This window comes from Symsagittifera roscoffensis, chromosome 6, assembly GCF_963678635.1.
Source record: "Symsagittifera roscoffensis chromosome 6, txSymRosc1.1, whole genome shotgun sequence".
Classification (NCBI taxonomy): domain Eukaryota; kingdom Metazoa; phylum Xenacoelomorpha; order Acoela; family Convolutidae; genus Symsagittifera; species Symsagittifera roscoffensis.
In genome coordinates this window covers 60,341,204-60,408,170 of record NC_087067.1, presented here as the reverse complement: position 1 = coordinate 60,408,170, position 66,967 = coordinate 60,341,204, and the positions used below count along the sequence as shown (strand labels likewise).

Below are 66,967 nucleotides of genomic sequence, written 5' to 3'. Positions count from 1 at the left end.
CCGTACTCTTGTCAACATTCCGTTTTTATTTTATTTTTTCTTTTTTTTATATGTTACTTTATCTATTATTTATCAAGTCCTCTTTACCTTCTTACCCTCTTATTATTTGTCACGTCCTTCCTCCTTCTCAAGCAGGTCAGTTTTTTAATGGAGTCTCAAACTTATTTAGTTGAACAGTGGGAAAGTTTGGAAGGGATTAAATTTAACCACCGCGCGAAAATAAATACCAAAGTATTTTGTCTGTCGGGTGTCCTAAGAGAGGGGTCTTTTTATTTCGGGCAGCGTACTTTGGGGTCTTTAAAAAGATGGGTCCTTTTGGACCCTACTTTTGGTAGGACCCCAAAGACCCCTACCGTCGAAAAGACCCCCCCCCCCTAAGGACACACGGCGGATTACAATACTACTCATTAATCAATTTAGACCGATACTTTTAACCAAATCGGTTCAACCAATTTTGCTTTTAAACAATAATAAAATAATTTGATCAACTTAAACAATTAGGATCTACTGCTGACAATTTAGATCAAACCAACCCGAATTCGGTCCTGGATAACTAGAGTTAGTTTAAGTAAATTAAATTGAAATTGATTACTTGTTACGAAGCGAGAGAATCATACAAGAGAATCTTGATACGAAGTATCTTTAATCATAAAAACCATCTTGTCAACTAATTTTCCATTTTTATCTTCAATTTTAGCCTCGACCAGGAATCGTAAATCGCTAATTACGGGTGCAGTGAAGCTGACAGCGACATCATCTCCAAATGGTATCAAGAAAGAACAGGAATAAGCAGAGTGAACATTTGAACGATGCAAAAATGTTACGGTTCTTGTTGAAAGCGACCATAATCTGAGAACGTTGTCTCTAATATGAGAAATACAGCTGATGTGTTTAACACAGTGGGTGCTGAATTTGATAACAGAGACATCATCTGAGATTTTACAAAAAAATATAGTATCAATTTCGACTATATCATTGCTCTGATCCACAACATGGACAAAGTCATTTTGATGATAAGCGCTGACAACCCTGGGCAGAAATTCGCATCTGTACTGACAAGATGACTTATTCGATTGTCTGAGTTGCATCTCATTTCTATCCCAAAATACGAATTGCGCGAGATTGTTTTCTAATCCCACAAAAAATAACGGAACATGATGTGGTTTGATTTAATTCGACATTTTGGAAACTGATTTTGGCTATATCAAAAACATACGAACAAGCAGGTGTTACGATTAAAATTTTTCCAGTTTCAGAAAAAATTTCGCCGTAAAAAAAAGCTTGGATTTTGTTTTTTCCTTCAAGATTTTCCTTTGTCGCTAACTTGATTTTCTTCATTTGCCAGGTTTTTTCAATCCCTTGGTGGAATTGAATTTCATAAACAGATATCTCGCTTTCTTCCATATGTACACAGTACATACTGTCAGTAAAGAGCTTCCCAGGTCTTTTTGAGTACAGGTAGATTTCGTCAGTACATTTCACTTTGGCGATAACTTCTGGCATTTCAAGCGCTTCCAGATAATTGTCCATAACTAATTGTGCAGCCTGCTCTGAAACTTTGTAATCTACCCCCTTAATTTCAAACAACTCTAGCTCGGCTTCTTTCGATTTGACCCGCGATACCGATTTCTCTGTTTGCTTGAACTGTTCAACCATTATTCCACCCGAGCACAACAACTTTCGAAGACTCCCTTGACATTTCAATAGCGTTTCGTAGTTTTCCTCTGCTTCTTGTTCTAATTTAACACGTTTTGCGTGCTCTGAGCCAATATGATCCAATACTTTTTGTTTGAAGGCATCGATTTGAGAACTAACAGTTTCCACTAATTTAGCATATTTCTCTGCCCGCTCATCTTTGCCCTCGTGGATTCTTTCCTGAGTTCCACGGATCTTTTTATCGCACGAATCTAAATCTGAAATTATCTCGAACACTTCCGACCTGACCTCGCCAGCTCGTTCTTCAACAGACATGAAACTATGGTTCTTGTGTAGAGAAATACAATTTGAGCACATAATTACGTCGCAGCTAGAACAATAGATAGAGCATACGTTTATGTGGTCTTCGCAGATGGCCGGCTTTTGTTGTTTGCCGTTTACAATTTCATGACCTCTTCTAATGTGTGACACAATACATAAATCACAGAAGACTGCAACTGTAGTCTCAGATTCATCCATACAACTTGTGCACTTGAACATTTTTTCGAGCTTGAAATGCTCGGAACATGATTCACATTTGCTTTCCGTGGGTTTATCGAAAGTCCGAGAATTGCTATCACCGTCTGATTCTACTAAGTTCTCATCCATTTAGAACACTATAACGAAAACTTCCACTTCAAGTTTAAATGCAACTAGTTTTCTATAACAAATATAAGTATATATGCCATTTTCTACTGGAGGCGTTCCAAACGAGAATCAAACAGAAGCGATCCGTAACGGTTCAGAATACGAACGACGCTTTCATTTAAAAATTTCAAAAAGTCAATAGTGATGGACACGTGAAATGCCTTTTCTATTTTTGAGATTCAAACAGCAATCTTTTTCAGATGGTATTAGGAAAATCTCGTTGAAAACGTTTGGTTGAAAAGTCGAAAAATGACCGAGCAAGCCGGAACAAATAACTGAAACAGAAAAAACTGATTTCGTCAAATTCTCATTTAAAAACTTCTCAATCACTCCGACTGCTGATTGCATGAAGACTATTGGTGATCTGAACTGAACTGAACTGGAATTGATCTTTCTTATTCGGTTCAAACTGAAAGATCACTTCCTGATTTTTGTTAAAATTAGCTGGTGAAACATGACCTTTAGTCATTGGTTCGAGCAACTTTGTGCAGGTGATTTACCATATACATTTGATCTGAATTGCTACTGGAACTATTACTCAAATCTCATTAATTCACTCCTTATGAATCAACCGTTTGTCGCTGCAATAACCTTGATAGGTTATGGGCCCAGATGCCCAATCACGAGTGAGAAGTCAGGAGTCAAGATTGACTGTTTTGTTCAAATGAATAAGAAAAAACTGAGGTTTGCGGTGGAGCTGTGACAGTGAAACACAACTTGAAATATACAACTGATCAGATAGAGAACTGCGAGAATGGCAGCAGGCCAAAACTACTTGGAGATAGCCGACTGATCAGACAGATAAGTGCAAAGATAGAAGCAGGGCAACACAACTAGTAGAGATAGGAAACTTTGACGACAGAAGCAGGGCAACACAACTAGTAGAGACAGGCAACTTTGACGACAGAAGCAGGGAAACACAACAGAGAAGAAGAGAAGACGGTCAGAAGCTACACGAAGGGGCACTGAATGAGTACAGCAGTGGAAGAAGCACTACACGAAGATTGATAGTGAAAAAAAAAACTGAAACAAACTGATAAGTTACATGTCTCATTTGTAAAAGTTGCTGATTTATACTCAATTTTTGAGGAAGGATAATTTCGTTCGTACGCGGTTGCTCGAATCCTACACAAAATCAATCCAAAGAACACATTGACATAAAAAGAAACTGATACCCCAGAATAAAAATACGAAATTCTAATTTCCTAATATATATATATATATATATATATATATATATATATATATATATATATATATATATATTACCTAGTTTGAAATCTGAGGAGGGACCTTAGCTTTGCTAATTTGCTGATGTGTTATTCGGTACGCAGAAAGTTAGGTTCCGAATCAGATTTGAGTAACCAATCAAACTTGCATAGTTATATAAAAGAGCGGTATTGATGTGTATAATATATGATTTCTTATGAGAAAACGAGGTCATTGAACTTTACCTAGTGCAATTCTCAGTTTTTTGAATTCTGGATTGGAGCTTACCCTATGTGTAAGAATTATGCCGAAAATAAGAACTTGGATTAGGACAGAAATGTCGAAAACTGATAGGACAGTTTTTTCGGGAAAAAAGATTTTTCCTACTTTGAAGAGCAATTCGAGGCTCAAATTTTTCACTTGAAGTTAAACAAGACTTCAATTGTGACAGTTGATTATAAAAATTTTGTGCCAAGCTTAAGACCGAATGCAAGCAGTGATCAAAAGCAAGCTGCGATAGATAAACGAAAACAGATTTTTGAGGAAAAACAGTTGTCTATCTGGTAAGAACTTGTGCAGGCTCTAGATAAGAAATCGGTTTCGTTTTTAAGACCTTACAGCGGCAATGGTAGCAAAGCTTGGGACGTTTTATGGAAAGAGTTTAAGAGTTTTGAAAGACCCAGGCTGCAAAAACTGATCTCCGAACTTACAACTTAGAAAAAGAATAGCAATGAAACAGGGATAGATTATTTGACTAGAGCAGAGGAGATTCAGTATAACTTAAAACAAGTGAACGAAGGAGTGAGTGAAAAAATGTTAATTTCAATTATTTTGAAAGGGCTTCCAAAACACCTTGAAACTTTTTCTACTATAGCCGATTTTAGTCGAGATGAGAAAAATTTAGAATTGAAAGGAAATTTTATGAATTTTGATAGCGAGAGATATTTTATTGAAAAAGAGCATGCTTTTAATAACGAGAATAGAGTTTGTTTCAAATGTCATAAATGAGGACATGTGTCGAGACAGTGCAGAGAAAACTTAGGCAGCAGGCGAGATAGTGAAGACAGTGCTCGAAAAATTCAGTGCTATGAGTGCAAGAAGTTTGGACATATTGCAAATTATTGCCAATTAAAAAAAGTTCATTAGTACGACTAAACGAGAACAGAACCTAGCAGCTGAAATAGAGGCTTATTTTCTGAGTGGAGTGTCTCCAGGCGAAGACTTAGTAGTAGACTGTGGAGCCACCAGTAATATGATTAAGGATCGAAAGATGTTTGTTAGTTCAGATGACAACTTCAATGGATCGGTTAGCAAGGCGAATTTCTCTGAGTCAAAAATTTTAGGGAAACGTGAAGTTAGATTTAGAGTGAAAGATGAGGAAGGTGATTTTAAGACAATTGAGCTGAAGAATACTTTGTACATTCCTGAAAACTCAAGAACATCAAAAAAGAAGAAAGCAGGAGCATTAGTTGTTTTTGGTGCGAGCTCGTTTGTTCGTCAGGGAAATGGTTCAGTTTACCCATTAGGAGAGGAAAGTGGCCTCTTTTTATGGGAAATTTTTGTAGGAAAAGACGAGTGTTATATAGTTAGCACATTGAAACAGTGACACTGCAGGATAGGTCATAGTAACAACAAAGACTTAAGTCATTTGGAGCAACATGTTGAAGGCATGAAGATAAGTGATTTTAAAATTGAGAATTGTGAAACTTGTGAGTTGAACAAAGCAAAAAAGAAGCAAGTCCTGAAAGATTCTTAAACAAGGGCAACCAGGACACTAGATTCTGTTCAAACAGATATTTTAGGTCCTATCGACCCGAAAGCAGGGGATGGACATTGATATTTTATAGGTTTTGTAGACAGTTTTTCTAGATATCTAAAAACTTATTTCAAGAAGATGAGAGATGAGGCAACAGCTAAGTTGGAAAGGTTCATATCAGACGTAGGATTCCCTCAGACTTTAGTTTCAGATGGCGCAGAAGAGTTTATTGGTCAGGATTTTAAGCGAGTTTATAGGAAACAGAAAATGAAACTCGAAACATCGGCTCCTTATACCCCTCAACAGAACGGAAAGCTAGAAAGGTTGTGGGGAACAATTACTCCAATGACTCACTGCATGATTTGTGATGCCAATTTATCGAAAACTAATTGGCCATACACTCTTAATATGGCTACTAATCTCAAAAATATGTGCTTTCATTCTGCTTTAGGCAAAACACTCTACAATTCTAAGTATGGAGAAAAACCCATCCTTAATTTTGTGAAAATTTTTGGACGTGTAGTGTATAGTTTTGTGGAAAAACAGTTTCGCAAAAAAAAATAGACAAATTTTCTTGGGGGACATCGGAAAATAGTAACGCTTATATTATATAATGGGACAATTAACGCGCGATATAATTGAACGAAGCTTATTTGCCATAATTGATTTGTTGCAAGGAACGAAATCTATCTTTTTCTGTTTTATATGGCGTGTGGGGGGATGATTTTCTTTTATTATTATTTTTTTTTTATTTATTTTTTTTTTAAATTTTTTTATTTTACTTCATTGAATTTTTTAATGTTTTTACTGCTGCTCCATAAACCTTTCAAGGCAGTCGGAACATTCAGGGCTTCACCCTGATACGAGCAGACTTGTTTTTTTTTGCTTCTCATGTAGAGAACGTTCTTAACGCTTATTTTGACTCTTAAACTTTTTCCATAACAAAATTTAAAAATTTTTCTGCTAGTTATCAACTTTGTATTTCTTTCACCACAATTTTTTAAGCATATTGATATCAAGACTGCCAAACAACTCGTGACAACCGTCCCAGAGACGCTGCTACCAAGAAAAGCAACCTTTGTAATTGGCCACCGCGATTGTCTTTCAGCCTCCTACTACCGCGATCAACTATGCCATCAATAAAATCAACTCAACGGTCTTTATTTTAAAAATGAAGACAATCTTTTTGCTCATTTGAGGTTCTAGAAAGACAGCTTACTGGAGGGATATCTGGTTCAACGGAGCTCTTGCTTAAGCTCTTTTTGATAAATTATCAGATTATGATTCCGATTTTTGAAGAAACGAAATATTTGTTACTATCTTATAATAATGTAGTATTTGCACAAGCCTTTGAGCTACCCTATTGAAACAGAATGATACTGAAAAGACGAGAGAATTCAAAAAAATCTAGAAGAATGACTGAAATAGTTATCAGCATGTGGCAGTTTTTATTCCTTCATTAATCGTTTCTTTCCCATGCAAGTTTCCACTACAGCTCATATTGTCTTACAAAATTTTTGTATTTCAACGATGGGTAAAATTTGATAGAAGATAACGCATATCAATCTGCCTTGCGCAAACCTCTAAATTGCAACTATACATTAAAAAAGTTATAGTTGAAATTAGTGCTAATCAGTTTGCCTTGGGCAAAACTTTATCTTGCAAGTACGCGGCACTTGGCTTAAGCACTTTTATCGCAACCCCCAGAATAGCAATCAGAAACTAATTGTTTGCTTTCGACCATATGATTAGAAGTCCATCAAATCAGAAACTCATAGCAAATATTTTTTGACCCAACAATATCAAGACTGCTCGTATCAGGAAGAAGCCCTGAAAGTTCCGACTGCCTTTTAAGGTCTATGGAGCATTAATAAGATGAAAAATTTCAAAGTAATTAAAAATATATAAAATACATTTTTTTGAAAAAATGTGAGATTTTATGTAAAAACATCCCCCCACACGTCATATTAAGTACAAAGTGATAGATTTTGCGCCTATTAACAAATTAGTTGTGGCATATAAGCTTCCTTGAACCAATTTGGAACGATTTCTAAGACGGATTAAATCTCGCTTACGCGTTAATAGCGCGAAATATATCGCGCGTTAATTGTCACAAATTGGCCAAAATGGCAATCTTAAAACCCCCATAACTTTACGAAAAATGATCACAGGTGAAATATCTTTTCAAATTCAAGCTCAGGACAACAATAACTTTCGAATTTTTTAAAATTGCGTCAAAAACGACCAGTAAAAAAGTCGAGATTTGTCTGAAAAAACCCACCCTGAGCAATTATTCCGTTACTTAGATTTCCCAGTGGAATATTGCAAATAGAATTATAGATAAATTATCTTAGTTTTTATCAAAAAAAGTGGATCAGAAAAAAATTCACAATATCGGCGCGCGTTAAAGCTTTTTTTGGTCCGCAAACTTGGAAACGAAATTGGGGGCAAAATCTTTTTTCTCCGCTTAAGAACATGCAGAGATGGACGTTTTTTTTTATTACTCGGATAATTAATTATTTGGAGAATACATTAACAGTTTAGATCTTTCACTCCAAGAAAATGCGCCTAAATTTTACTGGTTTCGATTCTACTGCTGATGATGGTTAGAAATGTTCTCATAGACTCACTGCTGAGTTCTTGTGCGAATATAAACAATCTTGCTTCATAATTCACTTCTGTTTTTTTCCTGCCCACTTCATTGAGACAATTGACCTATAATATCGTTTTTGAGATGAGGTGAATCAGAAATTTAGACTAAAAATAGGGCATTATCTCAAATAAGGCATTTTAATCTGTGTTGTTAATATTATATTATCTTAGAAAAATTTCTTTATGGGACATCTACCTTTTTATGTTCCCGTTAAAGAAATAAGAACATGTTGTTGTAATCTTTTCATAGAAATGATATATGAACTTATGGACAAACAAAAATTGATTGAAATTTGTGTAACCTTTTCTAAATTTATTTTTTTCTGGAAACATGTTAGTTTTCTGTTTGTTCGAAGTGCATTTAGTCTTTCAGAAGATTTTGTGAAGGACCAGTAACAGTGTGTCAAACAATTTTCTGACTGGGAGTAATTCATTGTCATAAATAACGCTTATTATGGACTACACTAGCGTAAGATTTTGAAAAGCAACGTTTTACAGATGAAAAAATATTGATTTGAGGTGCTTGTAAAGTTTAAGTTTCGGCCTGAAGTTCCTTCGGCTTGAAGTCCCGTCGGCTTGTTGTCCTAGGTCCAGATTTGAATATTACAGGCTACAGGCAAAATTATAATTTAGACACCTTTTCGAATAAAACAAAAACACTTAACACAAGGTCACACATTTAAAAAACTAATTCAGTGTTATCTTAAAAATTGATTGACTATGTGCAAAAAAATGCGGCATATGTTCTAAACTGAAAACTTTTTGAAAATGCTATATGTTAAGAAATTTCAGAAATATAAACAATTCAACTATTCGTTACTAAATCACAAATATCAATCTAATCCAGACTTCTGTTTTAAGCTAACTTGCTTGAACTTCGCAGTCATAAATTACACTCGCTTTGCTCGGATCTTTTCACCTGTATTCTTCCTCGGGTACCTAAAAATGAATCCCCCGCACTTTTGCAGAAAGGGAATATAGTTAAAGATATCCCTCTATTTATTGCTATCTCCCGTGGCTAAGTAAATATATAAAATCGTCATACCATTCAAAAATGTTTCTCAACCTGTAGTTCAACACCGCATGTGGTTACAATGATTTAAAATATACTAGTTGCAATTTTGACAAACTTACAAAGATTTAATGATGTTTTGAGCGCTTGGAATTCGACTTTTTAATTGTTCCGCCCAAATTTCTCAATTTTGCAATAATCTCTATTTTGCAGAGAACAAAGCAGTTCGCACTGATTGCTTTGGTTCATAAAAACACGATTTCTCTATTTTTCCCGATTTCAAACCAGGCCAACTTTAGGGCAGATGTGAAGGCAGGGGCGGATTTAGGGGGTCGACCCCCTGCCTACGCCAAGATTACCGAATTTTGTATCTGTTTTTGGTGAAGGACCCCCTTAAAAATGTCTAAAGGCTCTTTTGGCGCCAATATTTACCAGTTCTGGGAGGGAGGGTGCCCAAAAAAAACACAATTTTTTTGGTCAAAATTTTCCAAAGGTGCATAAATACGCTCTTTATGGACCTGTTTTTTCAAAATTTTAGGCCAAAACAGGGTCTTTCTAGTTCTGAAGGAGAGCTCGAAAAATCAATTTGGTCGACCCAAAAAAAAGTCAAATTTTTTTTTATTTTTGAAAATCCGAGCCCCTCGATAAAATCCTAAGCCCGCGCCTGTGTGAAGGTGGTCGATTTTTTGTTTTTCTTTTCTGGTCTGGATAAAACTCTGCAGCTTAATTGAAACGAAATTGAAAAATTACCAAACTTCCTATACTTTTGCCAGTTCGGCTTATTTAATAGTCGACTTAAAATTGTGAACACGACCGTTGAAGATGGTGCTGAAGTTTGATGTTCAAGATGTTTAAAAATTGTTCTTTGGGCAGACAATACCCCCAAACTACTTCCTAAAAAAAGTTCATCTTGAAGACCTTATTTTTATGATTCGACTTGAAGTCGGCCGGATGTCCGGAACCCACCCTAAAATAGTTCCAATTATAAAAAGATTGTTAATTCAAAAGATGGATGGAGCATTTTTAAGATGATTCAGGTAGTTGGGTTTCTGAATCAGAACACACACAGCCTCAACAATCAAATCGTCAAGGAAGTCAAAACAAGACAATGATTTATACAATTCAAACACTAAATCAGTTCAAAATTTTAGATGAAAACCAAGCAAACAGCTTGTAGGGTTACATGTCAGTATTTAGACAACCGCGTATTCAGACTGGTCAGTATTTAGACAAATACTGTTTCAACCAATCAGAATCGAGACAAAGAAGAAATTAATAAATAATTATGATTTATTTTGGATTATTTATGTTTTTTCTCGATTCTGATTGGTTCATACATTATTTGTCTAAATACTGACCAGTATGGATACGCGGATGTCTAAATACTGGCCGCACTCCCGTCCCTCATGCTTGAAATTTATTTTAGCTTACTTTCAGCCAATCAGAATTGAGTTTTCAAAATCTCAAAGTAAATCGTGAAAATCTCAAAATAAGAAAACAAATCAAGGCCATTAGTGTTGATACTGACCGATTAGATAAAAAGCAGATGAGTTTTCAAAACTGAAAAATTATAATGAACTTGAAATCATAAATCTTGATGTTTATCTGAATAGTATTGCGGTTGTTACCGCAATTTGTAATATTTTTGATTATTTCCACTGATTTAAAATATTTCCTGTTAATATTGACTTCGATTTTGTGAGAAAGGCATTTAGCCAATAGGAACGCTCAGCGATTTTGATTTGTTGAAACTTTTCAAGCATTCGGTCCTTCAAGCATGAGAACCCTCCCCTTTCATTAATATATGTAAATTTGGGGTGAGAGTTCTCATGCTTGAAGGACCGAATGCTTGAAAAATTTCAACCAATCAAAATCGCTAAACGTTTCTATTGGCTAAATGCCTGTCTCACAATATCGAAGTCAATATTAACAGACAATGTATTAAATCAGTGGAAAATAATCAAAAACATTACAAATTGCGGGTTACAACCGCATTACTATTCAGATAATCATCAAGATTTATGATTTCAATTTCATAATAATTTTTCAGTTTTGAAAACTCATCTGCTTTTTATCTAATCGGTCAATATTAACACTAATGGCCTGGATTTATTTTCTTACTTTGAGATTTTCGCGATTTATTTTTAGATTTTGAATACTCAACTCTGATTGGCTGAAAGTAAGCTAAAATTAATTTCAAGCATTCGGTCCTTCAAGCATGAGGGACGCCACCGTAAAATTGTATTCACGTAAATTATGAATGAGCAGACACAGGGGCAGATCTAGGATTTTCTCGAGGGGGGCGGATTTTCAAAATATTTTCGAAAATTTGTCGACCTTTTTTTAGGTCGACCAATCAATTTGATTTTCCGAGCTTTTTTGACATTTTTTGGGCGCGCGCTCCCCCCTCAAACTTAGTATATATGGGCGCCTTAAAAAAAATTTGGGGTCTGTCAGCAAAATATGGATGTCTCAAAATAGTTCAAAGGGGGAGGGACTCTTTGGGTCGGCAGGGAGTCGAATCCCTGAAAAGAGGGCGTCTGCCCCCCCCCCCCTAAATACGCCACTGTGCAGACAGTCAATTATTTCAGTAGAAAGAAACAGAAAATTCATTTACAACGTGAGCACATATAGACCACTGCGCTCAATTTGATGTCTACTCCTGAACGCTTCGGTCGGCTATGATTCTCTGTGAATTACGTTGGATTCTGCTAATTTGAACACATAGGTATTTTAAGTCCCACAATTTCTAAACTAAGTGGATTTCTAGTTCAAAATTTCTCCTTATATTAAAAATCCTCAAATATTGGAGCTTTTTTCCAGTCTCGATTGTGGACGCTTAAAACTGTCTAAATTAGAAGCAAAAAAAGTTTTAATTGTCATAGTTTCTTTTGAAAGCTTTGTCTCAAAATCAAAAATCTACTTCTATGTTTTCTGCTGTGGTAAGTTTTCATCACTTGACGTGGCTTCATACAGCGGGGATAATTTGGGATTGAACTTCTTCTTTTTGTACTTCCGCTTTTTGGGTTTTGGCCTTGGATCGGGAATCGGGTCTGGTAGCCGAGCTGGTCGTTGATGCTGGAGTTGGTCCAGAAATGATGGTCCCTACATTTACATAAAAGTTTATGGGATTTGCAGATAATCAAATTTTTTGGTGTGATAAAACACAAAATTTTTAAATTTCGGAGAAAATGCTGTAGAACATTTGAAAGCAAGAGCAAACTTGTTACCAACATATTTTGACTGATTTACTAAGATTTTTTCAACATACAAAAATAAAGCTTTACTGACTTAAAAAAAAGTTTACTAAAAAGTAAATTATACAAAATAAACTGTTAACTTTGTCTATTTTGCTATTTCAGTTGTTTAATAAAAAAGCAAACCTAAAGTTTCTTTTTTCTTTCAACGATGTAATCAGACTTAAAAATTGTTGCAACTTGATATGAGCAAACAAGATTTCCCTATGTATAAGAAATTCATTGTAGGGAATTAGGAACTCATTAGGGAATTGGATTTCTAATGTATTACGATGGTAGGTTTCAGATGGTAAGTTTCAAAAAAATTTTGGCAGCCGAGTTTTTTGGAGCTCGATTTAGCCAATTTTCCAGATTGTAAATGTTTTCCTAATCAAAAAACAACACTGTTAACCCAAACGTAGCGTTTAAAAAGAGTTTTTTCAAAAAAAAGGTTAATTACAGAGAAAATGTATTAGTTCACAGCATCGTATACAAAGAGGTTTAGAGGTTTACGTTTAGTATTTAGAGGTTTAGTATGTATTCCATCACATTCAACTTCCCGTTTAGGGTAAAAATAGCTCAGTCCTTTTTTAGTTTGTTCATAAGTTGCGACTGCATGGTTAATCGTTTTAAATCCTCTATTCGTTGACTTCAAATTCACTGCCTCATCCAGTACTTGTCGATACTTTGCCATTGGTCCATCTCCAGAGTCTTCTAATGCACGTTTGTTCAGACCTTTACTGCTAAACTTATACTTTTGACTTTTACTATCGTAACAGCAATAGGTTTTACTACACAGGCATAACATTTCGGTGCATCTGAACTCCTCCTTGAACAATCCTGGTTCTCTCTTGTCATGTTTCTTATGTTTAGAACAGCAAGTACGGGGAAAAGTTTTTTTTTTGCATCTGCTCTGAAGTCGTCTCGACAGTCCTTGTTTTGCCTTTCAGTCCATTCTGCTCGCTTGCTGGGAAGGATACAATCATCTAAATCTTCTTCTGTCAAACCCAAATAGAGGGAATCTGTATCCATTTCGAGTTCTTCGAATTTATTGACATCGCAAAATTTATCGAAAAAGTTATAATACAACACCAACATTCTCAACTTGGCATACTGTAGTATAAAGAATCCTACTATAATTGGTTCACGATGCTCTATACTAGATTTAACAAGTTCCACTTCATACAAATCTTTAGCTACGATATTATGTCTCTTGAAGAATTGGTTATTGATAGCTTTGTGGGTTTTTTTGTCTCCAAGATATTTTGTCATTGTATGTTTTGATCTGTCCATTATTTGATAGCCGTAGCAACTGTTTCCTAAAAGTTTCATTGTTTCGGCTACTATGCCATCTAATGGATTTTCATCGCCGGCTCGCCTAGCATCAACAACAGATTGAACAAAACTGTTGAATACTTTGAGCGGTGTGTATTGTACAAAACGATGAATTTTTGTACACTGTAGTCCTAGATCCAAGTAAAAATTGAAAAGTGGTGTGATCAGTGTTCCGCTGGTCAATTTGAAGCTCGATATCAACATTCTTTGCGATTGTTTTAACAAATCGTTTTTTTCCGCATATGTCTTCATATATATTCACCAATTTCGTTTCTGGAAACATCAATATTTTTGAAAATAGGTGAGAAATTGGAAAATTTTGCTTTAAGCTCATCTGGAACACTCAGATCGCATTGCACATAGCCGAACGGTTTTTCATTAGTAATGTTTTGCACTAGTGAATTCGCAGAAATAGGTCTTTTGAAGGGAAAGTGAGTTCTAACGTGATTTTTCACGTCTACCTTGTTTTTAAATTGATCCCACCAGCTACACTCCCACATTTCTTCTATAGAGTATCCTTTTTCTCGAATGTAACCTTTTCGAAGCTCATACATTTCTCTTTTCTTGGTTCCTCGTTTGATATCATCATCAGTTAGGCTCGGTCTATCTTCTTGACAAGGACAAAATGGAAATAACAACCCATTGCTTCAAAGACAGTCTTACAGTGGTTGCAATAACCATCAACACTAAAGCAATCAATTTTTTTGTTTTCCTGTAGTGTAGTAACTCTCAATTTAACATTCAGGTCTGGTTGCTTGAAAGTATGACATGACCATATTTTCAAATGTTCGAACTCGATTTTGCCTCGCCTTGAATTTCTGTGTTTCTTCATCGTAGTCCCATCTCGTATACAAACCTGTGGGATTATCCTGACACATAGAATAAGGATAGAGTTGACTAGCATCAATCCCAACGATTGATTTACACAAATTTTTTGATTTACACAAATTTTTTGCTACTGCTTTCCTTGTGAGAACAATCGAGGGAGGACCACCGGTCATATCTTACCGTATTTTTTCAAGCAAGTCACTATCACTCGAAAAGAATGAGTAAAACTTATAGTCGGTTGATTTGTGTTGACAGATGTTCGCTAGATTCGGTAGTGTGCAGCCGAGCTTTAACATATCTATCCCTTTGTCATGATAAAATTCAATCATTTTCTGCATAGCATCAACGGTAGGAACAACATCTTTGTTGTTATACCACAGTAGAAAGTCGCAAATTGTTGTCATCTTTTCCTGTTCCCAGCTAGATTTAAGGTAGTTGTAGTTTTCTAATTCTGTAGATGGTTGGGTTCTGAGACCGAGTTTTTTCAAGGCTTGCTCTTCAGTTATCCCAGTGTTAGGAAGTTTTTGATAATCATCAAACTCTTTGTCAAGAGGGTTACTATTCTTCAGTTTGCTGTAGAAGTCATCATACGAGGGTAGTTGATGTTCATCAAGCTTGTTCGGAGTATCAAACTACTCGTATGGAAAGTATCCTTTCAGCTCACTGGCTTTGTAAGCTTTTAGAAAAGAGTAAGGTAGTGGCTCCACCCAAGAACTTCATAATGTCCAGAAGCTGAACATCTCCAAATTTGAAGGTAACAAAGTCGTTTGCTTTCTTGATAACTGAAGGTTCAATTTCTTTTTCGTTGATAAGATAGGGAATGAGGTAAGATTTAATGAGGTTTATATCATACCGACCACTGTTGAATCCAAATACTGGTAGAGTATTGGTGTATCTCTCTAGATGTTGCATCAAATCAATCAATTGATTTTTTTGAATCCTGAGAAAGTGAGTGGATGCGTCTGTTTCTTCCTCATTCTCGATACATTCATCTTCGTACTCTCTTGCTTCAATCTTGTTGAAACTAACTCGTTCATTAAGTAAATGAAAATAGTGTGTAGTCGCTTTTTGATGTTATTTTCAATTTCCAGAAACTTTGATCGCATTTCGGTTTGTGGATCTTTGTCACACAAAAAATGGATTTGTCAAGCAAATTGGATAAAATGACACTGATATGGGTTCATGCTTCCCGATCCAAGTTATTGTTTCGGTTGGTTTTAGTTCTTCGGATGGCACGCAAATTGATTCAAAGTCAAAAATAGCGACATTTTTGAATAAGGTTTGTTCTTTTGTGTACTCAATATTGAACCCATCCAGTTTTTCAAATAACGTCTCTCGTAGAGTATAAAAATTTTTGGGGTAAATGTTTTTGATTCGATCTTTGCATCGTAGGAGATACTTGTTGAAGTGGTCTGCTTTGTTGGGCATCGGAAGCATTTGAAGAAGTTGTCGATGTTGACGTAAATAATGTGGTTGTAGTAACGTAGAAGTTTCAATGTGTTCTGGTATTTACCGATACTTCTCCGAGCTAATTCTCCTACAAAATCTCCATCTTGAATGTCGATATCGTAGATAAAGATGTTTTTCGCTACTACATCTTCAACTACTGGTAGATTATCCATCGAAACTCCACGAACTGTTTCGGATCACAACCCGATTTTTCCAGAAAATCGTTAAAGATCTTGGAAGTGGATATTTCAAGACCAGTTGTTCCATGTAAATGAACTGCAAACGCTCGAAACAAACACAAATTGTCATTGTATGGTTGTTTTGTGTCTTGATTCGAAATCAAACAATTAACATGTTTAATCCTCAGAATTGGTTCGGGAATCACAGAACCTGGACATCCCATAGGTACGTTTTTCAGTAAGGCTGCAAAAATGGTCATATTAGTGATCAGCTTGAATCGTCATTTCGTATTATGTCTCTCTTGTGTACAAATTTCAATGATATCTTGCTTATTGACCTTGTTCTGTATAGTTGTCAAGTCTGCTTTAGTACAAAGTAGTACAGATTTATCAAAGAGTGTGTTATTTTCATGAGCGTAGAAAAAACGATATTCGCTTGTTTTTATATTACGTAACACAAATCCCAAGGCAATGTTGATTTTTGCTGCACAATCAAGTTTTTCAAAGACTTGATCCAGTTTTTCATTAACTAGATTAGGATCTAGTTTTGAAAAATGAAAATTGAATACTTTGTGGCGTCCATTTTCCATCTCAGTATCTGTCAAGAAGTGTTGACAGGCATTCAACTCATCTCGTAGCTGATCACTATCCTCCTCGTTTTCCAAGATTTTATTCAAATCAGCAACAGAATCACTCGTTTTTCTAGCTTTCATTCCGTGATCATTCTTGCGATGCTGTTGAAGTGAATAATAGCTTGCAAATTCTTTCTCACACGATACACACTTTGTTGACTTTGGGTTTGACTTTACGTGCTTCTTGCTCGTATGGAAATTCATTTCTTGCTGGTTGTATGTACAATAACTACATTCCGGACAAGAAATAACTCCTCGCACACAACTCTTGCGATGTCGAGCCGCATCGGCCCTCCTGTACTCTTGACCACAACCCTCGCATTTCACTTTCTCATTTCTATTCAGCGATGGCATCTAAAAAATGGGAGAACTTTTAAGTCTCAATATAAAGGGATTGGAACTTGGTACATATCGAAGTGGGAGATTTAAAATATCCCAAAAAAAATTAATAAATTTTTATACTTACTTTGAATTGTTAAAAATATTTGAAATTTATTTCAAGTACTTATACAAAGTATAGAGCGGTTGCTTTTAACGTAAAGAAAATCAGAATGAAATAAGTTTTATTTACTGTTCCTCGGGGGAAAATGAACCAATCAGAATTAAATTTTCTTTTAGTAACACTGTTTGTTGGAAATCAACCAATCAGAATCCAGCATTTGCTAAAAGTGAACTGTTTATTATTTTTGAAAAAACCTTAATCATTATTTGAAAAATGTCTATCAAAAAACATTTGAGCTTCCTCGAGTTACTTTACAAGAAAAAGGAAAAAATTCCAATTGATTTTCTTATTGATGAAATAGATGTTGACTCTTACTTTTTTCATAATTTTTTGGACGTCTTTATTGTGCAAAACAGAGTTAGCCGACTAAGTAAAGATCTCTTCAGAGAAACTTACTCAATCAAAGGGTTTACTTTTGATCCACATATTGCGTATCAAAGTTTTAAACTTACGGTTGAATTACACCTCACAAGGAAATAAATTTTGTTTATTCTCGAGAATTTGAAATTAATCAAAAAGTCGTACGATAATATATCAAAAACTCTTTTATCCCCTACCCAATACCCAAATTTGTAAAAACTCCCCAGCAAAGTTCTTTATTCCTTCATTTTTTTAAAGATTTTCAAAGTTCAACATCTTGCATGATCAGTTTTGGAATCAGATTTCCAGATATTTGCTTTGAAAAATTCATCAACTTTGAGTTATCCTCTCAGATCTACATCAAAATCAAAGAACTTGACTATCTGCTAAAAAATCAGCAAATTTTCATTGATTATATACAAAAAATTCAGTTAACTTGATGAGAAGAGTTGCAGAGATGCTACTTTTATCAATTTTTCTTCTTTTGTTACTTATATCGGTAAAATTTTTTATTTTTACAGCAAACAACTTTTGTTCATTTATTTTTGCGATTGCTTTTGTGTATATTTTTACTTATTTGGAAGACTTAAATCCTTAAAAAAAAATCATTGTCTGATTGGATACGACAACTCGAACAAAAATGAACATTTTTGTGATTGGAAACGACAATGCCCAAAATGGAACTTTGTTTCCGATTGGACACGTCTTTTATCAAAGAATGCCATAAAAGGAAGCTGAAATCTGATTGGCTACGACTACAATCCAAATAAGGAAAATCGATTCTGATTGGTCAAACCTACACATTCCAGTTGAATGTACCCCTAACTCCTAACTAAAAATCATTTTATTTTCAAATTAACTACCGTCAACTACCTCCTCTCTCAGCTCTAAGTACCTTAATTTCAACTTATCCTCCGTCAGCTACCCTTCTCTCAACTCTTTCTTGTTTCTACTCTTTAACTCAGTTTATTGCTCAAAATGATCTTCTCAGTGCAAAACAGCAACCTCATGTACTCTGTAGAATTTTCGCCTGATCTAGTAAAAATTCAAGTGCGAGAAACAGTCTCGAGTTTTTCTGGCACGAATGGATATGCCAATCCAAGTCTGGCACATGGTCGAAGTGATGCGAAGGGATTTCAACGAACATCAAATGATGCAAGTTCCCATCACAGAGAACCAACTTGGAACAATGCAAATGATGGAGGAAGTTTCTGATCATGTGGGAATGAACTATCCTAAGATTCCGGACTCAAGATTTGTGGCTCAACCAGTCGACGACTTCCTCTTTCCTTGGGAGGAGGAAGGATCAGTCGAAAACCCCATCACAAAAAATGAAGAGGGTTTCTCAGAAATAATGACGCCTCAAAACACTCCTCCACAACAACTACCAACAATGGAGCCTCGTCTAGCTCTGCGTTTTATAGAGAACCTCCAGAACTCTTATGCTGCTCGACAGCTCTTTGATTAAATGTTTTTGTAAATAAAAAGTTGTTTGGTTTTGACTTCGTTTTCTGTAATTAATTTCTTCAATTTCATTTTAATTATGAGAATAGATGAGAGGATCAGGGTAAACCATTGAAAAACAATTAGAACTTAGTTAAGTGCTCCGAACTCGAACACATATTAAAAAAATTTGATTAAATTTTGCACACATATTCGGAAAAACACTAGAAAAACTGTACACAAGTAAAAAGTCACCTAATCGATATTGCATCTTGTACACACTTTTAGCCTTTTGTAGAAAAAATTGAAACCTTTTTCGCATTTTGTCGAAAAAAAGTAAAACACTTTTCGCATTTTGTCGAAAAAAGTAAAACACTTTTCGCATTTTGTCGAAAAAATTGAAACACTTTTTGCATTTTATCGAAAAAAGTAAAACACTTTTGGCATTTTGTCGAAAAAATTGAAACGTTTTTCGCATTTTATCGAAAAAAGTAAAACACTTTTCGCATTTTGTCGAAAAAAAAATTAAAAAAAACACTTTGCGCATTTTGTTGTCAAAAAAATGAAACATTTTTCACATTTGTATTAAAAAAGTGAAACACTTTTCGCATCTTGTTGAAAAAAGTGAAACACTATTCGCATCTTCTCAAAAAAGTTGAAACATTTTCCGCATTTAGTCAAAAAAATTGAAACACTTCTCACAACTTGTTAAAAAAATGAATCGTTTTTTGCCCTTTCTTGAAAATCAAAAGAAATATTACATCTTGCTTAGATGTTTAAAATCTTTTTGCAAGTCTTTTGACAACGGTGATTTTTTTTGGTAAATTCGTAAACATATGAGGGAAAATAGATGGATTATCAAAAATTTTTTATTGAAAAATTGACATGATCACTATTTACAAATCCATAACCATCAATAAAACAGTCACTTATTTTAAACAAATCATGTTCATATTTTGAGTTTTGTACTTGACGAACTCTTTCTAGAAAAGCTGAACCAATAGTTTGTGTGGAAGCTAAATTCTGGTTAGAACATAAATAGTGACGTTTCAACTTTTTGCTTAACAGTCTTTTCTTTGCAACACTTGGCATTTTTTCTGCTCTTTTCCATTTCAAATTGTGATGAACAGCGCGGTCAAGTTGATTGAAAACTTCGCCAGTTGATAAAATAACATTCGAATAAAATCTGTATTTGTACAGAGTGTAAAGACAATCGATAATTTGGTATGTGAAATGAAAATTACCCAATCTTTGTAAAATTTGATCGAAAGATGAACCAATCAGAAGTATGTGGAACTTACAATTTTCCAAAGAACAGTAAGAATTGTGGGTAGAGACACAAAAATTATTGGTTACTATATATTTTTCGTAAAAATCACTGGAAACGAAAATAAATTGCGATTTTTTAAATACTCTGAATAAAAGCTGGGAAGAGCTTGACACATAGCTGCAGCCATCTGGAACAATAATTTTTGCTGAGAATTGTAGATTTATATAGGAACACTAACACCAACAAAATTCCATATTTGGAAATTTCCCTCAAAAATTCCAATTATAGTTCTATTTCCTTTTATGGTTCAGTGAATGACTCATATTGTTTACTTCCAATTTCATTTAATCTCAAAATCATTTCTCATTTCTCTTCATCTGATCAGTCTGTTCTTCAAAAATGTACTCAAGAAAAGACACAAGTCCCAATTACATTGAATTCTCAAAAACTCAAACAAGAATTGGGAGATTTGCTTGGTCACAAAAATCCTACAAAGGGAAAATTTATTTTGAGCCCTGCTTTCAACTATTCAAGAAAAATGAGTTAGAACAACTCGAAAAAAGACAGCAAGTCTATCTTGGTAAAAAAAAAGAAGCAATCTCAGCAATTAGAAATACTGTTATTCACGATGCTGAAAACCTTGGACTAGTTCCTATATTGGAACTCACTTCAGACAAAGAGTCAACTATGGATCAGGAGCTTGCCAACTGCAACAAGGTGTATGACATAGCAACTTACAATAGAAGGCAACTTATCCGAGCAAATTCTCCTACAAAATCTCCATCTTCAATGTCGATATCGTAGATAAAGATGTTTTTCTCTGCTACATCTTCAACTACTGGTAGATTATCCATCGTAACTCCACGAAACTGTTTCGGATCACAACCCAATTTTACTAGAAAATCGTTAAAAATCTTGGAAGTGGATGTTTCAAGACCAGTTGTTCCATGTAAACGAACTGCAAGCGCTCGAAACAAACACAAATTGTCATTGTATGGTTGTTTTGTGTCTTGATTCGAAATCAAACAATTAACATGTTTAATCCTCATTTCGTCATCGGCCCTCCTGTACTCTTGACCACAATCCTCGCATTTCACTTTCTCAAGTCTATTCAGCGATGTCATCTAAAAAATGGGAGAATTTTTAAGTCTCAATATAAAGGGCTTGGAACTTGGTACATATCGAAGTGGGAGATTTGAAATATCACAAAAAAAAATTAGGAAATTTTTCATACTTACTTTGAATTGTTAAAAATATTTGAAATTTGTTTCAAGTAGTTATACAAAGTATAGAGCGTTTGCTTTTAACGTAAAGAAAATCAGAATGAAATAATTTTTATTTACTGTTCCTTGGGGAAAATGAACCAATCAGAATTGAGTATTCTTTTAGTAACACTGTTTGTTGGAAATCAACCAATCAGAATCCAGCATTTTCTAAAAGTGAACTGTTTATTATTTTTGAAAAACCTTAATCAATATTTGAAAAATGTCTATCAAAAAACATTTGAGCTTCCTCGAGTTACTTTACAAGAAAAAGGAAAAAATTCCAATTGATTTTCTTATTGATGAAATAGATGTTGACTCTTACTTTTTTCATAATTTTTTGGACGTCTTTTTTGTGCAAAACAGAGTTAGCCGACGTAAGTTAAGGTCTCTTCAGAGAAACTTACTCAATCAAAGGGTTTACTTTTGATCCACATATTGCGTATCAAAGTTTTAAACTTACGGCTGAATTACACCTCACAAGGAAAGAAATTTTGTTTATTCTCGATAATTTGAAATTAATCAAAAAGTCGTACGATAAGATATCAAAAACTCTTTCTATCCCCTACCTAATACCTAAATTTGTAAAAACTTCCCAGCTAAGTTCTTTATTCCTTCATTTCTTTAAGGATTTTCAGAGTTCAAAATCCTGCTTGATTCGATTTGGAATCAGATTTCCAGAGGATAGCTTTGAAAAATTCGTCAACTTTGAGTTATTCTCCCAAATTTACATAAAAATTAAAAAACTTGACTATCTATTCAAAAATCAGTAATTTTTAATTGATTACAACATCATTTTATTTTCAAATTAACTACCGTCAACTACCTCCTCTCTCAGCTCTAAGTACCTTAATTTCAACTTATCCTCCGTCAGCTACCCTTCTCTCAACTCTTTCTTGTTTCTACTCTTTAACTCAGTTTATTGCTCAAAATGATCTTCTCAGTGCAAAACAGCAACCTCATGTACTCTGTAGAATTTTCGCCTGATCTAGTACAAATTCAAGTGCGAGAAACAGTCTCGAGTTTTTCTGGCACGAATGGATATGCCAATCCAAGTCTGGCACATGGTCGAAGTGATGCGAAGGGATTTCAACGAACATCAAATGATGCAAGTTCCCATCACAGAGAACCAACTTGGAACAATGCAAATGATGGAGGAAGTTTCTGATCATGTGGGAATGAACTATCCTAAGATTCCGGACTCAAGATTTGTGGCTCAACCAGTCGACGACTTCCTCTTTCCTTGGGAGGAGGAAGGATCAGTCGAAAACCCCATCACAATAGATGAAGATGAGGGTTTCTCAGAAATAATGACGCCTCAAAACACTCCTCCACAACAACCACAAACAATGGAGCCTCGTCCAGCTCTTTGATTAAATGTTTTTGTAAGTAAAGGTTGTTTGGTTTTGACTTCGTTTTCTGTATTTAATTTCTTCAATTTCATTTTAATTATGAGAATAGATGAGAGGATCAGGGTAAACCATTGAAAAACAATTAGAACTTAGTTAAGTGCTCCGAACTCGCACACATGTTAAGAAATTTGATTAATTTTTGCACACATATTCGGAAAAACACTAGAAAAACTGTACACAAGTAAAACGTTACCTAATCGATATTGCATCTTGTACACACTTTTAGCATTTTGTAGAAAAATTGAAACACTTTTCGCATTTCGTCGAAAAAAAGTAAAACACTTTTTGCATTTTGTCGAAAAAAAAGGAAACACTTTTTGCATTTTGTCGAAAAAATTGAAACACTTTGCATTTTATCGAAAAATTAAAACACTTTTCGGATTTTGTGAAACAATATTCGCATTTTATCGAAAAAAGTAAAACTTCTTTCGCATTTTGTCGAAAAAAGTGAAACAGTTTTCACAATTGTAGGAAAAAAAGTGAAACACTTTTCGCATCTTGTTTGAAAAAGTGAAACACTATTCGCATCTTCTCAAAAAAGTTGAAACACTTTTCGCATTTTGTCAAAAAATTGAAACATTTTTCTGAAACTTGTTTTAAAAAATTAAAACGTTTTTTGCGCTTTCTTGAAAACCAAAAGAAATATTACATCTTTCTTACATGTTTGAAAAACTTTTTCCAAGTCTTTTGACAACGGTGACTCTTTTTTGGTAATTTTTGGTAACTTCGTAAACATATGAGAGAAAATAGATGGATTATCAAAAGTTTTTTTTTTGAAAAATTGACATGATCACTATTTACAAATCCATAACCATCAATAAAACAGTCACTTATTTTAAACAAATCATGTTCATATTTTGAGTTTTGTTCTTGACGAACTCTTTCTAGAAAAGCTGAACCAATAGTTTGTGTGGAAGCTAAATTCTGGTTAGAACATAAATAGTGACGTTTCAAGTTTTGCTTAACAGTCTTTTCTTTGCAACACTTGGCATTTTTCTGCTCTTTTCCATTTCAAATTGTGATGAACAGCGCGGTCAAGTTGATTGAAAACTTCGCCAGTTGATAAAATAACATTCGAATAAAATCTGTATTTGTACAGAGTGTAAAGACAATCGATAATTTGGTATGTGAAATGAAAATTACCCAATCTTTGTAAAATTTGATCGAAAGATGAACCAATCAGAAGTATGTGGAACTTACAATTTTCCAAAGAACAGTAAGAATTGTGGGTAGAGACACAAAAATTATTGGTTACTATATATTTTTCGTAAAAATCACTGGAAACGGAAATAAATTGCGATTTTTTAAATACTCTGAATAAAAGCTGGGAAGAGCTTGACACATAGCTGCAGCCATCTGGAACAATGATTTTTGCTGAGAATTGTGGATTTAATTAGGAAAACTAACACCTACACGATTCCATATTTGGAAATTTCCCTCAAAAATTCCAATTATAGTTCTATTTCCTTTTATGGTTCAGTGAATGACTCATATTGTTTACTTCCAATTTCATTTAATCTCAAAATCATTTCTCTCATTTCTCTTGATCTCATCAGTCTGTTCTTCAAAAATGTACAAGAAAAGACACAAGTCCCAATTACATTGAATTCTCAAAAAATCAAACAAGAATTGGGAGATTTGCTTGGTTCCAAAAATCCTACAAAGGGAAAAATTATTTTGAGCCCTGCTTTCAAATATTCAAGAAAAGCGAGTTGGGACAACTCGAAAAAAGACAGCAAGTCTATCTTGGCAAAAAAGAAGGAGTCGCAATCTCATCAATTAGAAATACTGATATTCACGATGCTGAAAACCTTGGACTAGTTCCTATTTTGGACGTCACTTCAGTCAAAGAGTCAACTATGGATCAGGAGCTTGCCAACTGCAACAAGGTGTTTGACATAGCAACCTACATTAAAAGACAAGTTTGTGTCACGATCAAGAAGTACAATATTAACAAACCTCCCTACATTCAGATTCGACTATTCACCGCAAAAGAGAATGAAGCAAGGAAACAAGTTGCCTATGTCAACTTTACTTCGTAGGAATTCAAAGAACTGTCCCAAATTTTGGGAGACTTTATGTTTGTTGAGAACTGTAACGTACAATAATTTGTGTTACTTATGTTTTTTTGTCTTGTAATTTAACTATTTATCCTCAAAGTCATTTTTCATTTAGTATTGGTTTTGAACAGTATGAGTTGGAATATTGGTTTTTCAAGAAATTTACTCTTAAAACTTCACAATAAATTTGGACTTTTTCATATTGTTCTGGAAGAAAAGTCCCAAAAAGTTTCACTAACAATTATAGAATCACAAAATTCACCAAACTTGCAGAATTTGGACGTAGACTCACAAAAATCTCACTTTGAGTGGACTCTGCATAATGGTAGAAGAAAAATTCACATAGGATACCGATCTGATACCAAAAAAAGTAGAAATGGAAATCAATGGAAAAATAATCAATCTTTACAACTACAAAGAGAGGAATATGATAAACTACTTGATATGCTTCCTTCATTACTAGGTTATGTAAAACCTTCAAAAAGCTTGTATCATTATTGACGAATGCACTGTAGAAAATGAGCGTACAGAAATTGAATGAAATTCTTAAGAATTTTTGAGATTATTAGGCAAGATTTCTCATCAAATACAAAAAGAAAAAATTTATTTCTTTGTACCTGTTTTGTTTTGGACCCGAACATATATTTAAAAAAAATGGAACAAAATTTCCTTTTGGAGGACTAATTGGATACGGAAATTCCTGTATGGATTACTTTTTTGCAAACTCCAAATTTTTTGGATAAAAATGCAATTTCACATGACTCTGCTGGATCTGTGAAATCTACTACAAAAAAAAGTCTTGGGTATTGTTAAGTTGCACCTAGTCTCCCCAGTTCAAGCTTTCTTGGTAACGTGGCTGGATTATTTTTCTGTTCATATGTTAAAATATTTGCTTCATCAGTGTATGCATTGTTTGATTGTTGATCATTTTAACCAAAAAACTCCAGAGAAAATAGTTGACAGAATGAGTCTAGTTGTTTTGGATATTGAATGTATCGAAAGCAATATAGTGAAAGAATTAGGAGTTTATAAGGATGGACAAACAGTAGGATATTCCTTTCTTCCTCCCAAAAAATTCAAAACAACATCCCAAACATTTTGGTGTACACAGCATCTTCATGGAATCAATTTTAGCAGTGGTTACAAAGAATATACTGAAATTTAAAAAATATTGAAAAATCTAGAAGCCACAGAAACGGAATTTTTTGCAAAAGGTTATGAAAAATGTAAGATTCTGTCAGAATTTTTGGAAACAAAGATTATTAAATTGGATGACTACGCTTGTCCTAAAGTTGTTTTTGATATTCAAAGATGAGGAATATGATTGAGGTGTAGCAACTACCCATTTCGTCATCGGCCCTCCTGTACTCTTGACCACAATCCTCGCATTTCACTTTCTCAAGTCTATTCAGCGATGCCATCTAAAAAATGGGAGAATTTTTAAGTCTCAATATAAAGGGCTTGGAACTTGGTACATATCGAAGTGGGAGATTTGAAATATCACAAAAAAAAAATTAGGAAATTTTTCATACTTACTTTGAATTGTTAAAAATATTTGAAATTTATTTCAAGTAGTTATACAAAGTATAGAGCGTTTGCTTTTAACGTAAAGAAAATCAGAATGAAATAATTTTTATTTACTGTTCCTTGGGGAAAATGAACCAATCAGAATTGAGTATTCTTTTAGTAACACTGTTTGTTGGAAATCAACCAATCAGAATCCAGCATTTTCTAAAAGTGAACAGTTTATTATTTTTGAAAAACCTTAATCAATATTTGAAAAATGTCTATCAAAAAACATTTGAGCTTCCTCGAGTTACTTTACAAGAAAAAGGAAAAAATTCCAATTGATTTTCTTATTGATGAAATAGATGTTGACTCTTACTTTTTTCATAATTTTTTGGACGTCTTTTTTGTGCAAAACAGAGTTAGCCGACGTAAGTTAAGGTCTCTTCAGAGAAACTTACTCAATCAAAGGGTTTACTTTTGATCCACATATTGCGTATCAAAGTTTTAAACTTACGGCTGAATTACACCTCACAAGGAAAGAAATTTTGTTTATTCTCGATAATTTGAAATTAATCAAAAAGTCGTACGATAAGATATCAAAAACTCTTTCTATCCCCTACCTAATACCCAAATTTGTAAAAACTTCCCAGCTAAGTTCTTTATTCCTTCATTTCTTTAAGGATTTTCAGAGTTCAAAATCCTGCTTGATTCGATTTGGAATCAGATTTCCAGAGGATAGCTTTGAAAAATTCGTCAACTTTGAGTTATTCTCCCAAATTTACATAAAAATTAAAAAACTTGACTATCTATTCATAAATCAGTAATTTTTAATTGATTACAACATCATTTTATTTTCAAATTAACTACCGTCAACTACCTCCTCTCTCAGCTCTAAGTACCTTAATTTCAACTTATCCTCCGTCAGCTACCCTTCTCTCAACTCTTTCTTGTTTCTACTCTTTAACTCAGTTTATTGCTCAAAATGATCTTCTCAGTGCAAAACAGCAACCTCATGTACTCTGTAGAATTTTCGCCTGATCTAGTACAAATTCAAGTGCGAGAAACAGTCTCGAGTTTTTCTGGCACGAATGGATATGCCAATCCAAGTCTGGCACATGGTCGAAGTGATGCCAAGGGATTTCAACGAACATCAAATGATGCAAGTTCCCATCACAGAGAACCAACTTGGAACAATGCAAATGATGGAGGAAGTTTCTGATCATGTGGGAATGAACTATCCTAAGATTCCGGACTCAAGATTTGTGGCTCAACCAGTCGACGACTTCCTCTTTCCTTGGGAGGAGGAAGGATCAGTCGAAAACCCCATCACAATAGATGAAGATGAGGGTTTCTCAGAAATAATGACGCCTCAAAACACTCCTCCACAACAACCACAAACAATGGAGCCTCGTCCAGCTCTTTGATTAAATGTTTTTGTAAGTAAAGGTTGTTTGGTTTTGACTTCGTTTTCTGTATTTAATTTCTTCAATTTCATTTTAATTATGAGAATAGATGAGAGGATCAGGGTAAACCATTGAAAAACAATTAGAACTTAGTTAAGTGCTCCGAACTCGCACACATGTTAAGAAATTTGATTAATTTTTGCACACATATTCGGAAAAACACTAGAAAAACTGTACACAAGTAAAACGTTACCTAATCGATATTGCATCTTGTACACACTTTTAGCATTTTGTAGAAAAATTGAAACACTTTTCGCATTTCGTCGAAAAAAAGTATAACACTTTTTGCATTTTGTCGAAAAAAGTGAAACACTTTTTGCATTTTGTCGAAAAAATTGAAACACTTTGCATTTTATCGAAAAATTAAAACACTTTTCGGATTTTGTGAAACAATATTCGCATTTTATCGAAAAAAGTAAAACTTCTTTCGCATTTTGTCGAAAAAAGTGAAACAGTTTTCACAATTGTAGGAAAAAAAGTGAAACACTTTTCGCATCTTGTTTAAAAAAGTGAAACACTATTCGCATCTTCTCAAAAAAGTTGAAACACTTTTCGCATTTTGTCAAAAAAATGAAACACTTTTCTAAAACTTGTTTTAAAAAATTAAAACGTTTTTTGCGCTTTCTTGAAAACCAAAAGAAATATTACATCTTTCTTACATGTTTGAAAAACTTTTTCCAAGTCTTTTGACAACGGTGACTCTTTTTTGGTAATTTTTGGTAATTTCGTAAACATGAGAGAAAATAGATGGATTATCAAAAGTTTTTTTTTGAAAAATTGACATGATCACTATTTACAAATCCATAACCATCAATAAAACAGTCACTTATTTTAAACAAATCATGTTCATATTTTGAGTTTTGTTCTTGACGAACTCTTTCTAGAAAAGCTGAACCAATAGTTTGTGTGGAAGCTAAATTCTGGTTAGAACATAAATAGTGACGTTTCAACTTTTGCTTAACAGTCTTTTCTTTGCAACACTTGGCATTTTTTCTGCTCTTTTCCATTTCAAATTGTGATGAACAGCGCGGTCAAGTTGATTGAAAACTTCGCCAGTTGATAAAATAACATTCGAATAAAATCTGTATTTGTACAGAGTGTAAAGACAATCGCTAATTTGGTATGTGAAATGAAAATTACCCAATCTTTGTAAAATTTGATCGAAAGATGAACCAATCAGAAGTATGTGGAACTTACAATTTTCCAAAGAACAGTAAGAATTGTGGGTAGAGACACAAAAATTATTGGTTACTATATATTTTTCGTAAAAATCACTGGAAACGGAAATAAATTGCGATTTTTTAAATACTCTGAATAAAAGCTGGGAAGAGCTTGACACATAGCTGCAGCCATCTGGAACAATGATTTTTGCTGAGAATTGTGGATTTAATTAGGAAAACTAACACCTACACGATTCCATATTTGGAAATTTCCCTCAAAAATTCCAATTATAGTTCTATTTCCTTTTATGGTTCAGTGAATGACTCATATTGTTTACTTCCAATTTCATTTAATCTCAAAATCATTTCTCTCATTTCTCTTGATCTCATCAGTCTGTTCTTCAAAAATGTACAAGAAAAGACACAAGTCCCAATTACATTGAATTCTCAAAAAATCAAACAAGAATTGGGAGATTTGCTTGGTTCCAAAAATCCTAAAAGGGAAAATTTATTTTGAGCCCTGCTTTCAAATATTCAAGAAAAGCGAGTTGGGACAACTCGAAAAAAGACAGCAAGTCTATCTTGGCAAAAAAGAAGGAGTCGAAATCTCATCAATTAGAAATACTGATATTCACGATGCTGAAAACCTTGGACTAGTTCCTATTTTGGACGTCACTTCAGTCAAAGAGTCAACTATGGATCAGGAGCTTGCCAACTGCAACAAGGTGTATGACATAGCAACCTACATTAAAAGACAAGTTTGTGTCACGATCAAGAAGTACAATATTAACAAACCTCCCTACATTCAGATTCGACTATTCACCGCAAAAGAGAATGAAGCAAGGAAACAAGTTGCCTATGTCAACTTTACTTCGTAGGAATTCAAAGAACTGTCCCAAATTTTGGGAGACTTTATGTTTGTTGAGAACTGTAACGTACAATAATTTGTGTTACTTATGTTTTTTTGTCTTGTAATTTAACTATTTATCCTCAAAGTCATTTTTCATTTAGTATTGGTTTTGAACAGTATGAGTTGGAATATTGGTTTTTCAAGAAATTTACTCTTAAAACTTCACAATAAATTTGGACTTTTTCATATTGTTCTGGAAGAAAAGTCCCAAAAAGTTTCACTAACAATTATAGAATCACAAAATTCACCAAACTTGCAGAATTTGGACGTAGACTCACAAAAATCTCACTTTGAGTGGACTCTGCATAATGGTAGAAGAAAAATTCACATAGGATACCGATCTGATACCAAAAAAAGTAGAAATGGAAATCAATGGAAAAATAATCAATCTTTTCAACTACAAAGAGAGGAATATGATAAACTACTTGATATGCTTCCTTCATTACTAGGTTATGTAAAACCTTCAAAAAAGCTTGTATCATTATTGACGAATGCACTGTAGAAAATGAGCGTACAGAAATTGAATGAAATTCTTAAGAATTTTTGAGATTATTAGGCAAGATTTCTCATCAAATACAAAAAGAAAAAATTTATTTTTTTGTACCTGTTTTGTTTTGGACCCGAACATATATTTAAAAAAAATGGAACAAAATTTCCTTTTGGAGGACTAATTGGATACGGAAATTCCTGTATGGATTACTTTTTTGCAAACTCCAAATTTTTTGGATAAAAATGCAATTTCACATGACTCTGCTGGATCTGTGAAATCTACTACAAAAAAAGGTCTTGGGTATTGTTAAGTTGCACCTAGTCTCCCCAGTTCAAGCTTTCTTGGTAACGTGGCTGGATTATTTTTCTGTTCATATGTTAAAATATTTGCTTCATCAGTGTATGCATTGTTTGATTGTTGATCATTTTAACCAAAAAACTCCAGAGAAAATAGTTGACAGAATGAGTCTAGTTGTTTTGGATATTGAATGTATCGAAAGCAATATAGTGAAAGAATTAGGAGTTTATAAGGATGGACAAACAGTAGGATATTCCTTTCTTCCTCCCAAAAAATTCAAAACAACATCCCAAACATTTTGGTGTACACATCATCTTCATGGAATCAATTTTAGCAGTGGTTACAAAGAATATACTGAAATTTAAAAAATATTGAAAAATCTAGAAGCCACAGAAACGGAATTTTTTGCAAAAGGTTATGAAAAATGTAAGATTCTGTCAGAATTTTTGGAAACAAAGATTATTAAATTGGATGACTACGCTTGTCCTAAAGTTGTTTTTGATATTCAAAGATGAGGAATATGATTGAGGTGTAGCAACTACCCATTTCGTCATCGGCCCTCCTGTACTCTTGACCACAATCCTCGCATTTCACTTTCTCAAGTCTATTCAGCGATGCCATCTAAAAAATGGGAGAATTTTTAAGTCTCAATATAAAGGGCTTGGAACTTGGTACATATCGGAGTGGGAGATTTGAAATATCACAAAAAAAAATTAGGAAATTTTTCATAATTACTTTGAATTGTTAAAAATATTTGAAATTTATTTCAAGTAGTTATACAAAGTATAGAGCGTTTGCTTTTAACGTAAAGAAAATCAGAATGAAATAATTTTTATTTACTGTTCCTTGGGGAAAATGAACCAATCAGAATTGAGTATTCTTTTAGTAACACTGTTTGTTGGAAATCAACCAATCAGAATCCAGCATTTTCTAATAGTGAACAGTTTATTATTTTTGAAAAACCTTAATCAATATTTGAAAAATGTCTATCAAAAAACATTTGAGCTTCCTCGAGTTACTTTACAAGAAAAAGGAAAAAATTCCAATTGATTTTCTTATTGATGAAATAGATGTTGACTCTTACTTTTTTCATAATTTTTTGGACGTCTTTTTTGTGCAAAACAGAGTTAGCCGACGTAAGTTAAGGTCTCTTCAGAGAAACTTACTCAATCAAAGGGTTTACTTTTGATCCACATATTGCGTATCAAAGTTTTAAACTTACGGCTGAATTACACCTCACAAGGAAAGAAATTTTGTTTATTCTCGATAATTTGAAATTAATCAAAAAGTCGTACGATAAGATATCAAAAACTCTTTCTATCCCCTACCTAATACCCAAATTTGTAAAAACTTCCCAGCTAAGTTCTTTATTCCTTCATTTCTTTAAGGATTTTCAGAGTTCAAAATCCTGCTTGATTCGATTTGGAATCAGATTTCCAGAGGATAGCTTTGAAAAATTCGTCAACTTTGAGTTATTCTCCCAAATTTACATAAAAATTAAAAAACTTGACTATCTATTCAAAAATCAGTAATTTTTAATTGATTACAACATCATTTTATTTTCAAATTAACTACCGTCAACTACCTCCTCTCTCAGCTCTAAGTACCTTAATTTCAACTTATCCTCCGTCAGCTACCCTTCTCTCAACTCTTTCTTGTTTCTACTCTTTAACTCAGTTTATTGCTCAAAATGATCTTCTCAGTGCAAAACAGCAACCTCATGTACTCTGTAGAATTTTCGCCTGATCTAGTACAAATTCAAGTGCGAGAAACAGTCTCGAGTTTTTCTGGCACGAATGGATATGCCAATCCAAGTCTGGCACATGGTCGAAGTGATGCGAAGGGATTTCAACGAACATCAAATGATGCAAGTTCCCATCACAGAGAACCAACTTGGAACAATGCAAATGATGGAGGAAGTTTCTGATCATGTGGGAATGAACTATCCTAAGATTCCGGACTCAAGATTTGTGGCTCAACCAGTCGACGACTTCCTCTTTCCTTGGGAGGAGGAAGGATCAGTCGAAAACCCCATCACAATAGATGAAGATGAGGGTTTCTCAGAAATAATGACGCCTCAAAACACTCCTCCACAACAACCACAAACAATGGAGCCTCGTCCAGCTCTTTGATTAAATGTTTTTGTAAGTAAAGGTTGTTTGGTTTTGACTTCGTTTTCTGTATTTAATTTCTTCAATTTCATTTTAATTATGAGAATAGATGAGAGGATCAGGGTAAACCATTGAAAAACAATTAGAACTTAGTTAAGTGCTCCGAACTCGCACACATGTTAAGAAATTTGATTAATTTTTGCACACATATTCGGAAAAACACTAGAAAAACTGTACACAAGTAAAACGTTACCTAATCGATATTGCATCTTGTACACACTTTTAGCATTTTGTAGAAAAATTGAAACACTTTTCGCATTTCGTCGAAAAAAAGTAAAACACTTTTTGCATTTTGTCGAAAAAAGTGAAACACTTTTTGCATTTTGTCGAAAAAATTGAAACACTTTGCATTTTATCGAAAAATTAAAACACTTTTCGGATTTTGTGAAACAATATTCGCATTTTATCGAAAAAAGTAAAACTTCTTTAGCATTTTGTCGAAAAAAGTGAAAGTTTTCACAATTGTAGGAAAAAAAGTGAAACACTTTTCGCATCTTGTTTAAAAAAGTGAAACACTATTCGCATCTTCTCAAAAAAGTTGAAACACTTTTCGCATTTTGTCAAAAAATTGAAACACTTTTCTAAAACTTGTTTTAAAAAATTAAAACGTTTTTTGCGCTTTCTTGAAAACCAAAAGAAATATTACATCTTTCTTACATGTTTGAAAAACTTTTTCCAAGTCTTTTGACAACGGTGACTCTTTTTTGGTAATTTTTGGTAATTTCGTAAACATATGAGAGAAAATAGATGGATTATCAAAAGTTTTTTTTTTGAAAAATTGACATGATCACTATTTACAAATCCATAACCATCAATAAAACAGTCACTTATTTTAAACAAATCATGTTCATATTTTGAGTTTTGTTCTTGTCGAACTCTTTCTAGAAAAGCTGAACCAATAGTTTGTGTGGAAGCTAAATTCTGGTTAGAACATAAATAGTGACGTTTCAACTTTTGCTTAACAGTCTTTTCTTTGCAACACTTGGCATTTTTTCTGCTCTTTTCCATTTCAAATTGTGATGAACAGCGCGGTCAAGTTGATTGAAAACTTCGCCAGTTGATAAAATAACATTCGAATAAAATCTGTATTTGTACAGAGTGTAAAGACAATCGATAATTTGGTATGTGAAATGAAAATTACCCAATCTTTGTAAAATTTGATCGAAAGATGAACCAATCAGAAGTATGTGGAACTTACAATTTTCCAAAGAACAGTAAGAATTGTGGGTAGAGACACAAAAATTATTGGTTACTATATATTTTTCGTAAAAATCACTGGAAACGGAAATAAATTGCGATTTTTTAAATACTCTGAATAAAAGCTGGGAAGAGCTTGACACATAGCTGCAGCCATCTGGAACAATGATTTTTGCTGAGAATTGTGGATTTAATTAGGAAAACTAACACCTACACGATTCCATATTTGGAAATTTCCCTCAAAAATTCCAATTATAGTTCTATTTCCTTTTATGGTTCAGTGAATGACTCATATTGTTTACTTCCAATTTCATTTAATCTCAAAATCATTTCTCTCATTTCTCTTGATCTGATCAGTCTGTTCTTCAAAAATGTACAAGAAAAGACACAAGTCCCAATTACATTGAAATCTCAAAAAATCAAACAAGAATTGGGAGATTTGCTTGGTTCCAAAAATCCTACAAAGGGAAAATTTATTTTGAGCCCTGCTTTCAAATATTCAAGAAAAGCGAGTTGGGACAACTTGAAAAAAGACAGCAAGTCTATCTTGGCAAAAAAGAAGGAGTCGCAATCTCATCAATTAGAAATACTGATATTCACGATGCTGAAAACCTTGGACTAGTTCCTATTTTGGACGTCACTTCAGTCAAAGAGTCAACTATGGATCAGGAGCTTACCAACTGCAACAAGGTGTATGACATAGCAACCTACATTAAAAGACAAGTTTGTGTCACGATCAAGAAGTACAATATTAACAAACCTCCCTACATTCAGATTCGACTATTCACCGCAAAAGAGAATGAAGCAAGGAAACAAGTTGCCTATGTCAACTTTACTTCGTAGGAATTCAAAGAACTGTCCCAAATTTTGGGAGACTTTATGTTTGTTGAGAACTGTAACGTACAATAATTTGTGTTACTTATGTTTTTTTTGTCTTGTAATTTAACTATTTATCCTCAAAGTCATTTTTCATTTAGTATTGGTTTTGAACAGTATGAGTTGGAATATTGGTTTTTCAAGAAATTTACTCTTAAAACTTCACAATAAATTTGGACTTTTTCATATTGTTCTGGAAGAAAAGTCCCAAAAAGTTTCACTAACAATTATAGAATCACAAAATTCACCAAACTTGCAGAATTTGGACGTAGACTCACAAAAATCTCACTTTGAGTGGACTCTGCATAATGGTAGAAGAAAAATTCACATAGGATACCGATCTGATACCAAAAAAAGTAGAAATGGAAATCAATGGAAAAATAATCAATCTTTACAACTACAAAGAGAGGAATATGATAAACTACTTGATATGCTTCCTTCATTACTAGGTTATGTAAAACCTTCAAAAAAGCTTGTATCATTATTGACGAATGCACTGTAGAAAATGAGCGTACAGAAATTGAATGAAATTCTTAAGAATTTTTGAGATTATTAGGCAAGATTTCTCATCAAATACAAAAAGAAAAAAATTATTTCTTTGTACCTGTTTTGTTTTGGACCCGAACATATATTTAAAAAAAATGGAACAAAATTTCCTTTTGGAGGACTAATTGGATACGGAAATTCCTGTATGGATTACTTTTTTGCAAACTCCAAATTTTTTGGATAAAAATGCAATTTCACATGACTCTGCTGGATCTGTGAAATCTACTACAAAAAAAGGTCTTGGGTATTGTTAAGTTGCACCTAGTCTCCCCAGTTCAAGCTTTCTTGGTAACGTGGCTGGATTATTTTTCTGTTCATATGTTAAAATATTTGCTTCATCAGTGTATGCATTGTTTGATTGTTGATCATTTTAACCAAAAAACTCCAGAGAAAATAGTTGACAGAATGAGTCTAGTTGTTTTGGATATTGAATGTATCGAAAGCAATATAGTGAAAGAATTAGGAGTTTATAAGGATGGACAAACAGTAGGATATTCCTTTCTTCCTCCCAAAAAATTCAAAACAACATCCCAAACATTTTGGTGTACACATCATCTTCATGGAATCAATTTTAGCAGTGGTTACAAAGAATATACTGAAATTTAAAAAATATTGAAAAATCTAGAAGCCACAGAAACGGAATTTTTTGCAAAAGGTTATGAAAAATGTAAGATTCTGTCAGAATTTTTGGAAACAAAGATTATTAAATTGGATGACTACGCTTGTCCTAAAGTTGTTTTTGATATTCAAAGATGAGGAATATGATTGAGGTGTAGCAACTACCCATTTCGTCATCGGCCCTCCTGTACTCTTGACCACAATCCTCGCATTTCACTTTCTCAAGTCTATTCAGCGATGCCATCTAAAAAATGGGAGAATTTTTAAGTCTCAATATAAAGGGCTTGGAACTTGGTACATATCGAAGTGGGAGATTTGAAATATCACAAAAAAAAATTAGGAAATTTTTCATACTTACTTTGAATTGTTAAAAATATTTGAAATTTATTTCAAGTAGTTATACAAAGTATAGAGCGTTTGCTTTTAACGTAAAGAAAATCAGAATGAAATAATTTTTATTTACTGTTCCTTGGGGAAAATGAACCAATCAGAATTGAGTATTCTTTTAGTAACACTGTTTGTTGGAAATCAACCAATCAGAATCCAGCATTTTCTAAAAGTGAACTGTTTATTATTTTTGAAAAACCTTAATCAATATTTGAAAAATGTCTATCAAAAAACATTTGAGCTTCCTCGAGTTACTTTACAAGAAAAAGGAAAAAATTCCAATTGATTTTCTTATTGATGAAATAGATGTTGACTCTTACTTTTTTCATAATTTTTTGGACGTCTTTTTTGTGCAAAACAGAGTTAGCCGACGTAAGTTAAGGTCTCTTCAGAGAAACTTACTCAATCAAAGGGTTTACTTTTGATCCACATATTGCGTATCAAAGTTTTAAACTTACGGCTGAATTACACCTCACAAGGAAAGAAATTTTGTTTATTCTCGATAATTTGAAATTAATCAAAAAGTCGTACGATAAGATATCAAAAGCTCTTTCTATCCCCTACCTAATACCCAAATTTGTAAAAACTTCCCAGCTAAGTTCTTTATTCCTTCATTTCTTTAAGGATTTTCAGAGTTCAAAATCCTGCTTGATTCGATTTGGAATCAGATTTCCAGAGGATAGCTTTGAAAAATTCGTCAACTTTGAGTTATTCTCCCAAATTTACATAAAAATTAAAAAACTTGACTATCTATTCAAAAATCAGTAAATTTTAATTGATTACAACATCATTTTATTTTCAAATTAACTACCGTCAACTACCTCCTCTCTCAGCTCTAAGTACCTTAATTTCAACTTATCCTCCGTCAGCTACCCTTCTCTCAACTCTTTCTTGTTTCTACTCTTTAACTCAGTTTATTGCTCAAAATGATCTTCTCAGTGCAAAACAGCAACCTCATGTACTCTGTAGAATTTTCGCCTGATCTAGTACAAATTCAAGTGCGAGAAACAGTCTCGAGTTTTTCTGGCACGAATGGATATGCCAATCCAATTCTAGCACATGGTCGAAGTGATGCGAAGGGATTTCAACGAACATCAAATGATGCAAGTTCCCATCACAGAGAACCAACTTGGAACAATGCAAATGATGGAGGAAGTTTCTGATCATGTGGGAATGAACTATCCTAAGATTCCGGACTCAAGATTCGTGGCTCAACCAGTCGACGACTTCCTCTTTCCTTGGGAGGAGGAAGGATCAGTCGAAAACCCCATCACAATAGATGAAGATGAGGGTTTCTCAGAAATAATGACGCCTCAAAACACTCCTCCACAACAACCACAAACAATGGAGCCTCGTCCAGCTCTTTGATTAAATGTTTTTGTAAGTAAAGGTTGTTTGGTTTTGACTTCGTTTTCTGTATTTAATTTCTTCAATTTCATTTTAATTATGAGAATAGATGAGAGGATCAGGGTAAACCATTGAAAAACAATTAGAACTTAGTTAAGTGCTCCGAACTCGCACACATGTTAAGAAATTTGATTAATTTTTGCACACATATTCGGAAAAACACTAGAAAAACTGTACACAAGTAAAACGTTACCTAATCGATATTGCATCTTGTACACACTTTTAGCATTTTGTAGAAAAATTGAAACACTTTTCGCATTTCGTCGAAAAAAAGTAAAACACTTTTTGCATTTTGTCGAAAAAAGTGAAACACTTTTGCATTTTGTCGAAAAAATTGAAACACTTTGCATTTTATCGAAAAATTAAAACACTTTTCGGATTTTTTGAAACAATATTCGCATTTTATCGAAAAAAGTAAAACTTCTTTCGCATTTTGTCGAAAAAAGTGAAACAGTTTTCACAATTGTAGGAAAAAAAGTGAAACACTTTTCGCATCTTGTTTAAAAAAGTGAAACACTATTCGCATCTTCTCAAAAAAGTTGAAACACTTTTCGCATTTTGTCAAAAAATTGAAACACTTTTCTAAAACTTGTTTTAAAAAATTAAAACGTTTTTTGCGCTTTCTTGAAAACCAAAAGAAATATTACATCTTTCTTACATGTTTGAAAAACTTTTTCCAAGTCTTTTGACAACGGTGACTCTTTTTTGGTAATTTTTGGTAATTTCGTAAACATATGAGAGAAAATAGATGGATTATCAAAAGTTTTTTTTTTGAAAAATTGACATGATCACTATTTACAAATCCATAACCATCAATAAAACAGTCACTTATTTTAAACAAATCATGTTCATATTTTGAGTTTTGTTCTTGACGAACTCTTTCTAGAAAAGCTGAACCAATAGTTTGTGTGGAAGCAAAATTCTGGTTAGAACATAAATAGTGACGTTTCAACTTTTGCTTAACAGTCTTTTCTTTGCAACACTTGGCATTTTTTCTGCTCTTTTCCATTTCAAATTGTGATGAACAGCGCGGTCAAGTTGATTGAAAACTTCGCCAGTTGATAAAATAACATTCGAATAAAATCTGTATTTGTACAGAGTGTAAAGACAATCGATAATTTGGTATGTGAAATGAAAATTACCCAATCTTTGTAAAATTTGATCGAAAGATGAACCAATCAGAAGTATGTGGAACTTACAATTTTCCAAAGAACAGTAAGAATTGTGGGTATTTGGAAATTTCCCTCAAAAAATCCAATTATAGTTCTATTTCCTTTTATGGTTCAGTGAATGACTCATATTGTTTACTTCCAATTTCATTTAATCTCAAAATCATTTCTCTCATTTCTCTTGATCTGATCAGTCTGTTCTTCAAAAATGTACAAGAAAAGACACAAGTCCCAATTACATTGAATTCTCAAAAAATCAAACAAGAATTGGGAGATTTGCTTGGTTCCAAAAATCCTACAAAGGGAAAATTTATTTTGAGCCCTGCTTTCAAATATTCAAGAAAAGCGAGTTGGGACAACTCGAAAAAAGACAGCAAGTCTATCTTGGCAAAAAAGAAGGAGTCGCAATCTCATCAATTAGAAATACTGATATTCACGATGCTGAAAACCTTGGACTAGTTCCTATTTTGGACGTCACTTCAGTCAAAGAGTCAACTATGGATCAGGAGCTTGCCAACTGCAACAAGGTGTATGACATAGCAACCTACATTAAAAGACAAGTTTGTGTCACGATCAAGAAGTACAATATTAACAAACCTCCCTACATTCAGATTCGACTATTGACCGCAAAAGAGAATGAAGCAAGGAAACAAGTTGCCTATGTCAACTTTACTTCGTAGGAATTCAAAGAACTGTCCCAAATTTTGGGAGACTTTATGTTTGTTGAGAACTGTAACGTACAATAATTTGTGTTACTTATGTTTTTTTTGTCTTGTAATTTAACTATTTATCCTCAAAGTCATTTTTCATTTAGTATTGGTTTTGAACAGTATGAGTTGGAATATTGGTTTTTCAAGAAATTTACTCTTAAAACTTCACAATAAATTTGGACTTTTTCATATTGTTCTGGAAGAAAAGTCCCAAAAAGTTTCACTAACAATTATAGAATCACAAAATTCACCAAACTTGCAGAATTTGGACGTAGACTCACAAAAATCTCACTTTGAGTGGACTCTGCATAATGGTAGAAGAAAAATTCACATAGGATACCGATCTGATACCAAAAAAAGTAGAAATGGAAATCAATGGAAAAATAATCAATCTTTACAACTACAAAGAGAGGAATATGATAAACTACTTGATATGCTTCCTTCATTACTAGGTTATGTAAAACCTTCAAAAAAGCTTGTATCATTATTGACGAATGCACTGTAGAAAATGAGCGTACAGAAATTGAATGAAATTCTTAAGAATTTTTGAGATTATTAGGCAAGATTTCTCATCAAATACAAAAAGAAAAAATTTATTTCTTTGTACCTGTTTTGTTTTGGACCCGAACATATATTTGAAAAAAATGGAACAAAATTTCCTTTTGGAGGACTAATTGGATACGGAAATTCCTGTATGGATTACTTTTTTGCAAACTCCAAAATTTTTGGATAAAAATGCAATTTCACATGACTCTGCTGGATCTGTGAAATCTACTACAAAAAAAGGTCTTGGGTATTGTTAAGTTGCACCTAGTCTCCCCAGTTCAAGCTTTCTTGGTAACGTGGCTGGATTATTTTTCTGTTCATATGTTAAAATATTTGCTTCATCAGTGTATGCATTGTTTGATTGTTGATCATTTTAACCAAAAAACTCCAGAGAAAATAGTTGACAGAATGAGTCTAGTTGTTTTGGATATTGAATGTATCGAAGCAATATAGTGAAAGAATTAGGAGTTTATAAGGATGGACAAACAGTAGGATATTCCTTTCTTCCTCCCAAAAAATTCAAAACAACATCCCAAACATTTTGGTGTACACAGCATCTTCATGGAATCAATTTTAGCAGTGGTTACAAAGAATATACTGAAATTTAAAAAATATTGAAAAATCTAGAAGCCACAGAAACGGAATTTTTTGCAAAAGGTTATGAAAAATGTAAGATTCTGTCAGAATTTTTGGAAACAAAGATTATTAAATTGGATGACTACGCTTGTCCTAAAGTTGTTTTTGATATTCAAAGATGAGGAATATGATTGAGGTGTAGCAACTACCCATTTCGTCATGCAAGAACTCTTCACTGCGCAGAAAGAAAAGCATTTGCATACGGAACATGGACTCGATGTTTTTTTAACAAATTGTAAATTATATTATTCCTAATGTACTACCATTTTCAAACTTTAATTAAATTTCATTGTCAACTTTTTCTTTTTAGAGTTAAGATGGTCGATCAATGTGACAAACCCGTAAATTTAGGAAATTTTGTTTTTGATGAAGAAAATCATGAACGAAAATCATGGAAATTGTTTGGACGTACATGTAATAGATCTCTTTTAGTTATTTTTGTGCCAATTTTTTGTTATAGTTTTGATGCTAGTATGTGCAATCGTTCGAATTATGTTATCCACAACATGTGAAGAAACAACAGTTTGGGTAGCTATCTTATCATGTACAATCAAGTACAGTCAGTTATATTCTACCTTCTCCAAAGCTATGAATAAAATAATATCTACCAAAGAACGAATTTTTATTTCCCTAGTTGGACCAAGTGGATCTGGAAAATCTCATCTTATTTTTGATTGGTCTAAAATTTTTTATTTCTATCAACATTATCAACCTCTTTATAGTCAAATGCATAAAAAAAACTTAAATTTATCCAAGGAGTAGATTTTGACTTGATTGAAAATCTTCCCAATAACGGAACTAAGTATTTGCTTATATTTGATGATTCTTGTGAAGAAATTTCAAACTCCAAACAATTTGTAAAAACTGCTACTGCTGGGAGACACAGGGGACTGAATACAAAATACATCAAACACAATTTATTTCATCAAAAAAAAATTAGGAAGAGATGTAGAGTTACAAAATACCCACATAGTCTTGTTCAAGTCGCCGAGGGATGTTTTACAAATCAATACATTAAGTCAACAACAAGGTCTAGGGTCTCTATTGAAAGAGTGGTATCAAGATGCAACATCCTTTCCTTATGGTCATTTACTTATTGATTCAACCCCAAAAACAGTTGATTCACTTAGGTATTGCTCTAATAGTGGGTCAGTTCCAACAAAAGTTTACTTACGAGTTGGAATAGAGACAAAGATTTTGGACGATGAGTACACAGTACGTCTCTATTCTCCCAATATTTCAAAAATTTTCTCTAAGGCTTCGAAAACAATTCATTCTCAATTACCCAAAAGATTTCATTCAGTTTCTGAGCGAGTGTTTAGTAAACCTATTAAGAGGAGAGCTTCGATATCTTCGGAAAGAAGACGTAGTAAAACATCGAAAAGAAATTTCAGAACTAACACAAAAAAGAACTCGTCTACACAAAAAAAGAATTATTTTAAGTTCAACTAAAGGGTTACAACTGATATCTATCATCACCCCTTTTGTCATTAAACGATTGACATAGTATGGAACAGTTTGTTCTAATTCCGTACCTACTCAGTTTATCAATTACAAAGTACACTTCCAAGAAAACAAAAATTGGAACAAAAGCAAGAAAAGGAGGAGATTGTAACAAAAAATTTTGATTCTGTTTAGTGCTGTGAATGCGAGGTCGAAAACGAGCAACAAAAAGCACATTATTGATTGAATTCTCCTAGAATTAAACTCAACCAGTCAGACAATATTATATTAGAAAACCGAGATACAGAAGAATCTATTGTAGACTTTGTGTGTGCACTAAAGCGAAAAAATACCGATTTTCCAGATATTTATTTTACTATTTTGGAAGCAACTCAACTTCCTCCTAAACTTGTTATTAACAAGAATGCCAAAGCAAAAGATAGAGGAACTTGGATCCCTTTCAAAATCTGAAAATGTAGGAGTTAACAGATTGTATTCTAGGGGCAGAGCTGCGTACGGTTCTATTCAAAACTTAAGTAAAGCGAGTGGTTTATCAAAAAAGAAAACAGAAAAATTTTTACAAACCAAGACATCGTTTACAAAATTTGGTCCACCAATCAGGTGTTCCGAAGACTTCAAGCTTTTTCTAATTATATCAATGAAATCTGGTGTATGGACTTGGCTTTTGTAGACAAGTTAGCTAGTCAAAACAATGGAGTCAAGTATTTATTAGTTGCTATAGATATTTTTTCGAGATTTGTCAGAGTTCAAACAATGACAACAAAGTATGCCAAAGACACTTTACAAGCTTTCAGAAAAATAATTTCTAAAAAAAACACTCCTGAAAAACTTTGGGTTGATAAAAGAACACAATAAGGGGGAACTTTTAAAAAATTTTGCAAGGAGAAAGACATTGAAGTTTACTCAACAATGAGTGAAACAAAAGCTGTATTCTTAGAGAGAGCAATTCAATCTTTAAAACTTATAATATATCGTTACATTGAAGATCATGGTGAAAAATTTGCCCCCAAATTGCAGCAATTTGTTTCTACATTGAACTGCAGCAAAAATCGATCAATTGGAAAATCTCCCAGAGATGTGAAAAACAGTGATTTTTTTTATCAATATTGTATAACAAATCATTCAAGAAATATACTAAACCAAAATTCAAAATTGGAGATAGATTTAGAATTTCGAAAAATGATATTCCGTTCCGAAAAGGATACAAGCCACAGTTTACAGATGAAATTTTATGAAAAAGAGCTGAGAAAATGTTCAGATTAAAAGTAAGTCATTTTCAAATTTGAATTTCTATCAATCAGTTGTCATGGATTCTTTTACTATTGCGCTAGTTTCTAATGCTTCTTTTAATTGTTATCCGAATAACAGTCTCAGTTCCTTTACAAACTTTCTACCGGAACAAATACATCTAAAAGGAGAATGGGAGGTTGCTATTTCAGAAATATCGTACCCTTCTTTGTACCAAGCGTTACAGAGGGAAAGTTTACTTTCGTAGATGGACGAGAAAATCCTGAGGAAAAAAGAAAGATTCAACCGATGCATGTTGAACCTGGATTGTATCCAAGTGTTGTTGATATAGTTGTAGCCATGAATGACAAAGTTCGAAAACGTATAGGCACACAAAAATATGAATATAACGCAATTTATGTATCAGTAGATAAGATTACACAAAAAGTTGCCATTCATTTACCTGAGGATCAATCAGTGTTTATAATTCAAAAAGCTGATTTGAGTCACATTTTTGATTGTGATTTAGAACAAAATCAGACAGGTGTTATAATGAAAGGAAAAGGACCACATTATCCTCAGTATTCTTACGACATTATAAGAATACATCCCTAATTATTTATAGTGATATTATAGAATATAATATAGTAGGCGATACAAAAACTCCATCACTGCGTTGTATTCCTTTCATTTCCAAAGTTAAAAAATGCAGACATAATATCTACAGGACAGTACATGAACTATCAATCCTTTACAAATCTACAATTTAAAAAATTATTCAAAATTCTTTCCACAGCATAAAAATAGAATTAAGGGATACTACAGGTGAAAAAAATCCTTTTGTGTCCGTAGGAATTACACGAGTTGTTCTCTTGTTTCGCAAGATTTCGGATCATCATTTTTGATTGATACTTCATACGAAATGGTTGCTCGAAGTTCAGCTAATTTTCCTATTTTTCATGGACATGCCAGACAGCGTGGAAGAGGTTTTGGTGCTCTTGCACAAACTCTTGGGAGAATTGCAATTCCCTTTATTCAAAAATATATGGTCCAGCTGCAAAAAGAATCGGAGCAGATTTATTTGAAATTGCCGCTCCAGAGATTGGGGAAGTTGTCAGTGGACGAAAAAAACTCAAAACGTTTGCAAAAGATGTTGGAACAAAAACAGTTCAAAAACAGCTGGGAGGTGGAAAAAAGAAATCCAAGCGTAGAACAAGAAGAACCATTTCTCGAAAAAGTAATTCAAAAATCAGTCGCTCTCGCAAAGACATTTTTGACAAGATAAAATGAGTGTAAATCAAAGTAGTCATTTTCGGTACGGAGCGTTTACAAATTCTTCTTGGAGATTTTTGATGAAGTCCCAGTTTTGGAAACAATAAATTCATCATACACACAAGAAGTATTTCCCAGTACTTCTCTTGATGAAAGCAGTATTGAGTTTGAATTTGAGGAGGACCGTAATCTTTATTTGGATATGCGCGATACCCACCTCAGTTTAAAGCTTCAATTATTCAAAGGAAGATTCTTTGAAACATTTAAAAAAGAAAAAGCAGAATATAAAGCAAAATCGGAGGAAGATTCAGATGAGTAACCACAAACTTACTTAACTTATGTAAACAATCGACTACATTCTCTATTCTCCAATTGTGAAGTTTATTTTAATAATACAATGGTTTACAACGACAATGGATTATATCCTCATAAAGCACAAATATCCAACGAATTCAACCCGTCGGCAATGAGTAATAAAGGAATACTTGCTCGTCATGGGTATAGTTTCTAAGAATATCCAGAAGCATTTCATATGTATCAATTCACTGATAGAGCAAATGCTTTAGGATCAGGGATAACTTTTTCACTTTTGGCAGGGTAGCCATTGACTTGTTTACTTGTGAAAAATTATTGATACCAAAAACCAACGTTCGAATTAAACTTATTCGAGCTAGACCTAATTTTTACATGCTGTCTGATAATCCAAATGTTAGTCTGAACATTGTCGATTGTTCACTGTTTACAAGAAGAATTTTAGTAGCTGAATCTAATCATCAAAATTTGCAAAGGAATCTGGAAAGGCGACCTGCTCATTACAATTACATGGAAACTATAGCAAGAACCTTTATCATTCCATCTCGTCAAAACCAGTTTATTCAGGAAAATGTTTTCAATAATGCCCCAAAAAGGATAGCTGTTGCAATGAATACAAATTCGGCTGTTGCGGGATCTTTTCATGAAAATCCTTTCAATTATCAACAATTTCATTTAAGAGAGCTTAGAATTTTTCGGGGTGGAAGAGCAATTATTTCATAAGATACAACTTCTCCTTGCCGTCCCTATGTTACAACAATGAAAGCAATGCAGTTTAACAAAGATTTTCCAGCTCTTCCAATGGAAAATTTTCAAAATCACTATATTCTAGTTTTCGACTTGACTTCACTGCAGGATGCAGCTGAACAGATGCATTATGCAAAATTTAGTGGAGAAAGCTTGAGATTAGAAATGTTTTTCCAATTTCCCTTGGAGCAAGTAACGGAAGTGATAGTCTTGGGAGAAAGACTATCAAATATTCAAAATGACAAATTCGGAACAGTCGCTAAAAATGTTTAAATTTTATGAGTTTTCAGGTTCCTATAAAAATATTGTAACTTTTTTGGGACTTTTCTTTATTATAATCTCTGTACTATCTATTTTGTTTCTCTTCAGACCTAAAGCTCCAGAAAGAATAGAGAAAGAATGCTGTTTAGTTGAAAACCCGAGACACTTCAACCTAGACTGTATAACAGTGTTCAATAAACTTTGCCCACTACTTAAAGCTTGTGTATGGGACTTTGTTGATTCAATTCCTAAATGTGTGTAAATCATTATTTTTTCATTTTTTAACCTAAAGTACACTATCAAACTATCAATTTCATTTTTAGCTGTAAATCAGCCTACAATTGCAAAGATGGATAATTTTTCACTTTTGCAATTTATTGAAAGAATTCCAGAGCTCAGGTTCAAGTACATGGGATCATACCCTTCTGATACAGTACCTCAACTAACAAAATACTCTTTTGCAATTATTAACTCAGCCCCAAGCAATGATAGAGGAGAACACTGGATTATTATTGCTCGACTGGATAAAAGCTACTACTTTGCAGATTCTTTGGGAAGAAAGAGATCAACTTACCCCTTTTTGACGAAAAAGTTTCCACGAATGGTTTCTCGAAAGCTACAGAAGACTGATAATTTGTGTGGTTTCTACGCAATTTATTCAGTGTAAATTAACTTTTTAAATTCCTTAAATTTTTTACGAAAACTATCTTAGCAACTAAACCCTTTGATTAAATACGGAGAATGGTGATAAAATATGGATGTTGTAGTCCACCAATTGAAAGAATTAACGATAGAGTATATAAATTTACAAAACTTGTAACCAACTTCTAGTAAATTGTATAGTTTTCTTAAAAGTTTACTCTGAGAAAGATGGAAAAATTATTACACAAAAATATCAGACCCAAAAAAATTATGATACTATATTTTTCTCTATACTTACTATAATTTGGAAATTTCAAAAATTTTTTAAAGATTTAAAACAATGTGATGAATGAGAACTGAAACGAATCGTAGCAAGAAATATGACAGAATAAATAAACCAGTTGAGGTAAAAATAAGTGAGATAATTATGTGAAAAAAGATAAAATAAGTCATAAAGTTAATAAGTGTAATGAACCTGTCATCCGTTCTCCAGATAATCTGGGGAAAAAAGATTAAGTGGGATATAAAAGTAATCAACCGTGAGGAGCTGTCAAAACTCCCCTGATATCCCGTGGAGCGGAATAACTAACCTGTCAAAGATAATCCCCTCTTGACAATTTTCCCCAGAAAACCTGAGGGAAAATAAATAACATGAAATGAGAAATTAAAAGATTCTTTCGAGAAAAAAAAAGTATTCTGTGATATATTAGTTTATGATCCCATACTCAAAATCGAAACTTTATTTTTGTCGAAACTTACCATCTGAAACTTACCATCCAAAAAAAAACTTTCGATTTTTTAATATAAAAATCTTTTTTCAATATAAAAATGTATTTGCAAGTAAGACTTAAAAAATATTTCAAAAAACTTTCTGAAACTTACCATACCGAATTTATGTAAGACAAGTTAGCCCTTTCATATCACAAATCGTAGAAGTTGACTAAGAAACGCAAGTTGTGGCAAAAACCGAGCTCAAAAAATTCGGGCGACAAAAATTTTTCTGACTCTTACCATCTGAAACCTCGTATCTTAGTACATTGGGAAACTTATTCCTTATCTTAATACATTGGGATTTTTATAGCCTATGTTAATACATAGGGTGCGGACCGGATACTCTATAGCCTATGTTAATACATGGGGGCCCGCACAGCATACCCCCCCCCCCCCCCCCCCCGACTGAACTGCCCCATTATATACTACTGACGATCACTAGATGATTTGACCGCGGGCATGCAAAAATCTAGATGTCGGACCCCCCGGGACCAAGTGATAACGGTTCCCCGAAGTCCAAATGGCCCTATCAGACTTCGGTAACTAGCGGTTGGAATGGAACTAAAATATAGTATGTTATAGAACTAGTTGAGGGAAGCTGTTCTCTATGCAAATAGTCCCCACCCCGACTTCCGGAAGTCGTTTATTGGACCCCACTGAACGCAGGGAGCTATAACTTAAGGACATTATAGGTAGTAACGAGATACATCATGTAGTATAATTTGAACCATATCCGGCGGTTGAACCTGAAGTTATTAGCACTTGGAAAAATTACCCCTGAAACCGGAAACAGACAATTTACGCAAAAAATGACCGGGGGCATATTGATTTCATGGCGGCGATAGGCAGTTCAACTCAGCCTCGAAAAAAGACCCCTTGTGAGTAAAATCCCTCCGACGGCTCCTTCCGGTGTTTATAGCTTTTTCCCGTAAAAAGTGATAATGGACAAAATAAAACGAAACTTGGTAGGTAGGACTCCTACGGGATTCTAAAACTGAATGTAGGAGATTGACCCCGGGGTGACCTCTCACTGACCTTTGGGCGTTTAGGACCAAAATTGCATAAAAAACCTCGGGATTAACACCGGAAAGGGGCGTATTCATTCGACTCCAACCCTTGGGAACGGCAATTGGTCACCTTACTAATAATTGGGAGGGAACTTACATATTGGGAAGTAAATGAGAAGCTGAAAGAGATATAACTTATACATTGTATGATTAAATTAGTGGAATCAATTAAAAAGAGCTTGGCAAATATTGGGTTCAATTTAGCTTGGCGAATGCACTATTTAAAAAAACTCAATCTGACTAAACAAAAATAGGTCGCCTAAATAGTATGAACGAAAGGAGTATTTACTCAGCTACCCGGACGTGGCTTTTTGACACGACTCGGCCCCTATTAAGCGAATTACGTTCCCCTGATAGCTAGAAGTTCGGAATTTGAATAGAGTGTAGATCGGAATTGTAGTTGCTTAGAATGAGTTAGCAATCCAGAAAAAGGGTCTTTCCCTACCCCTTGGAGGTCGGAACGTTAATGGGATAATGAAATAAAAACCTTGGGAGATTGATGAATTAAACATAACTCAGTGTCGAGGTGAAATTGGACTTGATATTTGCACAACTTAATTAGAGACACCTATATTGAACTTGAAATTTATGACTAGTGTCATCAGAGGAAGAATGTTGTTAAGACTTTGCGAAATGGGTACCAAAGTAAATGTCATGACTTGTACGGACGACATAATTCAACTATAACTAAAACTCAAATAGACAAACATTATAGAGAATAGCAACCAGCCTACCCTTAGGCAGAACAGTGTGAGTTACTAGTGAGTGTAGTTGGTTCTCAGTTACTTAGAGAACAATTGTGCCGTGAGAGCGAGCGGTTGGTTCTCAGTTAGTTAGAGAATCAGGAATTGCGAAGTAAAGAGATCAGTCAAAGTACCTCAAAGAAATAGTTATCGTTAGTGACACTATTAAATTTGCAGGTCGGACTGAGTAATAGTGTGGAATGACTGTGGGTAATTCAATAATTAGGATTCTGTAAAGAAGATAGAATTGTTGGCTAAATTATTTGGAATTTGATTTGCAATTAGGCAATTGTGTTAATTGATCGCGGACCTTTTCCTTTTGGTTAGATTACTAGATTGTACTCGGGCCGCCTAGAGCCTTCTGTATTTAGACCAATATTTATCTGAATGAAATTAATTACTACTGGAAATTCTTGCGATCGGCGAGAGTGTTCGAGACAGCCTCAAGAGCAGCTAAAAAAAGGGGCAACTAACAGAATACAGTACAGAATAGTTGCCACAAACTTAAACCTTTCGCAATTGTGGATAGTAGTGAACTTCGGTCGCCCCGCTAAATTCATTACCAAGGGGACCACTTTGCGGCGCCGTTAATTTAGAGTGGGTGAACGGACCTAGAGAAATAATCCCCGAAATCTACAAAACACTACATCAGAATATTTGAATGGCAGTTGGGGTTTTCAGGGTTTCACAACACTGTTTCACTTCACCAATCAAATAAAGCAAGACTGCTTGTATATCGTAGCTAATCACTGAATGTTTTAAATGCAGTTTAAGACCAATTCAATTGACTTTGATTGAAAATTGGACAAGTAATTTTTTTAATTTTCTTTTCTTCTTTATTATATGTTATTTCTAAAATGCAAAGAACAATTTAGCGTCTGGTATCCTGATAATAAGATTAGATTGCCTTAACTTGATTTAGAACAATTCATTCTGTCGCTTGCGAGTGTTTTAAGAGCGCAACTTATTGCGGTTTAGTTATCCCAAAATGGCCAAATTGCCTATTTGAAAATCATCATATCCCAAAAAAAAAGATGACGACTGGTGAAAATTTGTTTTATATTTGAGCTATAGACAACAATATCTTTCAGATGGTAGGAAAAAATTTTAGTCATGTTCTTCGAAAGTTGGATCAACAAGAGGTCTCGTATCAGGGCAGTGCTTGCAGTGTCTGAATCAGCGACTGCTTTTTTAAAAAAGAATCTTAAAAAAAAACAAAATTTCTGAGCAGTTTTATTTTTTGAGAATCTACCCTCAGCAAGCAAAATCCAGTCAAGTACAACGTACTATTTGGGTTTATTGAGACAAGGTTTGGATTAGTTTATTCGCATTTAATTCGCATTGTTGAGTCAAAGCCAAAACTGTAAAAATTGTTTCGTTAGAAAAAATGTTTCGTCGAAAAATTACCCAAGCGAAAAAAATTCCACAAGTTGATCAAAACTTTAACTGTCTATTAAGCTCTATTGAAAAAAGTTTGCGCTATTAAAAGAACTTAATAAAAAAGTCAAACAAATACTCTATTTTTTTTCTCAAAAGCTATCCCTACACGCGCTATTTCAAGTAAAAAAAAGTGATGTATTTTGCATAGTTTTAAATGGATTAAACAGCATGCCGCAATTCACTTTTAGGGTTGGTCGGCCATAAATAGGGCTAAAAAGGGAAAATTCATGTGTTTAAGGACCTTACCACTGAGAGACGTGGAAGGAGGGTTTGACGTAAGTTCTCTATAAATATGCTTAACAGTGACAAAAGAATTCTGGAAACTAACATCCCATTTCGGGGGCTCTTCATCATCTGATGCTTCCGGGGTAATAGGAAACTCCATCTCTTCATCCATGTCATCGATCTTTGTAGGGCTCTTTTCGGACAAACGAGGAAGGGTTTTGGGGGTCTTTTCGGACTTACGAGAACGGACTTTGGGACTCTTTTTCGGTGCACCGGGAACTGACTTAGAATTTTTTCCAGATGTTAGGGAAGGTATTTTTGGACTCAGACTGGTTGTATTGGCAAGCGATTTTAGGTCCAGGTTGTCGAGAAAGCGAGGGGGGATGACTCCGGCGCCAGGCAGTTTTGGGGAGAATCTGATCTTGAGAATGTGCAGATGTTCGCACCCCTCGAGAGCGGCTAGAATCAAAGCGAGAAGGGTTACACCTGCCGAAATGAAGACGAACAATAATCAGGTCCGGGTTTAGGGCGTAGGGGGGTTCGGGTTCGTGAGGGCGGTGCCCCTTTTGATTCAATTTTATCCATACGCCATTTTTGGTCAAAACCGCCCAGAAATTGCCTAAAAACTTCGTTTATGCCTAAAAAGTGTTCAAAAAAGTTTTGCAAAAAAAGGTCAAACTTTTCAAGAACTCAACTTCATCGGCGAAAAAGATGGTCGACGACGCAACATACGAAAACTGGTGTAACAATTTTTTTTTCACCATCCATAGTTTGAAAATGTAGCGGAAACTATATTCTGAGCTCATTATTTGACCTACAACAGACTTTTATTAACACTCTCTTTGCTAATCCTGTTTTTATCTATCGGAGAAGGCTCTAACTTGGTGTGAAAAATGGCAAAATATACAAAAATTGGATTTTTTCCATTCTCCCCACAACGCAGAGAACTTTGGCCTTTGAGTTTCAATTTTGAAAACTACCTAAACTTAGTGAAAATCTAATCATGAAATTTTGAATGCTGAACAAATCAATAACTATTCTGATAATAATCAATTCATATCAGATACTATTTTCTTCATAGCTGATAAGGAGAAATCCCTAAAAATATGCATAATCCTAAAAAAATAGATACTATGCAGTGGGGTGAGGAGTAAAAAAGCTTTGAAATGTTTTTATCGAATAATTCGAAAGAAAAGTCGAAAGTAAATCGGCAAAAAAGAGGAATTTAGTCAAAAAGGTGGCCTTAAAATGGGGATCTCTTCAACTATACCCCCTTGCAAAAGTGGGGAGATTTTTTGCTAGGTACAAAATGTATATATGCTTAACCATTGAAATGTATATGCTTAACCATATGCTTAACCATTGAAAACGTATATATTCTTCTTTATAATGGTGGCAACTCGTTACTAGGCACCCCAAGGGCGACAATAATTAAAGAGATCCAAATCTATTACCGAGTAAGTCCCGTGGTTGAATGATCTTCCTCTTGTTTTTGATGGTGTGCATGAATAACTCGAACAGAAACTTGTGCACCAGAGTCTCTGCTATTCCCGCCAACATCACCGGCATCCTTACCTACCCTCTTTTTCGTCTCTCGCTTCACAAAACTCTAAACACCCAACTCCAAAATTTTGTAAATTTTTTGACAAATTTCGAACTTTAATTCTAACTAGATGTAAGGTTTTCGGTTAAACTAACGTTAAATTTATGGTTTTTGGCCGATTTTAAAGTTAAATTCAAACTAGATATTAAATTTTCATTAAACTTTCAAGGTTGAACTTTAACATAAGTTATGATTTTTGGCCAATTTTAAAGTTACATTCAGACTGGCCTGGTTTTTAGCAGATATCGATGTTAAATTTACGCTTATATTAGGTTTATTGGCCAATTTGAAAGATAATTTCGAACACTAGATTTAAGGTTATTACCCGCACCGAAGTTTCTCGGAAAAAAATAGATTATATTGAGAAAATATTGCCGAAAAAATTGCCATTATAATCGATTATGTGTAACCAATTTAAGCAACATTTTCTATAATAGAAAGAAAATAGATTATTTTCATCAAGAATATATTGCCTTGTAATTCCACTAAAATGTATTTTTATCTCCACATAATCTCAATAAAATCTAATTTTTTTTGCCCTGAAATCACCGTGAAATTGCAATAAATTGATTGCTTTCGCCATAAAATTGCAATAAAATCTTTTGTTTTTGCCATAAAATTGCAATAAAGTCTATTGTTTTCGCCATAAAACCGCAACAAAAACTAATGCTATCGCCATAAAATTGACTATGTTGTCAAAACAATTGATTAAATTGTCAGAAGAACTGATTTTTTTCTTCGTAAAAGCATGCTAATTGAAAACTCAATGCAAAAGTTGAATTCAAACCAAACGACACAAATCATGAAAATCATCAACATAAACAAGATTTTCGGCACGAAAAACATGCAACAAAAATACCAAATATCATCATTGTAAATCAGATTTTGTGCAAAAACATCTGTACAAACTCAAGAATATTGTCTAAATAAACCAGATTTGAGCTCGAAAATATTCAATGAAATCATAGTAAATCATTATTGCAAATCAGATCTTGGGCAAAAATTTATAAAAACAAATGATTAAATGGGTCAATGTAAATCACATTTTGTGCCCAAAAATATGCAACAAAAATGTAGAAAATCATTGTAAATCAGATTTTGTGCAAAAAAAATTGTAAAGATTCTAGAAAAATGTCAATATAAACCAGATTTGAGCTCGAAAATATGCAATAAAATCATAGAGCCACTACGTTGCTCAGTGTGTTCTCATTCGTCATCCGGATGTTTTTGAGGTATGATGTAATTTCAGTGCGGGTAATAACCTGTACCTGCGGGTTTTCTCATTTTTCAGATCTTTGATCGTTTTGTAAATATTGTAAAAAAATTTAATCCTGATTAACAAAATGTGCGAAAACGCTTGAATTAACATTTTAAATTTCTTATAAATTCAGTTACGTAATCACTTGGGGCTGAGCTCGAGTGGTCAGTTGTCCAGTTGTAGTCAATCAGTTCCAAAATGCTGTCAATTTTTATCTAGAAAAAATTCATCTTTAAATATAAAATGAAACGTCGTTTCCATACATCATTTCTAACACGAAAACGGATCGTCTCTACTATACCATTACTGTCTAATAATAAAAATCAAGACCAAATTTGATGGGGGTATAACAGGCAAAACCCCAATTCACGAAGCAAGAGTATGGCCAGCAAAGAAAAGCCAATTGAGATGTGTGCCAGTCGGTCATAATTGGAAGTTTGACCTTGAGAGAAGCAAAAAACACTTGATTTTGGAGTGAAATTTAATTTTTCAAAACTTCGAATGGAGCCTGTCATGCACGATTTTCTCGCGATAACTGAAAATCAAAAAAGAGAAGTCAGAACAATCAAGTGACAATCGCGGGAAAGTTGCTAGAAAAAATCAGTGGGAAATTGCTATTCGCAATTTCAGTAGCAATAATAATCTAGAGTAGAGCTGTCCCATCTGAAACAGAGAGGAGCGCATTCCCACGAACTGGATTGTTGTGATTGGAGTACTATTATTAACTGGACCAGAGTGAACCTTCGGTGGAAAGGTGGACAGCTAGAGTGTCCCAAAGGTTCACGAGAACTTGCAGTCTAGAGTATAAACTTGTTTTTGTTGTTAAAACTGACAGACATTAAACTCATCTTAGTTACCTTATTGATTCTTGAGTTAATTGCCGACTGGATTATTTCCCAATTCTTGAGCGTGCTACTATGTGAGTACACATTTAAATTATAGAGTGTATACTGTGATTGTTATGTTGAGGTAAGGCGAGTTTTAGGTTGATCCATCTGAAATGGATCAAAGTTCCACTGTCTAATAAAAAGTAACTTAACGGATTGTTCCGACCCGGTTTTTAACGGCGTTCATGTATTTTGGGTATTTTGAGACCTAAGTATGGGGACGTTCTTAATTCTAGAGTGGGGGGATATTTTGGTAGTAGCCTTAAGCAGTAGCGGGTCGTAGTCTCATGTCACAAGCGAACCGAATTGGCTCCGACTGATTTGAGGTGGAAAAACACAAGAGATAGTGTCCCTGACTCTTGAGCCAATAGTTATAGGGCCTATTTTTCTTAAGCCTCATGTGTGACTGCAGTAGACGAATGTTACATAGTGTTTTTATGGCGCTCCTGGGTGTTTACGACATCAAGACTACGGAGTCAAACCCACTTGAGACAGCTTCGGGCTGAATGCCCATTCTAGAGTACCGGCGGTACGGTTCGACAGGAACGTGCAAACCTTCCGGTTGTACCGTGATAGCTTTTTAAGAAAACTCGAGAAAATTTCCTGGTACGCTCTCCGAACGAGGCTTAGCTAACCGAGTAAAGGGGGGCAACTAGGGGGACAAAAACACGAGCAAAAAGACAAAAAGCGAAACAAAAACCAAAAAATAATAGAAAAAGGAACAAAAACCATAAAACGAAAAAAGACAGTGACTTTGACACCAGATCAGTTGGATCAAACCTTTATATTAATTAAAGAGTATACCCATACTGTTTTACAAGTTCGATCGTTTCGATCAACCTAGCAATTTAACCCAGTAACCTTAATAAAGTGCCCGAGTGTGGGGCGTTGTCAGGGGTTTTCAGATAGCTTGGAACTTAGCTGGACTACAAGGAGACCTGACTGGAAGAGGTGACCAGCCGAGTAGGAAGGTAGTTCAGAATCACTTGAGCTGAACCAATAGGAGACTCGACTGGAAGAGGTGACCGGCCGAGTGGGAAACTGGTTCAGGAACACTTGAGCTGTACCAATAGGAGACTGGACTGGAACAGGTGATCAGTCGAGAAGGAAAGCAGCCAAGAAGGATTTGACAGTTCTCGAGTTCCCAAGTTGGGCACAACGGGTATCGTTAAAATCCACATTACATTATAGGAGATGAGTGTAAAATTGGATAAGCGAAATTCCCCCTGTTTTGAGGAACGTTTTTACTTAAGCAGGCCTGGAAACAGGTCTACGGTTTTCTCTTGAGAGGTCTAGCACCCGGCGCTTAAGGTAATTTTTAGGCTTAAGAAGGGGGGCTAGAAAGGGGGGAGGTTAGAAGGGGGGTTGGTTAGGTTAGAGGTGAGCGGTTGTAAATTGTAAAAAGGGGGGGAAACTAGAGTAACTAATTAGTCGACATCGTGGATTTAGTTACATTAGACATAACACGCGTTGGTAATAATAGGTGGATATCCGAAATTTAACTAGAGTTAAGACTGGTACGCTGGTTGGTTTGGTAGGGGGGACCGTATATAGACAGCTTTTGTGACACCCCATAAGATCACTAGTGGGGGGAGGAAAACGCGTGGCAATTAGGTACCAGACATTTTTTTTTGACGAAAGGTAGACATTGGTCACCTTTGAATTTCAGGTGGGCTCATTTTTCTGTTTTTATTACTTCTTCTAACTTGGATTTTCTGTTGCATTTTGGTGAGGATTGGTGTTTGGTTTTATACGAACAGGTGATCACAAGATACCTGCGCACAGGTTTTGGTCTCAAGTTGCTTGGAACATTGAAATAGAAATAACCAAAAAGAAAAGGGGGGTCAGCACTTGGCTTTTAAGAGAGGGTTTTTGGGGAAATTTTACTAGAGCTTGAGTGGTGGTACAAGGTACGGTGAATCAAGAAGACCCTACAACAAAGAAGAGACAGATCCGATATCCAGACACTCCGTGACGAGTCTTGGGACAGTACCGAAGAAGTCTTGGGACAGAGCAGTCTGGGGACAGTCTTGGGACAGTGCAATACTGGGACAGTGTTGGACCAGAACAGTCTTGATACAGTCTCAAGGACAAGGGTCTTGGGACAGGGTCTTGGGACAGTGGTCTTGGGACGAGGGTCTTGGGACAGGGTCTTGGGACAAGGGTCTTGGGACAGTGGTCTTGGGACGAGGGTCTTGGGACAGGGTCTTGGGACAGTGGTCTTGGGACAGGGGTCATGGGACAGGGTCTTGGGACAGTGGTCTTGGGACAAGGGTCTTGGGACAGTGGTCTTGGGACAAGGGTCTTGGGACAGGGTCTTGGGACGGGGTATTGGGACGAGGGTCTTGGGACAGTGGTCTTGGGACAGGGTCTTGGGACAAGGGTCTTGGGACAGTGGCCTTTGGACAGGGGTCTTGGGACAGGGTCTTGGGACAGGGTCTTGGGACGGAGGTCTTGGGACAGTGGTCTTGGGACAGGGTCTTGGGACAAGGGTCTTGGGACAGTGGCCTTGGGACAGTAGTCTTGGGACACTAGCCTTGGGACACTAGTCTTGAGACAGTAGTCTTGGGACACTAGTCTTGGGACAGTAGTCTTGGGACACTAGCCTTGGGACACTAGTCTTGGGACAGTAGTCTTGGGACAGTAGTCCTGGGACACTAGCCTTGGGACACTAGTCTTGGGACAGTAGTCTTGGGACACTAGCCTTGGGACACTGGTCTTGGGACACTAGCCTTGGGACACTAGTCTTGGGACAGTAGTCTTGGGACACTAGTCTTGGGACACTAGCCTTGGGACGGCAGTCTTGGGACACTGGTCTGGGGACACTAGCGGAAAGTACTGTGATAGTACCGAACAGTCTTGGGGCAGTAGGACGAAGCCTGGGACGGTACAAAGAAGAGTAGAGACGGTAATTGGAAATCTTGGGACGGCATAAAAACTGAAGTAAAATTACGACAAGTGTGTGTTTTAAGACAGAATAAGACTAATCGAAACCGGTACGGTTGGGACCACATTAAAGGAAGTTTTTCGGAGGTTTTAGAAAGAGAACTGGAACAAGGTTTTTAACACGTTGTACAGAATTTGTTTCCACAAAATTTTTATTCTTAGAATAGAATTGTGTATATAATAATATTGTAAATAAAAGCAATTGTAAATAGAAATAATGAGGCGGAGCAGGGTACCGGTAGCTGAAAAAAGACCTATCGAAGCAAAGTATAATTCATCGCTACGCAAAACAACATCAATGGGCCCGAAGATAACAAAGAAGAACTTTTCAGTTAACATGGTCAGCACAAGGAGTACAGCGGAGAACAGGGCAAAAGAGGGCACGGAGGGGGAACGAGTGGAACCCACCATCGAGATTGATCTAGAGACACCCGATCAAAGTGTAGATGAAACAGGGAAAATGGCGACGGAGTCAACTCCAATGCCCAATGCAGAAGAACCAAACCCGAAACCCATAGAGTTCTCACCCATAGACAATGCGGAAGATGCAATAGGCAACACCGAAGAAACGGTGAAAGAAGACTCTCAAGTAAAAAAGACATCTTTTACGGAAAAATTGGCAATGATGGTCGGAATAAAAACGAAAGAAAACGTGACTGAAGAACCAAAAGCTGAAAGAGCACGAACATTTGGGACAGTGAGCACGAAGACGACAGAAGCCAATCCAAGAGAGGAACAAGCTAAAGCAGAGGCTACGGCCAAAAAGAGACCGACGGCTGACCATGATGAGGCTACCATTGAGCTGGGTGACTTGATGGCGAAACTGGATCAGATTGACAAAAAACTAAAGCACAGTGAAGAGGACAGAGAGGTGATAAGAAAAGAATTAAGATACAACAAGCACGAGTATCTGGATAGTTATTTTAACCTGGCAAAGGCAACGGATGAGAGACTCAAGGAAATGTCAGATAAGGTAGAAACCACCAATGAAGAACGAGAGAAGAATATCAAAAAGGATATGCAACAATTGAAAAACCGATATGAGGATGTCAACAGCCAATTAGGTAGCCTGGAAAAGAGAATGGACACAATGAGCAAGAATCAGGCCGAAAGTTCGTGTGCAATACAGACGAAATTGGATGCAATCTTGAGAAATTCTACCTCACAGGAAAGACCGGCAGCGGATCGTACACAAGGCACCAGAGTTGACTTTGTGGAACCACAAAGGAACAAACGGCAATCGACACCGTTGTCCCTAACCCGGGATACGGTGAGCATAGCACCAACAGCTGCAAAAACAATAATGAAGAGTGCAACGTCGAATACAACGGCTGGTCCGGGGGACTCAACAGCTAACAGCAACGCAGGACCGGATGCTATGACATGGGCAAACACTTGGGAAATGATGAACAGGACTCTAGAGGCCTTCGCCACGAGGAACACTGACTCGAGCGACAGGAGAGAGGGAAAATCAAGAAAAACATTCAAAAAGCCGAAAGAATTCAAAGACGACTCCGATGGATGCATTGACACTTGGGTGGAAGTGATGAGATTACATCTAGAGCAAGACAACTTGAATGACGGAAGACAAGCATGTACAGCCATACTGAGCAACTTGGAAGGAACGGCCTTAAAATGCGTGGTCGCAAAGAAAGAAAAAGAACGCGACACCGCGGACAAGATCTTCGAGATATTACTGAATCGATTCGGGTCAGGCATGAAGGGTCACCAAGCGATGATGCGATTTGAAAAGAGAAGACAGAGGGACGACGAGTCAATAGATCGGTTCCTAGATGACCTCGAGAGCTTGAGAAGGAGGAGTGACCCAGAGGATTCGACAAACAGAAGGAACTTTAGCATTGCCTCGAAGTTCATTGATGGGGTAAAAAGTGATGACTTAAGGACAATGTTAGCAACATACTATACATTGTCGAAAGACAGCGCACCAACCCCAGAAGAAATGAGGCAAAAATCGAGGGAATACACGCTGATGAAGCCCAAGAAATATTCATATCCAGAGAATAGGAACACGCAAGGGGGAAGCCAACCCCAGAGGTCATCATGGTATAAACCTAGAGATGATATGGACAAGCGCAGATCATGCGCGAACTGCGGGTCAGCGGATCATCACGTGGCTGACTGCACAACGTACAAACAAGGCATGAAGAGCCTAGGATACGCACCGGATGAGGAGGACATGAGCCAGATGGAGGAACACGAGTACTACAATGGCTTAATCATCAAGATAGGCGCTAGATGCTTCTTCTGTAACCAGGAGGGGCACTTCAGAATGGATTGTCCCTTGTTCTGGGAAGCGGTCAAGGACCAGAATCACCCCAAACATAAGTTGGCATTAGCGGCGGTGCAGAATCAGCGGAATAGGCAAAACGAGTTTGAATCTAGGAACTTAGGAGCACCAAACACCGAATTGCCGACGAAAACAGTGAAAGCTGTAACACATGTTAACGGTGCGATAGAATCCGCGGCCGGGAACTCTCTAGAGATAAATTATGAGAAAGCGGCGACGGGAGCAATTGCCAAAGTGAAACAGGATCTGGCTGCGAAAGAAATAGAGCAACGACTAAAGCTGGAGATCGAAAAACAGAATTTTAACGAAGCATTAACCGGATCGAAACAAACACCAGAGGCTGTACCAGGCTCAAAAAAGACCGGGAATTGTAACACTGTGAAAATGGTGACAGGTAAACCTTTTGGAATATCGAAATTCGGAGCAAGAATAATGTCGATAATCACAGTGGGCGGCCACGAGGTAACCAGAAACTTGAGCGAGCCGAGCGACCAGACGATAATGCACATTGATGTGTATGCAGACTACTTGAGTGGAATAAGCCCACAAACGACTCCTAGAGCGCTGAGAGCACTACTCGTGAGAGGGGGCAGCAAGTCGGTACGTGTTGATAACAGATATACGGAGGCTTATGGTCCACACGAGGTGATGCTAAATATAGATGGGATTAACATCTATACCAAGACGATGATAACATGTGACGAAGACCTAATTGGGCAAATCTATGTAGGGAAAGAACAGTTGAAAGTAAGATCGATTGGACACTGCGCCATGCTTGAAGAAGATGCAATGCACATCGGGACGGAGGCAGATGTGACAGGGCACGTGCTAGACTTAAATGGCAAAAAGACTCAGTTGCGTGGATTACTTGACACGGGAGCAGTCTTGAGCGTCATACCAATTGAAACATGGGAAAAGATGGGCTTTGACAAAGGTGACTTGATAGACTCGAGAATACGGCTGTCAGCTGCAAACAAAGGGGCCCTTCGGGTGCTGGGCAGGACGCCGATAATAGCCCTCAATTTGGGGGAACGTAACCTGTGGATGAGCTTTATCGTGGTAGAAAACCTAGATGAATCTGACCAATTCATTTTGGGCAGAGACTTCATCAGGAATTTCGACGTAACGATTGATCTAAATAATGCAATGTTCAGGATACGGAACCCGGATAGGAGGTACGCAATCAAACCGGTAAATTTAATAATGGCAAATGAAAACAAAGCACCGGTATTCTTGAGTAGGAGAGTGAGGCTAAAAGCTAATAAAGCGGCAATCGTAAGCTTGAGGATGAAAAATTATAATGAACTAAGTGACAACAAGCAAGTGTGTATAGTTCCAAATCCCAATAGTCAAAGTGCTGCTGTTTTAGGAAGATCATTTTCGATAACGAAGAGCGGCCTCTGCGTCAGTGTCTTGTTGAATACCCTTGATATACCGATCACGATACAGAGAGGGAGGAAGCTGGGATATGCATTACCAGTTAAAACTCGATATGAAACGATTGAGAACTCAAAACAAAATGAAGTTGTTAATTGTCCCAATCACAGGGACAAAATTTGTATCTTGAGACGATTGCAGAAAATAAAAGATTCTTCAGGTCTTATTAAATCACTTAAGTCAGAAACGGACGATGGGCTCTCGAGCTGTTCGAACTTTCCAGAGCGACCCACACTAGATGAAATGCAAACTGATAAACCGGTTCTCCCGGAGATTGAACATTTGAGGGGCAAACTGAAAGATGAACAGCTCGAAGCCATCAAGGACGTACTAGAGCGGAACGAGGAAGTTTTTTCAAGGCATAAGGCGGATATCGGGTGTTGTAATTTTGTTGAGCATGAAATAGAACTTGAGGAAAACGCAGTACCACACAGGGAGGGGGCGAGGCGCATGACCCCACACAAATCGGACGCGTGTAGAAAAGAAATTAAGACGCTACTAGAGTATGACATGATAGAACCATCCAAGTCACCATGGGCGTGTGGAGTAGTGATGGCCAAAAAGAAAGGCGACCAGTTGAGGTTTTGTTGTGACTTTCGATACCTGAACTCCGTCACGGTGAAGGATGCCTATCCCATACCTAGAATTGATGAGAGCCTCTCGAAGTTAGGTGATGCAAAATTTTTTACGACTCTTGATTTAGGCTCGGCCTTTTGGCAGGTACCATTAAGGAAGCAAGACAGGGACAAGACAGGGTTCGCTCGCGAGTTGGGTCTGTTTCAATGGAAACGGATGCCGTTTGGACTCTGCAATGCCACAGCCACGTTTCAGCGGCTGATGGCACACGCGCTGATAGGCGTGACGAAGAAGTATGGCAACCTGGTAATGTGCTACGTGGATGACGTAGTAATAGCAACGCCAACACTAGAAGACCACATTGAGAGACTTGACGAGGTGTTCGCGTGCATGAAGAGATCAGGGCTGAAGTGCAAACCATCAAAGTGTGAGATACTCAAAGACTCAATAAAATATTTGGGCAGGATGGTAGACAAGCACGGCATCAGACCTGATCCAGACGCCGTGGAAGCAGTCCTAACCTGGAAATCACCGAAGACAGAGCACCAGCTGATGAGCTTCCTGGGTTTCGCCAACTATTATGTAGAATTCATCAAAGGCTATGCGGACAAGGTATACCCGATGCAACAATTAATGAGACACAAGGGCAAGAAGTTCACGTGGAACAACGCGGCAGAAGAGTCATTCCAGAGAATAAAGAAAGAGCTATGTGAGGCACCAGTACTAGGTATGCCAACTGAGAAGGGGATGTACGTGCTGGACACGGATGCGTCGGTAGTCGCGATTTCTGGGATTCTCCATCAAGAACAAGAATGGAATGGGAAGACAGTCTTGAGACCTATAGCATACGGGAGCAAAGTCCTAAGTGACACGGAAATGAAGTACGGAGCACCGAAAGCAGAGATGTTCGCAGTGGTCACCTTTGTCGAGAAATACAGAGCATACCTAGGCAGTGAGCCTTTCAAGCTGCGAGTCGACAACCGAGCACTAAGCTGGCTGAAAACGTACTCAATGGACCAGAGCTATATTGGGAGGTGGATAGTTCGCTTGGACGGATACAACATGATAATTGAGCTCAGAACACGAGATAAACATCAAAATGCCGACAGCTTGAGTAAGAAGACGGAGTTCTACGAGAGACAAGAACAAAGAGAGGCGGACAGACCTGAGATCAAAGATGGCTTCTCCTTCATGGACAAGGAAACGTACGACAGTCTTCTACTCATGAGATGGCTGAACAAATCAGGCAAACCGATTGAAGATCATCCCGAAATACCGAAAGAGCCTCTTGAAAAAACCATCTTGAAGAAAAGCAGGGGGATTCCGATAGGAATAATGCTCAAGTCCAAGATCGTGAGGGAAACGCTCAAGGCAAAAGGTTATGATCTCAACCAGGTAGAGGAGGGAACTGTCCGAATTGATGAAGACTTAATGAGGTTGCTTGAGAAACTATCAGATGATAAGCCCACGATCCAAGGGAAAGGCCAGGAAGCACCGGAACTAACTATACTTCGGAGAGAAGAAGCAATAAACAATACGGACTCCTCAAAAGGAAGCGTCACTGATAGCAAGGATGTTGTGCGATCACTAGTTGAGAAAATCCCCGATAATATTCTGGAGCAGACAAAAGTCAGGAGTAAGAAAGCGACATTCAGAGAAGAGGCTGAACACCTGGGACTAGATAAAGAGTCCGGGGAGTGGTCCAGATTCATGGAAGGAAAAGAAACCGGAGAAGGGAAATTGTCCGGGGAGCGTGAAGAATGGGATGAAGACTCGGATGAGAGCAGTGAAGGCCAAGACAGTCTGTGCATGATATTAGCGGAAGAGAAGATAAGACAACACGACAGGGAGTTACAGACGGATCCATCTTCAGGAACGTACAATCTGGAAATACAAGAGGTACGAGGTGGTGAAGAGCTCGAGAAAATAGCGGTTTCAAGAAAGCCATTTAGGGAACTATCGTGCAACTCAAACGTCAGAACGAATCTGGTACCAGAAGACGACATGAAAATCGTGAAAAAGATGATATGCGTGAAACTGAGTGATGACATCCACAACCCTGGTGAGATGAATGGACAGATCATGGCGCTAAAGGAGCATGTTAAGGCGAGATATAGGCTGTCGGACCTGATAAGGGCACAAAAAATGACAAAATGACAAGTAATCTCTCAAAATGGATCCAGTCGGGGGTCAAGGAGAAGGGGGAACTTGAGGAAGACAGCTACAAGATCTTGAGCCAGTTTTATAACGAAAAGAAAGACTTACTTTATCACACAGCTGATGGAGTGGTAGCGTGCAAGAGGAGAGATGAGGAAAAGGTACTACACAAACACAACCTCATCATACTACCGCAATTGTACCAAACGGAGGTGCTTTTCAGATCACACGACCAGATGGGCCACCAGGGGATAGATAAAGTACAACAAAGGATACTTCATAGGTTTGACTGGCCGGGAATGAGAAAAGCTTGCGAGAGATGGGTGAATGCCTGCCTAGCATGCCTTCAAGTAAAAGACCCAAGGAAGATGAAGTTTCCCCTCAAGTCTGTCGAGAGTTCGGAATTCAATGAAGTGGTGCAGATAGACCATCAGAAAATCTGCATGACGGAGTCGGGTTATAACCAAATACTAGTTATAATAGATCACTTCACAAAGTTGGCGGAAGCGGTTCCGTGCCAGACAGCCTCAGCCGAGGAGACATGTGATCACCTGATAACGCATTGGATATCGCGGTATGGTTGTCCAATGACTTTCCAGTCGGACAACGGCAAGGCTTTTGTGGGGGACTTGACAAAAGAATTGATGAAGAGATCACACATTGCTCAAGCACACTCGACGACCTATCATCCACAGACCAATGGGTTGGTAGAGAGACAGAACAGAACACTGGTCAACATGCTAAGGGTGTACTGCTCAAGATACATGACGGACTGGGACAAATACCTGCCACAGGTAGTAGGAGCCTATAACAGTACTCAGCACTCAACGACGGGCATCAGTCCTTTCATGATGTTGACGGGCAGGGAAAGGGCAATGCCTCTAACATTCTTCTACCCGGCGTACGAGGGGAAGAGGACGCCGCCTCAAGCATACGTGAAGGAAGCGATCAAAAGACAACAAGAGCCAAACGAGCTATGTCGGAGAAACACGGCGCAAGCGCAAATGAGGCAACGCAAGAAATATGACGAAAAGATATTACAAGCAAAGCCATACGAAGTGGGCCAATACGTGTGGGTCATACCGCCCAAGGGAACAAAGAAACTACTCAAGAAGTGGAGAGGACCGTTCATGATAACGGAAGTACATCAACAAGGACGGTTCTATCGCTTGAGTACTGGGCGAGCAGCACATTACGAAAATCTGAAGCCTCACGTTCCGTCCCCGGAGGACTGGTGCCTACCAAAAGACATGGAGGGTCTTGAGTACCTGGTGGTAGAGCCAGCGTGTGAAACGAATGAGAAAGGCACTAGAGAGAAAAATGATGGTAATGAGAACTTGAGTTTGGATGACAACGAAAGGATAGGAGTGGAGTCTGATGCAGGTTCATTTGTAGAAGAAGACTGGAACGACCCGGAGCAAGACGAGGTGCCGAAGTGGATGGAGCCGGATCGACCAACACCACCGGAAACCAGGAATGGCAATCGTAAACGCACAGGCATGAGGTACGACAGGTACGGGGATGACTTCTTGATCGACAAGATACAGCCAGACAAATTGGGCGAGGAACTACTAAGTGCAGGCGAACTGGAAGCCGGAGAGGAATGGAAGGTTATTGACGATGGTGGACATTATCCGCAGGATGATTACTCGACGCCAGAATTGGAAACGGATCTCGAACAGAGTGAGATAGAAAGGAGGGAGAACACGAACTTGAGGATTCTAGAGTGGATGCGTGATGTCAAAAACGAGAGCCGCGAAGGACAAAGCATTCAGCAAGTCGATGTATCAGCAGCAAATTACATGAAGACAGATGACCCTCTTTTCGGATGGAAAGCAACAGACAGGCCACTGGACATTCCTAAGGACAATTCAGACCCGACAACATCGACGGGGACGTCGATAAATATTTTTGTCCGGGGAGTGGGGGTAGGACTTACCCACACCGAAAATTTGATGATAAAGAAGCTCAAGGAAGTGAGGGAAACAAGCGGATTGGAACTGGAGGAAGAAGAACCAGAGCCTACCATAGGTCGGAATTTCAAAACGAAATTCGAAATACCCAATGAATACTCAGAGAACATCATGATAACGGATAGCGACTTCATCCTGTCAAACAGGACCAGCGCGATCTGCATCACGGCGGACATGAGTTTCAAATCAAGATTGGAAGCTGACTTCAAAAGAGAGTACCAGAATGTAGAGTTTCTGTTCAGACAGAGACCAGGACTGGGAGGCATGGCAGCGCTTCCACCGTCAGTGGCACAAGTCCCGGGCAAATATCTCTGCTTCCTAGTAACGAGAGTCAATGACAGGAACACAATTGATCCCGAACACGTGATATTGGCACTAACAAGATTACGAGACTTCATGATTGAAAGAGGGATAACAGAGGTCTCGATGCCGGTGTACGACCCAAACAGGGGCAAACTGAGCTCGAGGGAATTGTACGCTATCCTACATGTAGTCTTTGCAGAAACTGAGATAATGGTGTATCTTCACAAGAAGTACTACTTGAGCATCACCTGAGTCGGGTATATGGAGGTATCGAGTCGGGTGTTGAGGAGGAGTCTTGAGTCAGGTACTGGGGTGC

At 36.1% G+C, this 66,967-nt stretch overlaps 1 protein-coding gene across 2 annotated transcripts; it reads right to left on the bottom strand.

The window, feature by feature from the left end:
* Positions 1–11,795: 11,795 nt before the first annotated feature.
* On the bottom strand, positions 11,796–54,350 carry LOC134847678 (uncharacterized). Of its 2 annotated transcripts, XM_063864844.1 has the most exons (4): positions 54,202–54,350; positions 52,658–52,812; positions 51,307–51,662; positions 11,796–12,077 (listed from the first exon to the last, which is right to left on the bottom strand). In XM_063864844.1, exons 2-4 carry the CDS (start codon positions 52,770–52,772, stop codon positions 11,898–11,900), a joined length of 651 nt encoding a protein of 216 aa, XP_063720914.1. In that variant the 5' UTR covers positions 52,773–52,812; positions 54,202–54,350; the 3' UTR covers positions 11,796–11,897. The 2 variants fall into 2 exon arrangements, with proteins under 2 accessions (XP_063720914.1, XP_063720915.1); XM_063864845.1 differs by lacking the exon at positions 54,202–54,350 and having other exon boundaries at positions 52,658–52,895.
* Between the last annotated feature and the right edge of the window lie 12,617 nt (positions 54,351–66,967).

Coding starts and splice junctions, on each gene's coding strand:
- LOC134847678 (XM_063864844.1), bottom strand. CDS start 52,772: ATGCCGGTGATGTTGGCGGGAATAGCAGAGACTCTGGTGCACAAGTTT. Junction 51,663..52,657: donor TCAACCACGGGACTTACTCG/GTAATAGATTTG, acceptor CTTTGATTCTAG/CCGCTCTCGAGGGGTGCGAA. Junction 12,078..51,306: donor AAGAGCCCCCGAAATGGGAT/GTTAGTTTCCAG, acceptor ATGTAAATGTAG/GGACCATCATTTCTGGACCA.